This window comes from Rousettus aegyptiacus, unplaced genomic scaffold (genome assembly GCF_014176215.1).
Source record: "Rousettus aegyptiacus isolate mRouAeg1 unplaced genomic scaffold, mRouAeg1.p scaffold_m13_p_1, whole genome shotgun sequence".
Taxonomy (NCBI): Eukaryota; Metazoa; Chordata; class Mammalia; order Chiroptera; family Pteropodidae; genus Rousettus; species Rousettus aegyptiacus.
In genome coordinates this window covers 70,407,400-70,479,488 of record NW_023416284.1, presented here as the reverse complement: position 1 = coordinate 70,479,488, position 72,089 = coordinate 70,407,400, and positions in this window count along the sequence as shown.

The following is a 72,089-nucleotide window of genomic DNA, read 5'->3' as shown; positions in this document are numbered from 1 at the left end:
ATACACAGAATTGGAACTGTTACCCTTTCTTCTTATTTCTAGATTTTCAACTCTTTCCTTTTCCAAAAAAAAAAAAAAAAAAAAATTCCTTGTTATTGAAAGTGATCCAAGGCTAAGCACGTAGCCCAGGAATGGCAGAGCAGGCAGCCACCTATAATGAAATTCCAGTCGGTGAATAGCTTAGAGGATCATTGATAATTAGACTATACTTTTTTGTCCAAAAATCAATGAGGAGAAAAGAAATGTGTAGGAAAAGGGATCCACTCACAAATATTGAATGATCACTACATGCCAGGCAATATGATGGGTGTGGGGGACACATGTATTCTCCAAACTTTCAATCAGGTTTAGTGTTCAAAGACTCATTTCACACACATATTTGGCTGATGTTAATTTCCAAGGTAAAGTGTTAAAAATAAAAATAATTATTATATTTCAAAAAGTTTAAAAAACATTTATATTGGTTCTGTCTCAAAGAGAATTTTACATTGTATCTTAGTTTTTATAAATATATATTATTTAATATATAATATATAGTTATTTTATATATATATATATAAAATATATAAAATCCCTATTAACAGTTGCTAAAAATGAATGTGGTTCTGGGATATCCCAGAGATCTCTTGTGTGGGGGACATTCTCTGCTGATTTACAAAGTGGAAATCTGATTCTCTTTCCCACACCTGGAGGAGCTCAACAAACAGCAGTTCACAGGTGTCGCCCAAGTCTAAGGCTGGCTCCAGTGAGTCTAGCCAAGATCTGGCTTAGCTATTCACTGTCCTGGAGGGGCCTGCCTCCTGTAAACTTGGGCTTGAGTGCATGTATGTGGGTGGCTGGGCATATATAACACTCTTTCTTATAACTCTCCATCCATTTCAGCATCTAAATAGTAGTCAAGCACTTAAAATAACATTAAGACACGTTCCAGCTTGCTCTGCTAGTCAGAGGAAAAGGGGAAAAAAACTGAAATTCTGCCTTTCAGAGCACCAAGGGCTTGCTGATTTGTTAGGTTTATCAGTTCAGAGGATTAAAAAGGCAGAAATATTAGAAAGAAAAAAGAAAGAAGAAAGCGCTAGAGTATCCACGGAAGCAAATCTAATGGGCTGCTAGGGCACAGAAGGAAAGGTTCTACTACCTGAGCACATCTTATTTATTATTCTTGCTTCACAATTAAATTTAAAAAAAAAACAACTAATAATTTCCTAGACATTTTTCTTTTTTTGCTATGCTAGTCACATTTCCCAAATCCTTTATCAACACTGCTCTGCATATGAATGGGCTGTAATTGAACTGTCACATTCATGAAGGTCAGTAACCTTTCATTAGGAAGAATGTGTCTTTCTTGATAAATTATAAAGTCTCCGAGGATTTGAAAGCATATTTTAAAAGAATTCTCTCTACTATACCTTGAAAAACAAAATACAGGATTTTCTCTCTTATTTTGTAGGAGAGGGATAGGAGAGAACTATTGCTTGTGTTTCTGTTTAATGAGCTTTGTGTGGAGCTTTTTGGGTTTTTGTTTTGTTTTGTTTTGTTGTGTTTGTTTGATCAAGGAATGAGGAATCCTCTCCACACCCCAGCAGCCTTGTTTTTTTTTGTTTTTTTTTTTTGTTTTTTTTGTTTTTATTTTGTCAGTAGCACTATGCAAAATTGTCTAATGTAAGCTTTTCCTGAGTCCTTTTTAAAAGCAAAATGGAAAACTTGAACTCCTTCTCTAAAAAATTATAGCTAGTTATTCTGTCTGCTGTTTTTAAAAACAGTAATTATGGATGTTTTTCTTTCCCCTTATAGTACGCTTCAGCATTTGCTATGGAAAAGACCAAAGTCATTATGTGCAAATGAAGAACCACCTGAGTTATGCATATTCCGCTAATCCCACCCAATGATTTAAGCGGTAATTAGCACAGACAAGCATTTAGCTATCCCACCTTTGTGTTGAAGGTGGCTGACCCTAGAGTATTTCAGGTCCTGCCAGGATGTCTGCTTCTGCTTCCTTGTAATTTGACTTGAGACCCCTCTGGAGATTTTCAACCAAAGCTTCAGACTTACTCAACTAGCACTAACTCCCAGCTCCCCTTGAGCTCAACTGATCTTTGGTCCAAAACTATACTTTTAATGTGCACCAGTATTTTAAATGGGAAACAGGACATATCTGTCAATTTTGGACAAAGTATCCTTATTTATTTTTATCAACTTTAAATACCATTTAAATATTCTGTTAGCATAATTGACATAGAAAAACACAAACCATTCAACATGAAATTTGAGACATTGGCACAAAGACTAAAATGAGGTGACATGAGGGATTCAACGCACTATTGTTTTTGCTACATCGATTGCCTGTATGCTTATTTGATACACTTAGGGCTTAAATTTCTTAAGAACTTTTTCACCACTAAAACAAATGAACAAGCATCAATGGAAAACATACAATCTGCAGATGGAAATGTTAAATTTCCCATTAAAAAAGAAAAAGAAAAACAGAAGGACTTTAGCATGAGATGATTCCACTTTCAAAGAATCATTTATAGTTCTGTGTGGTGGTATGGTGGAAATATCAAAAGAATTTCCTATCAAAACAAAACAAAACAAACAAAACAAAAAACCTGCATCTCCCTATAGTGTTAGTTAGGTGCCAATTAAGAAAACAAAACCTATTCCAGGTAACTCAACAGGTAGGAAGTGATAGTGGGAAATGTTTTCAATGTTATCAAAAGAGCTGAAGGAGCAACCAAGGAAGGAAGGCGGGTAGCAACTACAGAACATTACTACCACCCACAGGACCAGAGGGATGTTGAAAGGAGATGGTGTTACTGGGGCCTTGGTGCTGATTGCAGCTGCCAACACATGTGCATCCGTATATTACAGCTGAGATCTATGAGTGCTCTTATAAACCATGATTTCAAAAAAAAAAAAAAACCAAATGAATTATTCAACCCCGCATGTCAGATTTTTTATCCAAGCAGTTCAGGTGATAGAAGCTGGAATTGTAGTATGTCTGCCTGGAAGGAACTGGGATCTTAAAGGGAGGAACTAATTAGTAGAAGCTGAAACCAGTGATAAGACATAGAAGAGACCTTACTGGGAAGTAAGGGGAAAGGGATATAGAAGGTGGAGTGAGAAAGGCCAAGGGGCTCTGTACCCTCCACTCCTATGTCAATTGTAACAGCTTCACTCTTTAGAGGGTGGACATTGTGGTTGACCTCCATTGCATTCTCTTCTAATCTCTCATGCTGCACCATGAGAAATTGAATCCAGTTCTTGATTAGTACTCAAGCCAATCACATAATATTAAAGTCACTTTTGCTGACTGTTTCAAGGGCTCAGGAAGAAGCCAATTGGTAGATGCCATTCCCTGTAGGCATATGAACCTGGCTGGCTCATTGAGACAGAAGAGAAGAAAATTAATTAATGTTAGGAGAGAAATTATTTTTCTCCTTGTGTAAACAAAGAAGAATTGTAGTGTGGATATATACTTGTAGCAATCTCACAACTATAGGGGAAATCATCCTTGGAATAAAATAACGCTGGTATGGTTAGGGTAGAGAGAGGGCAAGTACTGGGTTCTTTATGATATTATTAAATAACTGACTCGACTCACTCTAAAGCTCACTCTACATTTGAAAGTCTTCTTATATAAAACTAAAATTTCCTTATTATTTAAGCCTGTTGTCGAGTTGGATTTTCAATTACCTGCAGCAGAACCATCATAATTGATTGAATTTTACCTTTAAAAAGATTGAAAAGCATTGCCCAAAGAAACTTCTAAAAAACTTCACATTTCAGATAGCTTTTTAACTAAAATTTTTCACTTTTCCATTCTAACTCTAAAAGTAGATTTTAATGTAGTAAGTTTTTCAGGTTTAGAAATCTTTCTCTTATTTCAAAGGGTTTTCATGCTTTACAAGTGCATGATTGCACCAATCGGCTTTAAAACAAATCTATGTAGCCAAAACAAAGTGTTTGTTAAAGTTTTTTATTTTCATATCCTCCATTTCCCCTCTTTTCTTTGTGATACCCCCGCCCTGTCCCTTCAGCCTATCATTGCCCTGTGTCCCCAGGCTGCCTAGGATCTCAGTCCAGATTCTACCTGCATCTGTCATCTTTAGATAAATATCACGCTACCATGTCTCTCCTGTACCTCAGTCTTCCTCAACATTTAGTTACCCTGGACTGCACATCTTAAGTCAGCTGTCAGGAGTCATTGATGAATTAGTTCATGCTGAGCTTTTCATGGCCAATAATGGCCATGGAAACTTTAATTTGATATCAACGTGCCTTGCTTACAACAAAATGTATAAATGTTTACTGGCTCAGATAAAGTGTTAGTGAAATTAATATATGATTCCATCTATAGAGTATTTATGGTTGATGAGAGAATGCTTAAAACATTACATCACAGCCCCTACAAATGAATCTATAATGGAATCTCAGACATGGCGACCGGCAACTTAACATTTTTGAGAAGAGGCACCTCTCTCAGGGCTATTTGAATCACAGCATGTATTTAACCATGTACTTCACCTAGCACAAAACCAACCTAGGTGGCAGAGGTATTCATAAAAAATAAAACAAAATAAAAAACAGCCTGACTGCTAGAAACAGGTGTTGGGGAACCTACCCTTAATGTGAGTGTGAATGCTATCCAACATTCAAAGAGCTGCTCCCGCATCTCTGCTGGGGCCTGGCAGCCGGCCCTTCCGACCCCCTTCCCATTCTGTGCTGCCTCATGTTTACACAGTGAAAATGAAACTGTTGCCAGTGTTAATACAGCATAATTTATAAGCTGAGAAGAGAACTCAGCATGCATTCCCTTTTCAAGTGAAACAGACTGTTATTTTCAGAACCAACTGAAGGGTGGGGACATTTCTTGGAAACCAAGGCAACTGCTAATTTCCCCAGATCCTTTCTTCCTCATAGGATCCACCTTTCAGGAGGCAGGCAGGACCAACTGACGGAGAAACTCAGTCTGACAAACCAGTTCTTTGAATTAGAGAAGGCAGATCATCGGATGAAGCCATTCCTTCTAGGCTTCAAAAAGTCACTTAGAAAGGAAACTCAGTCCAGAAAGGGAACTCAGCAGACTTGAGATCAGAGACCTTGCTTATTAGAGAAGGCCATTAGCACAGAATCTATTCCTCATCCTTTAGATAGGATTTCAGAAATACCACAAAACTGGACTCAGAATCAAAATCTCAGAAGCTGGATACAGGGCACAAAACCCGAATCCCCAAATCTATGCCTTTGGATTCTGTGAGAGATGCCTGTATCCCTATCATATGCATCCTCCTTTGCTTTTAACCTAGCAACTGAGATTATTTGATTCAACACACAGACACACGCGTGCGTGCACATGCACACACACACACACACACACACACTTCCAAATTTTAGGACTAATCTTAAGAAGAGCAGGAGGTGAAATATCTCAGGGCTGTCACTAACCAGAATCAAATCTATCTTGCTCGTCCCCATCCTAAATTTGGTTGTGAGGCCTCTCTAAGATTGGGTTTCTATCTTTTCTCTAGGTCCCACAGTGATTTTACCTTTTCACCCAGGTTTAATTACTGAGTTTATTTTACTTCTTTGGGGCAGCTGCCATCCCAGACCTTTCCAATGAGCCTACAATGATTTTTCTTTTGCCTTATTACTGGCTCTAGAGGATTTGAACTGGATTTTGTACAATGATATCTGATTTTTCCTCCATACCTCAGAATTTTAGACTTACTTTTAAGCTCATATTCTTATTTGCCTGCTCTTGGCAAATTCCCATGTGCTACCATGTTTAGATGCTCAGCTTTTGGCTAGCCTCATGTTATCTATCTGAATGACAGCTAAACACTAGTTATTATAGAATATTGAGCTCTAGATCCCCTTTGGGACATGATGCCAAGGAGCAGAATGGGTCAATTATGCTGATTATCCTGCTAATCCCACCATTAGGATAAAGAGCGATGTTATTCTATGTAGTATAAGGAGAGGATGCTCACAAATAAAGCTGGAAGGTCCCTAATGCCTGACAGGAGTGTAATAATGACCCACATCACATTCCATTTAGATAGATTCAACCTTCACAGCTGTACACTCATCATCCTATATGATGAACTTGGCTTTGAATGCTGAGTTCCAACCTGGTGCTAGAAAAGCATGATAATGGATCCCCATTAAGAGCTGCTTAGTACTATTTTGAGTTCCTCAGTGTTTTACACAATATATTTTTTCTTCATTTCCATTACTAAACCACACTTGTCTTTAGAGTGAAACATTGTATGTCCCATAGTTTATTAAAATTTTAAAATTCCAGAGATACAAGCTGCCAATTCATTGCTACTTTATCAGTACTTTATTGGAAATTATTCATTCAATAATTATTTACTGCTATTATTTTCCAGTGTAATACAGTAATGCACTGCATGTTTTGGTCAATGATGGACCCGCATAGGCAACAGTGGTCCTATAAGATTATAATGGAACTGAAAAAATCTTATTATCAAGTGATGACATAATCGTTGCAATGTTATAGGCACGCATTACTCTACTTGTGGTGATGCTGGTGTAAATCTACTGTGCTGCCAGTTGTATAAAATATAGCACATACAATTATGTATAGTATATAATACTTGATAGCAATAATAAACAACTGTTAGTGGTTTATTAACTTACTATATTATTAGTCATTATTTTAGAGTATATTCTTTATACTTGTAAAGAAAAATTTTTTTTTTTGCTGTAAAACAGTATGCCATGTTACACCAGCAGCAGCCTTGCATATCCTGTGTTCACCATGACTCTCGATTGCATCATTCTGCTTATGTTGACTGAATCTCACGTTGTTCTGTACAGTAGCATGCTATGCAGGCTTGTAGCCTAGGTGCAATAGGCTGTACCATATATGCTAGGTGTGTAGTAGGTATACCATTTAGGTTTGTGTAAGTATATTCTCTCATGTTCACACAATGATGAAATTGCCTAACGATGCATTTCTCAGAAGTTATCCCTGTTGTTAAGTGGTGCATGACTGTACCTGAATGAGAAATAATGAAACTAGGGACAGATAAATTCTTATTATAAAAGTGAAATAAGTATGAAATCAATTTCTCTCTTTCAGTTTTTGTTGGTGTAAAGGGCAAGACAGAAGCTGGAATGGAATGAAGGGCTAGGAGTGTGCCTTTAGGATTCACTTAGCTGTAGCATAGCCAGGAGACAAAATAATGCCAAAGAATTAAAGATAAAGATAGAAATTAAATTCCCAACACTTTAGAGCAATTGACTTTCCTCATATTCCATATATTTGCCAAATACTCAGCTCACCCCAACCTCTTTTCTACCAAGAAATCTATTAACCAAACCAACATAAAGATGCAGACAGTTGATGCATGACTGTTGAAATTAATTACAAAAGCCTATAGAATGTAGTAATTGGTTAAAAAAAAAAAAACAAGCTGTATGGAAAACTATTTTGATTTCTCAGGACACACCAAGTGGAATTAAGGTAAACTTTTTTTTTTCTATGGGCTTTCTAAAAAGAGGCATAGGGGCATAAAGATTGACCACGTAAGTTTAAAGAAAATTTAAAATAAAATAACTCTAGGTAAACTGTGGCTTAGTTTAGCAAAATTTGTTAAAATAAATGAATTTTAAAAACAAAAACAACAGGAAGGCATCTAGGTACCTGGTCCGAATAACTCATTTATATGCTCCCTCATCTTATTCGTCACTTCTCCAGCACTGTTTGCCTGACGAGGCCTTTCTATAAGCAAGGGCATCCTGATACTCATAGGAAGACATTCTTTTCACCTGTCTCCCAGCCCCAGGGGTGTCCCTGGCAGCACTGTTTTGATGTTACTTTATAACCTCAGCATCCCACAGTCTCACTGTTTTGTGTTTTTAAAGCCATATGGTGGCAAGAGTCCACTGGCCTTGTCTAAAATGCTGACTACCACAGGCAGGGAACTTTTTAAGATAATTCTTCAAGAACATGGTGGGGAGTTTAAATTTTTTAACCTTGCTCATCAGCTAAGGGAAACAAATTTGAATGAAACATTTTTCTTTTTGGTTTCCAAAAAGCCAACTAACACAAACATGACAGATAGAACTTAAAATGTCATACTTCATTTTAAAAATATTATAGCCCAGTACTCTTCTATTATTAATTCAACTGGGGGGACAAAGATCAGAGTAATATTGTTTATTACCTCATAATAGTCAAATCTGTATTCTGGCTGATACATATATTTTTCTTTATTAAAAGCTGAAGTTAAATTTTTAATCCTTTTTAGATAGTTTTTAAAAATGTTCATTTGGCTTTTGTAAAGCCCTAACCGAACATTTTAATAGATTGATACTCCTCACTCTTGAAAATTATAAATAATATTATACGCAAAAACAATTTACTCATACGATAACAGGATTCTGCTGCATCCAGATACCTTATTAGTCATAATAGTCCAAAACAAATAACTAGGAACCATCTTGCATTCTTAATGATTTGAGTTTGGGCACATTAACAGAATGACAACAACTTGTTAAGTGCCCTCAAGTAGATTATGTGGTCCTGGGAAGTAGTCAAAAAAAATCAGACATATTCTTCTCCATCTGGGTATCTTATACCCTACGTGACCCTATGTTCAGTTTCTTCATATAGAAATAAGAGATTCCCAACTCTTGGGAGTCTTACAAGATTTAATTAGTGAATGTTCAAAAATATATTTAGACTCACATTAGAATGAGACAGCTGTATGTCCCTACAGGGACAAAAGGCCATCCTGCCCTTCTTTCAGAAATAGTTCAAAAGGCAGAGTGATATGCTTCCCAAATGTGTAACTCAATTATTGGAACTAGTTAATGTCTTATCATTTTGCTCTTTACAAATATCTCAGAAGATATTTGGATGTCAAAACAGTTAGAAGGTTCTAGACATGATTGACTCTCCAGTTCTCTATTTCTACTAACAACAATGAAAACATTTATGAGTCCACACTGACACCAGTACAGAAACAATAATTATCCTCTTTCTCACCATCTCAGAGATTAAACTACATTATTTGCAAGGCCTTCACCCCAATACAGCTGGGTGGTAACAAAAACAAAAGGGCTGGAAGTCTGAGGGAGACTAATGAGATACACAATGAAATGTCATGCTTAATTCCTTACTAGATCTTCTAATGGGGGGGGGGGGAGGAAGCTATAATGACATACATTAAGATGATTGGGGGAAATGAAATGTGAATTGTTTATTAGATATTCATGTTATATAAATTTTAAATGTCCCAAGTGTGATAATTCTGCAATGGTTATAAAGGAAAATGTCCTCGTTATTAGGTAGCTGCTGAAGTATTAACAAATGAAATGTCACCATGTGTGTAACTAATTTCAAATGTCTCAAGAAAAAAAAATAAAGATAAAAATAGAGAGAGGTAAATGATGATAGATTTATAGATAGATAGATAGATAGATAGATAGATAGATAGATAGATAAATAGATAGATGTAAAGCAAAGGTGAAAAATGTTAACAATTGGTGATTCTAGGTGAAAGTAATGATATATGATTACTCTTCACACTTTCCTTAGAACTTTCTCCATAAGTTGGAACTTTAAAAAATTGTTAGGGGGAAAATGAAAACAACCAAGAATAGGGGAGGCAGTCTGTGGGGTCCAGATAAGAAAATATTGGTCATGTGTTGATGATTGATTATGCTGGTTGGGCAGTTCATAGGAAATTCATCAAATTAGTCCTTCTATTTTCAAACAATTTAGAAGTTTTTATAATAAAAGCATTTTATTATTATTATTATTATTATTATTATTATTTTAGTAGAGAAGGAATTATTATTTTAGTAGAGAAGGAATATTCCCACTTTACCCCATTTCTTAGTTTTCCTCCATGCTGTTTGGATTAACCCACCCTCTACTTTAGACAACCAGGAAACCAACCACAATTACAGCCCCATTTTCATGATAGGGGAGTGGACTCTAGAGTGAGGTAAGATATGTGTTTACAGCAACTAAATTATGGGCCTGGTAATTCTCTTTTTTCTCTGCTGATTAATGTCTACAAAAACAACCACACGGTATTTACAGGGTATTTGCCTAAGTTGGTGCTAGGTATTGGAAAATAAGACAAACATATGAGAATCACACAATTTAAAAGAAAACCTCTGTGGAAGCAACCCAGTGCCCATCGGTGGATGGATGGATAAACAAATGTGGTATATCCATATAATGGAACAGTATTCAGCTTTTAAAAGGAAGAAATTCTGATACATGCTACAACATGGATGAACCTTAAAACATGCTGAGTGAAATAAACCAGTCACGGCAGAACAAATACTGTATGGTTCTACTCACATGAGGTTCTTAGAGTAGTCAAATTCATCGACACGGCAAGTAGAATGGTGGTTGCCAAGAGCTGGAGAAAAGGAGGATTGGTAAGTTACTGTTCAATGGGGAATTTCAACTAGGGAACATGAAAAGAGATATGGAAATGCACGGTGGTGATGATTGCATGACTGGACTGTACACTTAAAAATGGTAAAAATGGTAAAAAAAAAAAAAAGTTATATCTATTTTTCAGAGAAAGAGAGGAGAAAGGGAGGAAGGAAGGAAGGAGGAAGGAAAGGAGGGAAGGAAAGAAGGAAGGACGGAAGGAAGGAAGGAAAACCTCTGTTCTCACAGCTCTTTGAACTATTGGAGCATCCTTGCTTTAATACTTGCAATGTCCAGGGCTAAAAATGTTGTTTTCCGTGGCTGTGTAAATTGCAGCTAACTGGTAGGATTCTCACATTAACACCGACCTAAAACTAGGTGCCATGAAGACACAGAAGACTTTCTGAAAGGCAGCCTTGTGAGGAGACCCTGCTGTGTGGCCCTAAGAAATCCTAGTTCACCAGAAGGGTACTTGGGGGGAAGGGGTAGGGGAAGATTTCCTGGTAATGCTTCTTGTAATACCTTGTTAGTGCTTGCAATCAACATGGCTAGGATGAAAGAATTCTGGCTTCAGAACAGAAACATTGTGCTTTAAATTAAATCAGCTCCCTGCTGTGAGCCACTTACTCCCTTTCTTCCCCACAGCCAGGGAAACAATTCAGAGGTTTCTCTGCATGGTTACCAGCATGAGTGACCTTCAGTCTTTCCACTTAAAATTGATTCAAGATGATCATACTGGCTTAAATAAAAGTCTCCATCCCACCCTCCCTGTCTCTGTCTCTCCATCTCTTCTCAGTTTCTCTGTCACTTTTACCTCCTCTTTGCATCTCTCTCTCTCTCTCTCTCTCTCTCTCTCTCTCTCTCTCTCTCTCTCTCTCTCTCTCTCTCTCTCTCTCAGATGCCTGCATACACACCTCCCATTTATTTCTCTTATGCATGTGCGCATAAAAGTTGCTAAACCTGCCTCCAAAAGCATCACCCTTCCACCTGACTCAGAAGTGACAGCGAGATTTTCACCTCCTCACTCTCCTTTCTCCTCTGATGAACAGTGAACCAGATGGCCATTCCCCAATCTCCCAGCATGAGTTTGACTGACAGGAGCCTTTGATAAACCTCGGAAGAATGAAGTCATCTCCAGGTCACCGCTGCTGCCTGGCCTTTAACACCGCACACAGACCACCATTATCTGCTGAATAGGAGACAAAGGAAATTAGCCCTGCTTCCCTATCATCCCCATTATTTCCTGGCTGATTTAAACAAGGAAGCAATGAGATGCCCTTCACTTTCCTCCAAAAGGTACAAATGTCAGCTGTAAAAAAAAAATGCAAACAAGAGGCTTTTCTATGTTAATGGATGGGTTTCTTTGTTAAAGCAGAGGAGTGGAAAGTACATTTTATTCACTGCCTTTGAGGAAAGACTTAACAAGCTTCTAAACAACTTTCTTAACTACCTATACCTCAGCTGATGGGTATTCTTAATCAGGTTTTAGCTGGAGAGGAGAGATGAAAAGGAGGCTTCACTTCAACCTTTAACAGCAGATAACCAAAGAAGCTGGAGAGATTAGTGAAAACAGTTTCCTATCATTTTAAACCTAAAACTGAAAGAGAAAAAGATCCTTCTCCCTTCTGTCACAACAATCCCCCACTACCACCACCAACTAAACGTGTAAGTGTCAGCAGACCTAAAACTGCGGTGTGAGTACCACGTGTTACTCTGGATTTGGCATTTATAGAGACTGCTGCTGACTCTCTCCTACCCAGATGCAAGGGACAGACCAGTGTACACATGTCCTCTTGTTATTTGTTGTATGGATGGATACACCAGCTTCAATTGAAAAATAAAAAATTATGGCAAAAAGACTCTTTATTGGGAAGGAATTTATTTCACAGCAACATTCACAATAGTTTATGAATATTCGGGATCAGAGCACATTTTCTTGTGGTGACAGCCTACACTTCTAAGAAGGTAATGCTTGCTGTTGTTATCATCCAGGCTGTAATACTTTAAAACCATGAGCTCTGTAAAATAACCAGAGTTTTGCGATAAAAGAGCAGGTATCAGAGAAATCATGACAATCCAGATACGTTAATGACTCAATCAACAGACATTTGTTAGTCATTAGAGCCAGATATTGCATTAGGTTCCTTAAGGGACACTACTAATCTGGGAGCATAGTCCTATAGGGAAAGAAGAAAGTTTCCTCTACCCTCAAGGTTCTCTTGGCTAGTCTAATGATCAGGTAGACATGAGACAGATTAACAAGAGAAAAATGACCAAATTTAGATACATATATATGTATGGGAACCTGACATACAAGAGAGATTCAAAGACAGAAAGAGAAGATGAGGTATATAGGAAATTCCGAGCTAAAGATTATCTTCGGACTTAAGAAGGGAGGAAGGTCATTCACAGGAGGATAAAAAAGAGCAGATGTTTAGTAATTAAAAGTTTGTCCTGCCCATAGATAGGTCAAAAAAAAGTTATCTCTGATAATCTCTTATTATGGGCAAAGCCCCTAATCCAAATTCTTCTAGGTAGAAGTAAGGACATGCAGAAATTTCTCTTAAGCCTGCAAGGTCTTGATTGTCTTTAGCTCGAAACTATCTGCCTACCACAGAGGCACATGGGGTGACTGTTTCTGAACCTCTATAGTACCTACAACGAATTTATAGCCTAGATAAGGAAACAGGAGTGAGACCAGTCTTCATTTCTAAAGGACAGATAGCACTTACATAAATGAAAATATGAGAGAAGTCTCCTTAGGAAAGCCTGGAGAAGAAAGAACTAAGTGTTGAAGGGATTTGTTGGGATGGGAAAAACTATTTTCGGTAACATTAAAAGAATCAAATTGTTGATGGGTTAGATTGTCTGGATAAGGAATTTTTACTCCCTTCTGTATCCCTCGGCTAGGGCTGTTATAACAAAATGCCACAGACTTGGTGGCTTAAACAACAGAAATTTATTTCTCACAATTCTAGATGCTAGAAGTCCAAGTTTAAGGTGTTGGTAGACTTGGTTTCTATTGATGCCTCTCTCCTGAGCCTGCAGATGACCACCCTGATGTTTCCTCGCTTGGCTTTTCCACTGTGTGTGTGCATCTCCGGTGTCCTTTTTTTTTTTTTCTTGTAAGGATATCAGTCAAATTACGTTAGGACCCCACCCTTATTACCTTATTTAACCTTAATTACCTACTTTAAGGATCTATTTCCAAATACAGTGGGAGTTAATTCAATATATGAATTTTAAGGGAATGTAATTTAGTCCATAATACTTTCTTCAACAATCAGAAGGCAAGGGAATGATGGGAGAGGGGGTCACGGGATGAAAAGGTTCTTTAGTAGCACAGGTAGATTAGTGAAGAGAAAGGAAATCTAAGAGCTATATTAGGCAATACAGTTGACAATAGGTAAAATGAAAAAAGCCAGAATTTGATGTTGGCTGTAAATGGAACCGGATGGAAGATAAAAGTATTAAGAGAGAAATCAATTGAACTTGATGACTGATTAGATATGAAGAGCAAGATGAATTTAGGTTATTAATTCTGAGAGACTGGGTAACAGGGTGAAATATGAAAGGGATATGTAAAAACATATCAAAACCATAAGATAGGGTGGAAAGATCATGAGCTCTGTAATCAGACATACTATGTTAAAAATCTAAACTTTGTCACCTTTTAGATGTGTGATTTTTAGCAATTAACTTAAGCTTCTTGGGTCTCAGTTTCATCTTGTATAGAGTTGAGATGATAGAACTAACCTCACTAGGTAGTTTATGTTTTATGGTTTAAAGGATATCACCTAATTTGACTATGAGATAGATTTCAAAATTACTCTGACAGATTGTGGAAGAAGCTTAGCAACAATATATCATTTAAATGTCAGTGAGATTTTTTTAGGTAAAAAGAGTAATGTATAAGTAAGACATTGAACAGCTGTAAAGCTGTAAGAGTCACACCAAACCATAAGATAAACACGGAAGCTGGGATATAGCTTTAACTGACAAGAAAACAGGCCTGAGTTTGGGCACACTTAACAAGAATGTAGTGCTTGAGAATCCTGGGAAAATAGTTCTAGAACATAGGACACATTTTAAAAAGTGAAAAAAATATAATAGTTGGCAGAGGGGAGTTTAAATCATCTGACACAGACTGATGAAAGGTTATTGTTTGAGGAAAAACATTCTATTCTTTATCTACACAGAAGAAGGTGGAATGAAGGGAAAAAATGGACTCAAGGTAGAGTAGGAGACACGTATAGTATATCTGAAGAAGAAATTCTGACAATGAGGCTGAATTGTGTGCCTTCCCTCAAAAATTCACATGTTGAAGCCCTAAACCCTCAGCACCTTAGAATGGAACTATATTTGGAGATAGAATCTTTAAAGAGATGTCTAAGTTAAATGATCCAATATGACTCGTGTAGTTACAAAATAAGATTAGGAGACACAAAGAGACATCAGGGAGGTACACACACACACACACACACACACACACACACACACACACACAGGGAAAATACCATATGAAGATATAGCAAGAAAGTGGCCATCTACAAGGCAAGGAGAGATTCCAGCAGACACCAGCCGTGCTGACAACTTGGTCTCAGATGTCTAAGGCTCCAGAACGGTGAGGAAACAAATTTCTATTGTTTAAACCACCCAGTCTTTGGTACTTTATTACAGAAGCTGATGGGAGTTCAGGGAGGTGATGGGAATTCAGAAAAATACAGCACCCTGGCATATTGAATATTTTTCTACTTCCAAATAGTATTACCAAATTAATTTATAAAATTTCTTAAACAAGTTCTATTCAAATTGAACTCTCCTATATATTATATTTTCTTAAAACTCTCAAAAATATAGAAACTAACCCAAACATGTTTTAAAGTTTGCATGATCTGGCAAAATCTGGTAAATAAAACTAATTTTTAAATTGTTGGAAGAGTACAAATTACCATATCTTCACAGTTGTGATCATTACATATAGTGCAGACCTACAATTTGTTTCTGCTTAGGTTTACTAGTCAAATAAACTTAGATTATCTCTACCAGATGTTTAAGATTATAAAACTATAAACTATAAATCTAACCTAAGAACAAAATTGTGCAGTGAAAATGAATTACTTGACATGTAGAGCATGACAATATAAAATAGTTTAAATTTTTAGATTCTATGCTTTGGTGATATTTTGATACTTCTTTCATCAATGAGAAGAATATGATGGCTAACTGTCTTTTTGTCTCATAAAATTTTCATAAGCAATTCAGGTATAGTTTTTAAGTGTAAGTGAATAAAACAGATGTATGTGAAGTAAAAGTTTATAAGTAAACTTTTCAACAATAATTATATTTTATAATATATTTATTTTAAAATAGTTCCAAAAATCTTTTATTTTCACATTTCCATGGTGCTTTATTATAGCATCTTATTTAATACTTATAACAGCTCTATAAGAGTTTCTTTCCATTATATTTTTTACATAAAATAAATTTTTTTCCTTCAGCTTAAAATCAAATTTTATCCATTGTACAATATCTGCGGTAGCTCTTATGCTCAGATCTTATACTCAGATGTGCTGGCATGCAGTTTGGGTGTTTTTGTTGAGTTTTAGATGTTCAGATTATTGTTGTTTCAAGGAGAGAGATCTGAGGACGCTTCTCACTCTATCATGTTTCTGACATCACTCTCCAAAAATCTTTTTGATAACATGAAATCTTAAAGCTATACAAAGTAAGCTAAATGATGAATAATTATGGAATATACAGATTATTTCCAAATAAGATAGAATATTGAAACGTTAATGGCTAAACATGAGTTTATCTACTTTTGGCATCCTGTCTTTATATGCTGTAAGGAAGCTAAATATATTTGAGTCAGCTAATAAATGAGCAATTGTATTATGAAGAAGGTATGCTTCTAGAAATTATGAAATGATGTATTCACAAATTTACTACAGAGTTATAGTATGTGGCAGACATTTACGATTGCTTACTTCCTGGTTTTCACTGAAAAGAGAGATTACTAATGGTTAATAATTCTAATTGATTTATATAATTGAAACCACTAAGAATAAAAAGGGTAAAAAAAAAAAACCTTCTGTATGCAAGGAACATAAGATGTGTTTTTGTGCTAAGGAAAGGTATGAAGGGCATGTTTAAGGGGAAAAGAAGATAATTTCGTCCTAAGGTAGAATGACTGCTTGTTTCTTAAATTTTTTCAAATTGAAGAAAAAGAAAAAGTATAGGACAAATACTGGATACATTAAAAAAAAATGTAGACGGCTGTGGAAAAGACATTTTATGTGTGGTTAAGCTACTAAAATTGAATAGATTTATTTATAAGCTTTAAAAAATAATTTTAAAAAAACCCTAAATATCAAAAGTACACTGGTGCAACATGAGATTTTGTTTTTCTCTCTCTACTAAAAAGAAGACCAACATTTCTTCTATTACTGATTTCTTCTTAATGAAAAAAAAATTTTTTTGTAAAGGGTTTTCTTTACCTTTTAAGTAATTTGTCTGGGAAACCAAGATTTGGTGTCTAAAATAATTTTCTACTCTTCATGTTGTCTTTTTCAGGTCTTTGGTTACTTAAAAAAACTGAATCTTCTCAAAATTAAGAGCTAAGTTTTCAGATTTTTTTGTTTGTTTTTTACAGTCATGTAACTTTCTATATTTAAAATTTTTTCATTGTCACTTCGGTTAAATAGATAATTAAGTATTATTTCATAATGATCTTATTTAGTAAGGTGTCAAACCTTTTGAAATTTTTGATGACTTTCCAAAGTCAAATTCTAAACTGAGTCTTTTTGATGGCGAAATCACTTTGAGATTTCCCAGAGGGTCCCTGGAAAATCTCAGAGGAATTGTCTTCTACCTCGTGAGAGACATAAAACTAATTAAGTTTATTTAGTATGTTAAATCACATGAGAAATATTGTCAAATAAGAAGTGATGGTAAACCTTCTTAGGTTATATGTTTATTGTTATTCCAGAAATTTCATGAAGTTATAGAATTTTGTCATACCATCATTGTTCAGTTACTATGTTAAAATGCTCTTTGTCACGGAAAAAACTACATTTTTTTTTAGCAAATAAACTTTGATCGGATCTTTAATCATGGCCATTTTTAAGTAGTTTGTCATTCACAGTTATTGCTTTGTTCTGATTCTTCTCTGCAAACGTTTACAATCAGCTACAGATGAGAATGCTCCATGATAGCATTGCTTGAATAACGTCAAGACCATTCCACTGGAACGAGTGAGAAATTCCAATACTAATTAATAAACTGATGGGTTCATAAAACTGCTGACTCAAGGTTGAACAGAGTAAGGATAAATTACATGAAACAGAATGAACTGATGAGGTTGCTTATAATTTTTTAATGATTTTTAGTTTGAAACATTTCTGGCTTCTTAATGTTTTATTCTTCAACTTTAAGAAAACATTTTTTCTCTTAAGCTACTTTTAATTTATAGCATTTTAATAAAGTATGCCTTCGTCAACAAAAATGAAACAATTGCTTTTTCTCCCGATCTAATCCCCCCAGAATTCACAAACTCTTAATGAATATTCTTATTTTCATGGTAATATAGTTATTTGAATATGTTCAATAAGTAAGAATCTATTCTTGTAACAGAACACAACTGAAAACATAAGTTATATTACAAAGGCTTTGATTTGAATGTCTGGATATTCAGAAACTAAGGTTGAATTTATGGAATCAATGAAACCTATTGGAAAAAAAAAAAATACTGGTACCTTGCTTTTAGCCTTACCAGAGATTAAGTCCAAGGAAGCCCAGGATATTTGGAGGGCCTCCAGAAGACAGGGTGGACCTAAACCCACAGGTATTGCATGCAAAATCTGATAGCAAGTCCTTGGCTTGATTTCCTATCCTTGAGGCTTTTAAAAGTCTAACCTGAGATTCCTTATGAAAGTTACAGCAAAACAGACTTCCAAAAGGGCATATATATTTATTCATTGTTCTTGCTACACTTACGTAAATAATCAGGCCAAATTTAATAACATTAGACTTATTTCACAAAGAAATTGTTCTTATTTTGGTTATCTCTTATAGAAATAGAGATGACTGTAGACAAAAATTATTTTTCAATGAAAAGCTATACTCTTGCATGTATTATATTCTAGTCCTATTCATTGTTGTTAAGACTTTGTTTCCTACTTGTACATGGGACTAGATCCTGAGTTATTTTAGTTTCCTCTAATATCTCCCTACAACTTTCCAAATTAATATTTCCAATTTTTCTCGCCCACCTTCCGACTTGAAATCATTAAAAATTAAAATTTCCCTTTTTTCCTGAGGCCTTGCAAGCTGGATTACTTGATATAAACTTCAGAAAAATCACCACAAGAGCTCATATTTGGACAACATTTATGCCTGTTGTGTGGCTACTTGGAAATTTCACTGAACTACTTGATGACATCACCAGAGACCTTCAAACTGCAAACCTCTGCAAGAAAACCTCTCACACTACCAATGCCTGCCCTCACTCCTAACGATACTTTGATCCCAATATCTAGAAATCTTCTCGACTGACTGCCCTCTGGAATCAAAACCTGAATTTATAGTTTGTTCTAGCTATTAACCTTCGTTTTTCTTTTGTTTCCATGAAAATGCCTAGGACTGAGGTATTAGCTTAATGGGTTATGGGACAATCTACTAACTCAGTTTCTGGACTGTGAAACTTCTAAGGAAAGTTTCAGATAGAGGAATGGTGGAGTCAGGACACGCTACCCCAAAATATGGCAATTGGTATATTGAATATTTTGAGCTAAAGGAGTTTTGATAAAATGGCAGAAGCAAGAAGATCACTCTGACCTTCCTCCTGCCCTTCTCTCCTGAAACAGTTCATAAAATCCTCATGTGAGCAGTGGTCTCCCTGTACCTAGAGGGAAGAAGCATCCTTACCTCCAAGGCAGAGGGACACCAAGAAGAATCCAAACACACAGGCCCTGCCCTAGTTTACTACATTTACCTCATATCCTTTGGCCTATCATATCACTCCACAGCTGTCCACTCTTCACCAAACCTACCAGAAAACACACAGGTTTAACTGTTTTTTGGAAGTCTTCATTTCCTTATGCAGAAGAGTCTCATGTCATATAAAACTTACATGACATGAATTTGTATGCTTTTCTGCTGTTAATATGATTTGTCATTTTAGTTTTAGACCCAGCCAGGGACCCTAAGAAGGTCAAGAAAAACATTTTTCTTCCCTGTAGAGCTGTAACAAAATATTACAGCACACATTTCTCCCTCTCTTTCTCTCTCTCTCTCCTAAAAAAAAAAAAAATACACACATACATACACACATATACATACACATACACACACACATACATATACATATAGATATACATATAGATAGATAAATAGGCAGACAGACAGACAGACAGATAGATGATAGATAATTTTACCTGGTTGGCTGGGACAGCAGATTACTTGGTTTGGAGAACATGATCTCATTGAATATATACTACTCTATAATATAGTATATATTATTGTAGTATCTCCCTACTTTGTAATTTTTGAGAACAAACTGAACAAAGTTTGGAGAGAGATCTTGTTAAACCTTCAATTAACATGTTTACTTCATGACTACTGCTCTTGCCACTGCTTCTTCAGAAAGTTTTCTTTGCCTCTGGTACTCAATGTCATTTCTGAATAATTTGAGCTATACTCAGCACCACAGAGGCAAATGGCTCTTTTTGTCATGGTTGGTTTTATGAAATCGCAGAATTACAGAACACAAAGGGCCTCAGTAAGATATTATTTAAATTTATTATGTAACTTTATTGGGTCGATTTTGATTGTTTTGCAGTAATCCTTGAGTCTCTGGGGATTTGATGCAATTTTTAAGAAAGGTGCATATTTCATTTCTTATACTTGGAACCTGAATTCTTTGTAATTAATTACAGAAAAAAATAACAAGGAAAATTCATAGAAGTAAAGCATCTTGGTGTTACATGGAAATATAGATTTTCTAGTCAAATTTTAAACCTGAAACATGAACACCTCTATATAACATGTCACCCACCTGCTAATTAAACACCCCCAGTTATCGGAAACTCATCTTTGGGAGGCTGCCCCAATAGTTTCATTGAGCTGGATCCTGTTTCTTTGTCACTTTCACTAGCTGAAAGCAGTTTTCAAGGGTTATCATTTTGGTGTGTCCTGCCTCTCACTCCACCCCTTATCTTGTCCATGACCCACACACATTGAGGCAAAGTCCTTTCCAAGTATTTTTCTGTCCAAGCTGACAGTAAAGCCTCGTTTTCTCTCTGGTTGCTATGTTTGACGGATGACAGTTTGGAGTGGCCTGCTGCAATAGGAATATACGAAGTCTGTGCCAAAGCAGGGACCAGAAAGAGAGAGAGAGAGTTCTGGTTCTGTCTGTGGCCAACTCTGCTTCTGCCTTTCTCACAATTTGGTTATGTGAGCTAATAAGCCTTCTTGTTTGCTTAAGATGTTTCAAGTTATATTGCTATCACATACAAAAGTGAGATTTGGTTGAAGAATAAGTCTAATTAAGCCTCTTCAAAACAGCTGTTTAAATGTTTGAAAGCCATCATTAGAGATATATTGTTATTGTCCATACTGGGGTGTTTGAGAGTGAAATAGAACACAATTTGCAATTATGTTAAGACAATAGCCATAAACTTGGACTGTTCCAGCAAACTTGTTAGCCTTTTTACCCCTATTCTTTCTAGTCCAGACATCCCTAATTCCTTCATACTTTATTACAAATCTTCTTGCCACCCTGATTGCTATTCTAGGACACTTGTCAATTGGTCAGTGCCTGTAGCAGCTAGAATTAAATCTAGTATTCAAGATGTGGCTGACCAGGGCAGAAGATTACTTGGTTTAAAGAATATGTTCCCATTGATCCTGCCAATGGAACTTCAAATTGAATCTCCCTCTAGCTGTGGTCCTTTCTCTTATATAGCATTTTACTTTGTACCTAGAACATGGTTGCTGCTTAAGGACTAAAGAATAAAGGGCTCTTTTTGAGCTGGAAGTCAACTATCCAATTAGCTTTTGAAAATTCATGATGTGGTTCCATAGTGTAGCGGTTAGCAATAGTGTAGCAGTTAGCATGTCTGTTTTGTATGTCCTGGGTTCACATTCCAGTGGAGCCACAGTCTGTGGTCAAAGGCCATGCCACCTCGGATGAGCCCAATGTCTAATCTTGGAAACTAAGCAGGTTTGGGCCTGGTTAGTACTTAGATGGGAGACCACCTAGGAAGACCAGGTGCTGTAGGTATAAATAATAAAAAATAGCTTTTGAGAATTCAAATACAGTACCTCTTATTTCTCTGCATTAAATTTCATCTTGCTACCTTTTATCTGTTGTATTAGTTCATACCTCATAATATCATTGTTTCTCCCAACTTCTGTTCAATAAACTTAATAAGAATATATCTATGTTTTATTGTTACTGATGTTGATATTAGCAATTACTTAATGCTTCTTATATGCCAGTCCTTGTTCTAAGCGTTTTAGCCATTTTTAACACAATTAATAATACTTAAAATAAAATTATGAGATAGACATTATAATTATTCTCATTCTACAGATGAAGTAACTGAGGTACAAAAAGGTTAAATAAATTGCCTGAGGTCAAATCACTAATAAATAGCAGAGCCAGGGTTCAAAACTAGACAAAGTGGTCCTAGTACTCTTCACTATCTTTCTTCTCATCAAACTCCTTGATTACTAAGACTTGGAACAGGAAAAAGCAAAGCAGAAAGATCATGACATCTCACCACAGTATGATGACATAAGAAGCTCTCAACGTGTATGTTTTGTTTAATCAATTACTACTCTACCTAACTGTATAATAAGCATTTAAGAAAGAAAGCGTCATATGCCTTGCTGAATACGAGATATACTCTTCTAATTTAAGAGTTTTTAAGTATTTACAAAACATAATTTTATTAATCCATCTAGAATTCTCTTTTGGGCCAATGTCAAACTCATAGTTTTTGTCCCATAGAAACTTTATTTTTCTCTTTGTCTACCTGTTTGCCTGTCTGCCTGTCTACTTTCCCTCCCCCTCCTTCCTTTTTTCTCTCCTCCTTCTCCTCCTCCCCCTCCTTTCTCTTTCTCCCTTGTCCCTTTAAGGACAATTCCATTTACCTGACTCTAGTTTACTCTTTCTTGATCCATGATTTCTTAAAGATTATAGCATTTGCCCTAGAAGTCCTCTTCTAACCCAAGGCCCTAATTTCGTTGGCCAGGGATTTAAGTATTTAAATCTATTTACAGATGTTAGACTATTTGTAGCTTTCTCACCTGAGAAATTTTAGCTATTAGCAAAATCTGCAAACTTTTATAATTATACTAATTAAACTTTTATAATCTGCAAGTCAAGACAGTTTTGACAGACCAAACAATGACATGAACTAGTTTGCAAATCTTTCTTCTTTCAGTGAACATAATTTTACTCTGACAAATTTGTATCCCGACCTGATCGTTGTAAAAATAGATCAAAATAAAATGCGATGACACTGACCAACATGACTGGCATGCAGAAAATGTAGAGTGATTATAATATTAATGGTTTCAAAGACAGAAAGACAATTTTTTGAATGACTCCAAATTTAATGTCAAAAGTGAGAAATGATGTATTCAAAAATCTGAGAAATACCTGGTGCTATGGTCATTCTACACCAAGTCTTTCTGGAGGCAGAGAAAGGCAAAGTCATATACAGAGGAGTAGCCATGGAAATTAGTCTATGGAAACCCAAGACCTCAAGTTAATTTGGATAATCTTGAAAGAATTAAGGAAAGTCAAGATATAAAGAAAAATAAAACATCATTCCTGACCAGCCTACCTATTAGATGCCCAACAGCCTGCAGCTGGGAAAGACAGAGCCAGTGACAAATATTGCCAGCTGGGAGATGAATTTTTTCACTTCTCTGCAAGGCTGAATAGAAGGAATTTAATTTGCCTTCTTGGCTCTTTTGCAATACCAGGTAACCTTAAAATAAAGAGGGCTTTGAGGGAGAAAGCCAGACTTCCCAAACGCATTGCTACAATCATGTCCTCCTCTTGTCAAATGCCTGCAGACACAGCGACCAACATGTCCCAGACTGCTTATTGCTATCACTCAGATTCGTAAGGCTCTGTTTCCCACAGAGAAGGATGGAAGATACAAAGGTTCCAACTACTCTTTCTGTGAAAACTCCATGGTGAAATTCCATCAGACAGAAGCCAGCTCTCATGTTGAGTGAATTGAGCCTTTTATCAGTCAGATTTGTATATATTATAGAAAGAGCCAAAGAAGGGGGTTACTGTACACCTCGTATATTTTTAGTTCCCCAGGATTAGTTGCTATTGGACTTAATGTGCAGGGAAGAGAAGAAAAAAATCAACCCAGTCTTCTGTGTATATTGGTGGGTTTTTGAGGTCTTAAGTTTTGCTGTACTAGTCTGATGCCTCTTTGGATATGCTAGGGTGAATTCTGTAGCACAAAGTGCATGCTATTTGTTTCTGTTCCAAATATGACCCCTATTTTGTTTATTTTTCAAATATTTTATTCATGAGGGCCAGTGTGTATGTATGTGTGTGTGTGTGTGTGTGTGTGTCAACACATGCATACACACAAAAACCTTCATTGATCTGATTTTAGCTTCAAGACTCATTCTGTTCACCAAAATCAGCACAATAAAAAAAAATATATCAGTTGTCAAAATCAGCTGGGAAACCTTTGCAATCTTCTTGCTTCCTGCGTTGACTTTAGTTATTGATAAAGCTTTTCCGTGTGGGAAAATAAAAGCAAAAATGAACAAACAAATAAGACATGCAGATGTAGAGATAGTGTTGCTGTCACTAGATTTACGATAAAATAACATTTTTGACTTGATCTCTTACAAAGTTTTGAGATTAGAAATAATCCTTTTACCATTCTATGCATTGCCATAATTATTTTAAATGTCACTCTTACTGCTTTCCCTCTAACTTCCTTTCAATCATTCAATTTTTCAATCATTCAACAAATATTTATTGAGCACCTACTATGTGTCAGGAATGTGTTAGGTGCTGAAGATATGACAGTGAATAAGACAGGTTCCTGCCCTTCTCAACTTAGTGGGGATGATATAAGGATTGTTACCATAAAATATTCCAAGGTAAATTGTAGATGCTATAGCCAGGAAATAATGCCACATCTCTGGGGACAGGAGAGGAGATAAGAGGATTAATATTATCCAAATAAAGTCATCTTTTCGGCAAGATGTTTACAGAAGCACTACCTATAGTTGACCCTTAAACAACACAGGTTTGAATTCTGCACTTATATGTAGATTTTCTCTAATAAATATGTATAAAACTTTAAATGTATTTTCTCTTCTTTATGATTTTATTGATAACATTTTCTCTTCTTTAGCTTACTTTATCATGAGAATATAGTATATCATATGTGTAACATACAAAATATGTGTTAATCCTCTATTTATGTTATTGGTGAGACTTCTGGTCAACAGTAGACTATTCTTTAAGTTTTTAGGAAGTCAAAAGTTATATGCTTATTTTCAACTGTGCAGGAGTTGATGCTTTTAATCCCTGTGTTGTTCAAGGGTCAACTATATATCAGTCTCAAAGGCTGTGCATGGAAGAAGAAGTCTTTGCTTTTCTTCTTCCATCCTTTTCTTGTTCTTCCATAAGAGGAGGCAATATTAACAGTTGAATCTCACTCCAAACTTCAGATTAGTTTATCTTTACCCCTAAGCCACTTTGTATACTCTCTTCCAGTTATTTCTTTGATGCTACTGAATCAATAATATTCATCAGGGTCTACTTCTTTGAGGTACGTTTTGAGGGTGGTAAAGTGAACACCCATCTAGAGACCTCAGTGGCTTTGTGGGTGTGTAACCTTTCAGTTGCATAAGGCCCTAAGCTGAAAAGGTCTTCTGGCTTGGTTTAATTTTCTACTGTTGCTATGTTACAATTTTTGATACTTTTTGGTCAAGGAACCCTAAATTGTCGTTTTGTACTAGGCCTTGCAAATTATGTAGGCCAGTTCTGTATTTAGAATTGGTTGCCAACTGGTGGAAAGACATGGGAGGTGGAGGACTGCTGGGGTGCTCATTCTGAGCACTTACCCCTCCCTCCACCTATGTTTAATAAAGACTCAAGTTTTGAAGATTTTGGCACTGGATAGTCAGCCATAGATGCTCAAGAAATAATTCACTAAGGAATTACTTTTCTAACATCTATTCAACAAAAAATTACTGAGCAAAAGTCTAGAAAATGGATGAAATAAAGCTTAAAGGTTTAACTCTTCAATTACATTTGAGCTCTCTGGCAGCATTATTTTAAAGAAGCAATAAAAAAGCTTTATACATGATTATTAAATTATTTCTAACAGTATGTTAAACTTGGAATCAGAAAATCTGGTTTCATATCCAGGGTTTTTGTCTTTCTACTTATACAGTTCATCTGAGCTACTTAAGCATTTTGGGCTTCCTTTATTTTTCTATATACAAAACAGAGATAATAATACCATGTGCCTGGGCTGTTGAAAAGATTATATTAAATAGTGTAAGTGCATCTCAGCATCTGTGCCACACAGTGGGCAGTCAATAAATCATTGCGTCAGTTTGACATAATTATAAACTTTACTTAGAGATAGAAATAGAATGTCACTGCATGAATTCATTGAGAAAAAAATTAATTATTATTAATATATAGAGTGTAAAAGATTATAGTTTCTTGAATAAAAAGATTATAATTGTACTTATTTTTATCTTTTTTTCCCCTCCATTCAACACAAGCTAACATTATGATTGACACTAGGATTCTTCTCTTTAAATAAATAGCACTTAAACTCTATAAGCAACCAAAGACATGAATTTTTATAAAAATTTCACTCAGATTCCAGAAATTTTGTTTCTGTGGCATGTGCATGTGCACAGCCACACACAATTAATCAGAATTTTCGAAGTAGAATCAACTTAATTTGTTACCACAATTCTCTTAAAATTATTACTCTCTCTCTTTCTAGAACTCGACCAATCAAGAATTTGGGGTTTCATCTCAAGCTCTTCTTAGCCCAGTGCAAATCATTGCTGCGTCAGAAAACAAATAATCATTATTTGTTTTAACTATTGTCCTATTAGCCAACCAAGAAGGCAGATTTTGTACTTTTTAAATTTAAAAAGTGACATTCAAATGAACTAAATTGGATTTCATGTAATTCTAAGAGGATATGCTATCATTATATTGAGTTCTCTAGTCACATTTTCCTGACTTTGGAAGGTGTATATTAGGTTATCACCATTTTGGTAACAGAAAATAAGATGACTCCAAGTTCATGGACAGCACTAATGATAGTTTCAGGGAAAGGGCAGGTTAGTCATCTTTAAAGTAACAGTCATGGTTATTATCCAAGAGCTGCTAGTCAATGATGCTGAGAGTATATTTAGTCACATGATTGACCATGTTGACTGTTCAAGAAGTAAATTCCATAAACTGTGCAAGTTCTTTTAATATTCATTGTAAAATAGTTGGAAAGGATTTGTTAAAATACTTATTGAGTGTTAACTATTTGGCTAAGCATTTTTGTGCATAACCCCAAAACATTCAATGAAGTAGTTCTATTTTACAGAATGTGAAATATGTTTTGAAAATTTGAGAAATTTGAGTAGGAATACCTGGACCTGAAAAAAAATGGAACTAAAATCCAAGTATGTCAGACAACAAAAGAGGCTCTCTTACCCAGAGTATTATATTACTCTGCCTCCCATTTTGCCGTTTACTATCCAGCTCTATACTTCCTCTGACTTTCTTTATCTAAAACTGGGAGTGTTGATGACTGTGCTCATCTGCAGGGCTTACCACAGGTAGAAGAGCACCTGGACAGAAACTAGTTACTTAATAATTACTCTCAAGCTTGATGTTCAGATTAGATGGTTCCTAAATGTCCTGACCCTAGAACTATCCTCATGCACTAGTGTAGTACTAAAAATACATTAATATACACAATGCATATGCAATTTCTACCTTCTACTAATATTCTTTTTAGGAATGAGAATTAATTTACACAATAAATACTTCCAGGATACAAAACTTTAAAAAACAGGTAACATAATCTTGCTATTTAAACCAATTAGAAATTTAAATACAAGTCAACAATCATCTCAGTACTATCTTTTAAACTAAATCAGTATTTTCATAATTCTATAATTTTACACAAAGCATTTGTAGTATTCACTTTTATTCTATTCAAGTGTTCTACATATGAAAGATTCTTGGTTAGTATGTAGATATTGGCTAAGTTAAAACCTCTATTGCTGTCTGAATTATTTGAAATTTCAAATCTGCTAATGTGGAGTTTGCACCTTACAGAAAAGAAAGACATTTTAATAAACCTGATTGCAGCTACTGAAGGAAAATAAAATGAAGTTTGCAGAAATATTTACTTTTTAACGGTCAGTGAGAAAGCCACAGAAAGACAGAAAACAAAAAAGAGAACTCACTTGGGTTGTACCTTTTTTCCCTCATATCTTGTTTTTCTGACTCCTACGTCCTTTTCTCTGTAATTTTCTGCCCAGGCTGACAGGTATAAAATCCTTTTACATTTCTATATGCCAATTTCCACAGCATCTGCTTCTTGCTAGCAATTAAAAAGAGGTCAAGCTAGAAGACAACAGTACACATGCTGGTTACTGTGCCACACACACCAGAAAATTCCCAAGAAAATGTTCAGAGGTCTTTCCAAATTGCCACTGAAAGTACCACCTTGGGGGAGACAAAGGAGCCAGGCCTTAGGGTTATTTAATCTGTGCATCTTTGAATCAAAATAATTTTTTTTAACTGTTTTATTAGCTTATTCTCTCCCATCCCTTTTCGAAAATATACACAATTCATTTTCTGGATTTAACACACAAGTCACTTTATTTAAGCTTCTGATCAAATGTCAGCACCTTAGAGTGGCAAAACACACTGTTTAAAATGTCACCTCAAACCCTCTATCCTACTTTCTCCTGCCTTATTTTCTAAATAACAGTGAGCACTACCTGACATTTTACAAAATATTTTCTGATCATATATTTGTTATTTTTTTTCTCATTCTAGAATGTATGCACCATGAGGGTAGATTTGTTTAATTGACCAATGTGTCAAACAGTACCCCATGCATGATAGAATCTCAATAAATATTTATTGAATTAATTAAATACCTATAAAAATAAGCCAAGACATATGGAGGGGGCAGAAGTATGCTGACATGTTATTTTTTGATGTCACTTGTTCTCAGATACTTTGCCTGAAGGAAACATGTTCAGGGAGGCAACCTCTAGTCCAGTTTTCCTTTACTTCTTTCTTCTGTTCTCTGTATAGTCAGCTCAAAGGATATTTGAGTTCAATTTGCAGAGAAATGCAATAGATACAAATGATAATGCCCCTCAACTTAAGAGGGCGGAGTATGTTTTGAAAGTTTTATATGGACTGGAAATCTTTCTATGAGGTATTTCACTACAGCCCCATAAAACCTAACACTTTGTTGGAATTTCATCCTGTTAAATTTGGCTGTGTTTCCTTCCTCTAGTAATGAGTTCGATTTATGTTTTCATTTAAATTCATTCCCAGATACAAATCAGTGTCACTGCCATAACCAACGATCTGCATATTCCCAAACTGAGGGTCAAAGAGTTTAGAACAAATGTCAAATTCTACTTTTTTCATGGGGACTGCATGGCACTTGCTGTCCTATGCCTGCCTCCATGTCAGGTCCCAGGGAGGCAACCTGCAAAGTGGGCTTCCGGCTTCTATCTCAGCACAAGCTCAGCTTCTAAAGCCTCTCTGGATTTCCGGTGGTAATCCCCCTTTGTGTCCTTTTGACAAAGAAACAATAATCACTTTTTTTTTTTTTTCAAGAGGAAAGTCCAAGAGCATAAGTAGTTTTAGTTAGGGATTCAATAAACACTTCGGCAGGAATGAGAATAGTGGTGTAGAAAAGACCCGGTATTTCTTCCAGGTTGAGTTCGAGATGGACATTTTCATGTGAGGAAAATAGGACATAGTAGTGTGAGAGACTGACTACCTCTGTCCTTTGCTGATACACCAGCTAGCTAAAATCTAATATCTACTTGGTGGTTATTTTAAAAAGTGCCATCATCATCATCATCATTGCAACTAAGATAGTAACAATGACAGCAAGAACACTGGGTGGATGAAAGTTTTCTTTTGCCTGTGAGGGATTTGTCTTGATTTGCATCAATTTTATGACTTCCTGCAGGCAAACACCTGGAGACTTTCCTAGAGGTACTGCTGAGCATCAGGACAGTGCCATCATATTATGTCTTCATTAAGATCACTACAACCGGCCCTTCCCTTCCCCAAACCAGGTTCTCAAGACTCCTAAAAGATCACACTGGAAGAGACAGCTCAGAAAATAAAAGAGTAGTTGAAAATGTTTGTCTTCTTCACCTTCAAGAGAGCAAACTATTTCTCTCTCTCTTTCTCTCTCTCTCTCTCTCTCTCTCTCTCTCTCTCTCTCTCACACACACACACACACACACACACACACACACACACACCCATATTTTCCTAACCTTTTGTAAATTTGAGCTTCCATTCTAAGCTGATAACTGACTAACCCCTCTGGGAGATTTTTCTGTGGGATTTTTTTAGTAGATAAATAGCTACACTATGGCATGGGCTGCATTTGCTTTACGTACAACATTTAGATGCCTTGTGATGATTGACAGGACTTGTTCTATTGAAAAACGACGTTATTTTTCTACTCTCCCTTTAGGGAACTTTTACAAACTCTAATTTGGCCTGACTGCTTAGAGATCAATATGTCATAATTTGGTATAAAATGGCATGTTTCCCAAATTGTTCCATAACAGGCTAAAATATATATAAATACATGCATATAATATGATATAATAGCTTTATGCCAGTATGAGTCATTCATTAATCAATTAAGGTATTAATTCGACAATTATTTTATTAAACATTTACTAATTCCAGGTATTGTAGTAGAAGCTAGACACTGTGAGAAAGCATAAATAATACAACTTTTTTGATGTGTATTAAGAATATGTGGTTAATATGGGAAATAAGCAGTCATTAAAATAAACTGGACATAATGCAGGAGAAAAATATATGAAAAAGCTACTCAAGACCCATGGCATTTGGTTTAAGGTATATTCTCTACATTACAGATTCTGCTTTGCTTATTCAGATAATTCTTGGAATTTTGAATGGTTATATTTCACATTATCATATTTTAACCCCACATGCAGGAAATGGCCTTGTTTTTCAAAATTGTTTTTTATCTGGAGTTTGATCTGGTATGACATCAGTGTGCTTGTCACAAGAAACTCTGTCAAGTCCAAGAATGAAAACTGTTGTTTCCATTCTCAATGCCACATCTACGGATGCCGTGGATTTTGCCTTGGGGCATTGAGAGGTATAAATTCACAACTGGGGCCTTCAGTTGAATAAATTGAATAATGGCTTCAGATAGCTGCACAAATGAAAAAATAATTAATCACCCTATAAAGAGCTACTACAGAAACTACAGAACTTTCTTCTGCAACCATCAGGAAGCAAGGCCTGCTAGACTATCAAGACACATTCAGTGATTTCAAGAGAGAAAATGAGAGAAGAAGGAAGACTAGGGAAGAAGTAAGCAAGAGCCGTGAGGGGAACCAAACAAGGGAGGAAATGGCTGATTCCAAGTTGTCAGTAGAAAGGAGGTGACGATCTTACAGAGCTAGAAGAGGTCAATAAATCACCACCCTTATCTTGCAAACAGAGCCTGTGACTTCAAAAATTAGCTCATTTATTCTGCACAATTAAATTTATTGAAGTGTGACAGAAAAGTTTAGCAGGCAGTGAAGCATAAAGCCAGCAACAGCCGAAGCGAGCATCTGAGTGAATGACACAATTAGTTGATTTTCATTTTATTTATCAATATAATTATTGAATTGTATTTATCCCTTTTCACAGATTTCTACAATTATTACTGCTCAAGCCTCTAGGGAAAGAATTAGTTCAAATTTTCAGTCTAAGTTAATGTGATTATGGAGCTGCTTATAAAAGGAAAGTTCTTTAAAGTGCTACACAATCTTGTATTCAATGTCACTCTCATCACTAGGCTTAGAAATCCAGTCCCTTTTCATGTGAATGTGGTAAATTAAATTTAAATTTGCGAATGCGACAAACTCCCTTGGTGGGGACTGAACTGGGGATGGCCAGCACCCTTTTTCTTCTATGGGACTTGAAAGCAGCTAGAGATTTGTCTTGTATTTAAAATTGGGGATTTGAACAATTTTATTTTTGGTTTTGAAAATAATGAAAAGGAGATTGGAACTATGTCTGGCCTTATGGAAAAGAAAGAAAATGAAAGGTGAAAGGAATGTTTGTTTTTTTGTTTTATCTTACCTTTTTTAGTACATGACATTCCACTTTGTCTCTGTGAAAGCCTGTCAAAAAGATGGAACAAATAAAAGTTGGTAAGACAGTATTCATGTTCCAGAGGGGAGATAGAGAGCAGCCTGCTACACACTTTCTGCGAGCCTACTTTATTTCCCTGAAGCAGTAGCATATGAATATACCAGCTGTCGGAATCTGAGTAGTCTTCTCCCAGTGAATCAAAAGACATATGGGTGCCAAAGTACACACTTTCTGCAAAGACTAAAAAATGACCCATTTCCCACAGGGAACTTAATCTCATTCATCACCCACAGGTCTCTCAGTTAAATGCTTGTTACCTTCGGCATCTGAAAGATGCTCAGTGTCTCTGTTAAGGTGGAGAGAAGGTAACTCGAGTTCAACTTTTAATAAACCTAACAAATTATATAGTTTCACAGAAATCTATTAAAGCAGTGACTTTCAAGCTTAGAATTCACAAGGATTAAAGGACTTTTGTAAAATGAAGATTCCCAGGTCTTACCTCTAGGAGAGGAATTTGGTGTGTATTTTTTTTTTTTTAATGAATTAGAGATTCCTTTGTCCATGGCCTTGGAACCAACTTCAAAAAGTATTGAAAGTGCTAAAGTAAACCATGTACTTAAATAGTGGCAGATCTTCCAAACACAAGTAGTACTGTTACTCATAAAACCTGGAGAACTATTGACTCACACGTCAAGATGAGAAAATTAAATTCTGACCCTAACATGGGCACCTAACATGCAAATTAAGAGTTACCACTGCCACATATTCACGTGTTACAAGTTATACAGTTATTATCAATGTTTGATAGCACTCAGAGTAACTAACATCTATTGAGGGCCCCTTCTGACCTAAAATAATTCTGTATTCCTCTTTTTTAAAACACTCACCTTTAGTCTATCAGCAAGACCTGTCTAGTCTCCATCTAATATAAGTCTCAAAACCATCTACTTCTTTTCATATTCACTAGTTTAAGTCCTTTGTTCCTCACCCTAGAGGCCAGTGTGGCTGGAGCAGAATGGGTTGGAGGAAGCTAGAGGTTCATATCTATGAGACAGCCAAAGACTAGGTCATGTCAGGCCTTGTAAACCTTTGACTTTGGATTTTATCTTAAATGTTGATGGAAAGTCACTAGTATGTTGAGATGTCATGATCATCAGGATCTGATTCATCTTTTTGAAAGACCCATTCTGACAGCTAAATGGAGTATATAGGCTGGATAATGTGCATAAAAATGAGTCCAGTGTGAAATTAAATTCTGAAGTCACAGGACAAGATTTTGGAAAGATGTCCTAGGCCATTGTTAATTGCAAAATAAACACATATCAAAGGGATGAGGAGGAAGAGGGGAAAAAATGGTGTAGATGATAGAGGCTCTGTTCATCCCTCTGGCAACCAAATCAAAATTGTGGCAGAAATAAGGAGCAAACAGAAAGGAAAAATCACCTGGGAGCTAAATGAAAAAGCCATACGACTAGGGAGAAACCTAAGAAATCACCCTGCAACAGCAGAAGGTAGGACAGGGAGAAGATGCAAGGCCGCGGGTTCAAGCTGCTGAGTGTGACAGAGGCTGCAGCAGCAGCAGCGGCGGCGGCAACTGCAGATGCCTCTTAAAGGGGCCGCTTCTGCTAGCAGACCTCTGCAGTGACAGACCTGCTCTTTCTGAGCACCAGTGCTGGTTGTGCTGGGACTTATAGGGCAACACTGAGTTGTCAGAGTGAGGACCGCAGTGAGGCACTCTCCCCAGCAGAAGTGTCGGCAGTATCCTTTGCTCCTCTGTTGGGCCCTGCCCCCTCCCAGTGTATGGATGTAGTGCCACTGTAGCTGAAACATCATCAAACTGGCTAACAAAGGTCCCACCCAAGCCGCATCCAGGTATATCTTCAGTGAGTCGGGTGCTCCTTGCTGAGCAGCCCCAAGACTCACACTGGAGGCAACTGGCCTAGGTTTCTGGCATGGCCTTTTGAGGCAACTATAAGCACACCATCTATGGATTGCTTGCTAAATATTAACAGGTGGCCACAGAGGGGCACAGGCTTGGGCTAAATTTGGCCTGCAGCTGACCCCCTCTCAGGACTGTGCCACTGGACACCTACTACACAAAGCCTCACTAATAAGACTGGGAGACTTAAAAACTTTGCTTAGTACATAGAAACAGACATAAAAAGGTAGCCAAAATGGAAAGGCAAAGAAGTAGAAACCATATGAGAGAACAGAACAGAGATCCAGAAATAATGGAGTCAAGCAATCTAACAGATGCAGAGTTCAAAACACTGATTATAAAGATGCTCAATAAATTTATGGGAAAGGTAGATGAATTCAGTGAGAACTTCAACAAAGAGATAAAAAAACATAAAAATGGAAATGAAAATTACAAAAGAGAACCAGTCTGAAATGAAGAGCACATTATCTGAGATGAGAAGTATATTAAATGGAATAAACAAAATGAATAAAGAGAAGGATCCAATGACATACCTAAAAGATGGGAAAGCCAAGAGCACTCAATCAGAATGGCAGAAAAAAAGAAGCCAAGACTATAATAATAATTTAAGGAGCCTATGGGACACTATTAAAGGTAAAAATATCTTTGTTGTCAGGGTACCCCAGGGTAAATAAGATTTGAACAGCTGTTTGAAGAAATAATAGTGGAAAACTTCCCTAACCTGGTGTAAGAAATAGACATAAACCCCCAGGATGCTCAGAGAGTCCCCAAAACCGGGAATCCAAAGAAGCCCACAACAAGACACATCATAATTAAAATGGCAAATGTTAAATATAAAGAGAGAATCTTAAAAACAACAAAAGATAAGCAGATAGTTACCTACAAAGGAGCACCCATAAGACTGGCAACTGATTTCTCAAGAGAAACTATATAGGACAGAAGGTCTTGGAATAAAATATTCAACATGATGAAAACCCAGGATCTACAACCCAGAATACTTTACCCAGCAAAGTTATCATTTAGAGTTGAAGGACGAATAAGGAGCTTCCCATATGAAAATAAGCTAAAAGAATTTATCACCACCAAGCCAGTATTACAGGAAATGTTGGGGGGACTTCTTTAAGAAGAAAAAACAGGTATCAAAAACAAGAATAAAGAATAAACAACTACATTCCTATCAACAAGTACCTCAGATAGAAAAGAATGAAGTACTCCAACCAAAATATAGAGTGGCTGAATGGATAAGAAAACAAGATCCCTACATATGCTGTCTATAAGAGACTCACTTCAGATTAAAAGACACACACAGACTAAAAAGAAGGGGATTGAAAAAGATATTGTCTTGAAGGGCCTAGAGGGTATTGCATAGAATGAAATGGGTTGTATAGAGAAAGACCAATATTGCATCATTTCACGTACATATGAAATCTAAAAAACAAAATCAACAACAACACCAACAGAAGCAGAAATAAACTCATAGATACATAGAATATTTTGAGAGATACTAGATGGGAGTGGAGTTGGTGGGGAAAAGAGGGCAAAGGGATTGAGAGGTGCAGGTGGATGGTTACAGAGTAGACATGGGGATGTAGAATATAGTGTGGGGAAGAAGATTAATAATGTTGTTGGAATGAATATGTGCAGGGGGAAGAGGGAGGCTAGTTATGGTGGGGGGGAGTGCTTTGTGAGTTGTGTGGATCTCTGAACAATATGCTGCACAGCTGAGGTTGATGTATTGTATGCTACTATAATTGGAAAAAACTCATTGAATTGTACAATGTAAATGCAAGCCACTAGTTGTCTATTATATTTCAATAAAGATGAAAAAAGGTGAGGAAGAGTTTTCTTCTATGATACATTCTTTTTCATTCTCTTTCAATTCTTTTGACATGATTCTGCGTAATCTTTATTCCATTATAACACAATTTTTTAGATACATACATTAAATTACATTTCTAATGGTCACAAAGATTTAGCTACCTTTTTTCCTCTTCACGTTTTTTAAAAGAGACTAGCATAGATAAGACGGAGAGAGCACATAATTTGTGAAGAATATTGAGTTACATCTAAGTGGTAGACATCTATCATTCATAAACTTCTATCATCCCACTATAAAGGTAAAGTTTTCATTAGTGTCAGACCACTCATATTCTAACCCATCCATTTTTTTAAAAATGAGGAAGCAGGTAAGGAAGAGAGACGTATAGGATATTCATGGGTCATCACTTCTGTGATGATTAAACCTTGGCGTAAGAGCACAAGGATTAAAATTACACACAAGTAGAATAGCTATGTTTCCTCTACAGCAAAATAGAGAAGGTCAAATATTTCACTTCAAGTTAAAAGAGAAGAAGGAGACATGGAGTTTACAAGTCTATTTTGTAGTGACCCAGTTGTATCCATGACCCAGGGCGGTATGTCGATTTACATGTATGCACAAATTTCAAACAAAGCTTTCAAGCTATAAGTGAACAAATTAAATGAACCCTAACAGCCCTATTTTGAATGTAGAATTTTCCTGAAAATTTTGCCTTTGTGGCAGATACTTTAGACCTTGAAATTGTTCTTGGTTAAGTTCCAACTCAAACTCTCTTAAAAATAATATCCAACACCAAAGGTATATGTTGACATTTCCAAGAAATTGCCATTTTCTTTTGAGTTGAGTTGCCTAAAAATCTTCCATGGATTTTAATGCATATGATGTAAATGAACCAGATTTTCCATTTCATTAAAAAAATTGGGACGTGAATCTTTCGAGGCTTTCTAGATTTTCTTAATTTTTCTCTCTCTCTTTCTCTCTCTCTCACTCCCAGCCTCCCTCTTATCTTTTTAGCAATGCTTCCTCCCTCACGCCAGATCTCCTTTCTAGTACTGGGTTTTAATAAAACAGCACACTGTGGAGTGGAGGATCAGCTTTTGGAGAAGTGGTGGAGGACCCAGATGACAGCCCAGAAGACATAAAAACTTAAGGTTAGCTCCTTATGGGGGTAAAACTTGGCCATTTGGAAATGGGGGATAGGCGAGACCTGGACAAATAATTTTCTCCTTCTTTTTCTATTCTATGGGTTGCTCTGGGGTGAAGTTTCCTCTTATAAACCTTCTGCGAAATATCCATGTACAGAATTAACAGTCCTATGAAGTGACCTGCTATAGCTTGTTATAAAGTGGTAATACATTTTATTTCATCTTACCTTACTTCTCTTGTTTTGCTCTCACACTTCACTGCCTTGTACTTGTACTTCTAAAAAAATTGTTAGCACCAATTTTTTTTCTCAACACCTGCCTCTTAGAACGGGGGTTTCCAACTCTCAGGCTGTGGACCGGTACCAATCCATGGCCTGTAAGGAACCTGCCAAACAGCAGGAGGTGAGGGGCAAGCCAGCGAGCAAAGTTGCACCTGTGTTTGCAGCCACTCTCCAACATTAACATCACTGCCTTAGCTCCACCTCAGATCACCGGACATTAGATTTTCATAGGAGGACCAGTCCCTGGTGACAAAAAGGTTGAGGACCGCTGTGAGGACTCAGACTAAGATGCAAGTTTTCTGTAGATGTGTAGGAGGAAGGCAGTTTAACCAGCTTAATACAACCATTAGGATTCTCAGTCCTGGATGAGCACTAGAATAATTTATTTTTTAACAATATAGGCCCTCTCACCACCCCTCTTCCAAAAAGCCAACCTAAGACCTACTAAGTTTCTAATGATGAGATCATAGGTTGCTTTCATTCTAGAAATACAATACTACTTTGCCCTCTGATAAATCAAGCAAAATAGGAATAGGGATTTAGGCGGCCAGGAGATTAAACTCTTTTTCTATTAGAACCAGTTAACTAAATAAACTTTAGAAGTTTAGATTAAAATGTAAATATATCTAAGAAAACAATGTAAACCCTTAACAGAATAATGTATTATATCATGTCAACATGTAATAAAACTTAAAAAAAAATTTAATTTAATTTGCCTCTTTGACTAGAGAAATCCTAAGAAGTCACTTGCTTAATAATATCACTTACATAGTGAATACCAGACAAGGAACTAGAACCTGCCTTGCTATTTTTCAGGTAGGTTTCCAACTCTACTCCCCACCAGGATGGCAAAGCAGGGACAAGAGATGGGTTACCATAAAAATTTGAGTGTAAGAAGAAGGTGAGGCCAGGATGACAAACACTGGATGCAAAATGGAGAGTAAGATCCCTCCAAATAACTTTCCTGACTTCATATTTGGGTCCGGGGTTGGCTTGGACCTCTCCTTGATTAAGCCACTGACAGTCACACCCGTGGGTTTAATTTGACCTCTGACCCACAAGTTGTAGAGCTCTGATGGAGAAAGCCTGAATAACGGCCAACAATTATTTTAGTTATGTCTATCTCACTGTCTAAGAAACCAAGAGGAAGGGGTCTGGATAACTTTTATGTATCTGGGTTTTTTCTTTTGTAAGCTGTAGAACAAGGATGGAAACTGATTATAATAGTTTTCACAAAGAGCAAAATCTAGCATTAGATAGATTCACCTGGAGATTGAGGTGAAATATTTTCACAGTTCATCATATTAATAAGGCTCCATTAGGATACATACATAGATATCTATTTAAGGGTATTAAAAGAAGTGAGAGTTAGTGAAAAACCCAAGAAATAGCTTGAGTATTAGAAAACAAAATGGAATTACTATATCTAATGTAATTGTCTGACTATTATGCCATATGTATTATTCTAAGCACTTCATGCGTTTCTAATCATTTAAACACTGACACAATCCTATGAAGAGGATATTATTATCCTACTTTTATAAATGAGGAAAAAGGTAGATTGGGTTGTTAAGAACTTAGAGTTTGATTTGGAATTCAGCCCCAACTCAAAGCCCATTTTATTCCTTTTATACTGTAAGTACTACAAGATTATTTTAAATGTTAGATCAATTTTGACAACTTCAGCCACACGTCAGATGGTATCATCAAGTAAATTCCTTAATTTAGAGATCTGGGGGGAAAAAAAGTTCTTTTTTCTTTGCAGACTATCACATGCAGAGTAGATTTGCTCCTCATGTAGGAGAAAAAATTGTTTGGGGCTACATTCATCTTCTTGAAGTAGTTTTCAATCTCTTTTCTCTGGCCAACTATAATGCCAAACCATAAATGGCTGTTATCCTTGTCCAGCTAAAATTAGTTTTGTTTTAGTCTTGTCATGAAAAAGCTGTTAGAAATGAATTAGGCTAGAAAAGTATAATACAGATTATCTAAAACTGAAAGAGCATAGAAGAGAATTTTGTCTCCACCAAGAAACTGTGCTACAGATATAACATACCCACCACGCCAAAGCACATAAATCACAGAGCAGTTGTTAAAGGATAGTTCTGAAGCACATGTTCCATTATTAATCAGGCCTTTTTGGATGAAGAGCTTTCTCCTCTCTCACTTCTACTCTCTTCTCTATAGAATCAATTATACTTAACTATTATTTCCCCTAAGAAGTTATCCACACTAATATTACAATGTGCTGGCTTTCTTATCAGTGGACTATCTTCCAATATTTTTTTACCCAAACACAATATAACAATAGAAATAAAAATAAGAGTTCTGTGTATTTTATCAAAACTTTACTACTAATAATATGAAATAATAATAATAAAACTTTACTACTAATAAGTGAAAATGTATTGAGCCCTTAGTTGTGAACAGGCACATTCTATACATTTTCTTTTTCAAATTGCTCAGTAATCTATGCGTTGGCATGGTGATGTCACTTTCTCTCTTTCTCTTTCCCTCCTTCCATGCATTTCTTCTTCCTTCTCTTCTTCCTTTCTCCCCTTTCTCTTAAAAAATGCTGAAACTAAGCCCCACTAAGTTCATTTATTTGCATATGGTCACATAGGCACATGTAGGAATCCTGCCTGCTTGATTCTTTCCCCTCAGTTCCTTTCCACTGTAATGGAATATCTAAGGGGGGCTGCATAGGGTATGAACGGCTATGGACTAGATTTAGTTGACTACTTGGAGGGTGGTGGTGGTGGTGGTGGTAATTCTGTGTTCTCTGTTACAAAAGTGACTGATTTCGCTTCAATTTGCTTGAGGATTTAAGTAAGACAGTCAGGTTCTCTGTTTGCACATAATAAAACAAAAACATAAAACAAATTTAAAACTTTTGGGGGGGGGAACTAAATAGATTAAATGACCTAAAAGAGCTTGGAATTTTAGATTTTTTTCTTTTTAAAGAAAACATTTTTTTGATAAATATCAACTAATTATTTGTGAACATGTTGGATTAAATTTTGCCTTACTACACTGAGTCCACTTAAAGAAATTTCCATGAACCTGAGCAATTATATTTGTGCCCTGTACTATAGAGTGTTTATTGTATATAATCCTTTGTAACATTTTAAAATTTATACCCCTTAAAGAAAAGTTAAGACACTTTTCAGAATTTTGGAAGCACTTTTGTGCCTGGAGCATTATACCCTCTCTCTCTTCATCTTCTACCCCCATTTCGGCACCTTGGGGTGAATCTTGTATTTGAAAGAAGTCAGTTCTTCCACTTCCATGAAGATAAACAACTCTGTCACTTTAAGTATCTATTAGTTATTAGAACTCTGCCTTCTCTTTGTAGATACTAAGGATTTCTAATATTCATTCAGAGCCCCAGGAGGAAGTAAAAATTAAAAAGACCTAGTGAAAAATTAAGAATGAGAACTAGTACATACAAAAGTATCACTCAATCTAATTTCAAGCCATGCGGAAAGGAAAAGGAGAAGGAAGGAAGAGAGAAAGGAAGAAGGAAGGAAGGAAGGAAGGAAGGAAGGAAGGAAGGGAGGGAGGGAGGGAGGGAGGGAGGGAGGGAGGAAGGAAGGAAGGAAGGAAGGAAGGGAGGGACAGAGGGAGGGAGGGATTGAGGAGAAAGAATCAAAAAGAAAAAATTTTTTATTAGTTTTTTTGTAGCTAGAGCTACACAAAGCAAAATGAAAAGTTGAAATTAATTAAGTAAATTAAAAATAAGATTTGTAACAGATCCAGAGAATTATGTGATACTAATCATCACATTAGTTTGATTCAGAATTTAAAACATTTTGGCCTAAAAAGCAGTGAGAGGAGAAGTGGTAAGAGTTCAGATGTGGGGGTGAGGGGAGGTGTCAGGTATGGCTGAGAGGGGATAAGGTGCAAATGATCAATGGAAAGGGAGGTGGAGAAGGAGAAGACATTGGGGAAAAAGCAAGGGTTGAATAGGAAAAAAAGCTTATAAGGAGAGTAAAAAGTGTTTAAGCTAAGAAAATCATTTCTAGTAAGCTTAACAATATTTTGAATCTGCTAAGCAGCTATAGTGGTTATTTTGTTATTATTATTGATACAAGTCTTCATAGTTCATAAACTCTCTAAAACTGTAATCTGGGTCTATCTAACTCTTGAAATTTCTCTCCAAAAATATAACTTTGTTATCAATTTAACCATGATTAATGTATTATTGTGATCTAAGGATATAACTTGGTATCACAAACTGTTAAACAATACAAAACTCTCTGAGGCATTAGTAAGGAAAATATCTCATCTGGTCTATATATTTCATAATAATAATTCCAATATCATTTTTATGGGCTTTGTCACTAAAATTATTTTGGGAAAAAAAATATTTCTGAATTGTAATAGTCACTGAAAGATGATTGGCATTCCTATCATCCTCATCTTCTCCCTTATTCCCAGCTCACAAAATCTGATTCTTTAAATAAGATCCCTTTCGTTATGAACATCAGGAAAGATTATATTTTCTCACTGCCCAAAATAAAACGCCAGAGACTGAAATGAAGGGGATTTTCGAAACTCCAAAATTATCACCAGCTCAAAACTATATAACTTTATATTTTCTTAGAGAATCTACAATTAACATTTTAAACACAAATTACCAAAATTAGGAATAAAAAGCCAACATCATGCAACCTTAGATAAATTAAAAGATTAGAATGGAATACTAGGAACACACTTGTGCCAACAAATGAGATAACTAAAACAAAATGATTAAATTTCAAGAATGACACAAATTATCTAAATTAGTTAAAGAGAAAAAATTAGAATAGACCTATAACAAGTAAAACAATTTAATTGATAACGTAAACTCTTCACACAATGCAACGACCAGGCTCAGATGGCTGCATCTTGTTGAGGAAGGACATTGCGAATGTTCTCACCAGGAACCAATCTGCTGATGCCTTGATCTTGAACTTCCCAGCCACCAGAACTGAGAAAAATAAATATTTGTTGTTTGAGCCAGCTGGTCTGTGGTATTTTGTTATAGTAGCCTGACTAACACAGAAGACAAATTTCAATCTCAATAGCATCAAAAAGAATAAAGTAATTAGAAATAAATTTAGCAAAATAAGTCCAAGATATATACAATGAAAACTATTAAATACTTCTGAAAAAATTAAAGATCTGAAAAGTGGAAAGATATTTCATGTTTATTGATTGGAAGACTCAGTAGTGTTAAGATGACAATTCTCCACAAATTGAACTATAGATTTAATGAATACTTATCAAAATCCCAATAGGATTTTTTTGCAGAAACCGATATATAATTTTAAAATTCACATGGAAATGCAAAAGAACACAAATAGCCAAAACAGTTTTGAAAAAAAAAAAAAACAGAATTAGAATACTTTCACTTCTTGATTTCAAAATTTACTGTGAAACTACAATGTGGCATAAGAATAGACATATAGTTCAATGAAAAAAAATTGACAGTCCAGAAATAAATAATTATATTCATGGTCAATCAACTTCTGAGAAAGTTACTAAGGCTATTCAATGGAAGAAATAATAATCTTTTCAATAATGGTGTATGGCCAGTTATACATCAAATTACAAAAAGATAAATTTAGATATTTATATCATGCCACACAAAAATTAAATGGATTGTGGATGTAAGTGTAAGAGTTAATATTATAAATTGTTCAGAAGAAAACTAATAAGAAAATATTCATGATCTTGGGTGAGACAAAAGTTCTTAGATATGATACCAAAGGCACAATTCATAATATCAAATATCGATAAATGATATTTCATCATAATTGAAAGCTTTTTAACTCAGAAGACATCATCAAAAAATAAAAACAGAGTTATGTCATCAAGATAGTGGCATAGGTCATTCCTGATTTCGATTCCCCTCTCAAGAAGAACTATCAATAGACAAGACACCTCTGTGAAAATCCCAGAACCTTGGGTGGTGGTGGGGAGGTCAAAGCAACTCTCTGAATCACAGAGACCAAGAAGGACTGCATTAGAAGAGTAAGAGGAGTTGCAATATTTTGACTGTATTGCTCCTACCACAGGCTGGCACATAGCTCCATTGAGAGGGCCTACCTGAGCCTATGTCTTCTCCAATGGAAAAGAGAGCCCAAGGTGGATATCCTAAATTTCTAGATACTTCCCGGGAGGCCCACTTGGGTCTCACCTCAGAGGGATCACTGGGAGAATATTCAGAGGGCAACCACTGGGAAACAGATAGTGGGAAGGCAAAGCTTTCAGCAACCAGTGCTCAGATCTTGATGGGCTACATTCCTACTTGCAGTGGCACTCAAGCAGAGATTCCAGCCAGTGGCTCTGCCTATCTACAGAGCAAATCTGGTGGCCCCATCTGACCAGAGCTTCGTTAGCAGTTTTGTCTGATTTTCATCCCCAGCCAATGAGATGTACTGGCTGTAGAGCCCATTCTACAGATTGAGTGGGGCAGGAGAGCAAATTCATAGTCCCACCCAACTAAACCAGCATAATACCCTGTCTGTTTACTGAACACAGCTTTTAGCCTCATCCAGGAAAGGAGGCCAGACAGCGACCCTGGCCAAGTAGAGAATAGCCTATGGCCCCACTAGACCAGATATCCCAAACATCCACCCCACCTGAGAGTAGAACATAGTCTCCAGCCACACCCAACTGTGGGTTGCAGCTATGGCCCTCCCAACTTCACTGCATGCTTCTGGCCTGGCAGGATCACAGAATATAGCCTAAGCCCTGTCTGACTGAATGCTACACTTGTGCCCCATTGAAGTCCAGCCAGTGTGGCTCCATCAGTTAGGGAGCACAGCCTGAGAACCCACCCAACTAGAAATGATTATAGAGCAAGCACTGAAGACTTGACCAATAGTAAAGTCTAACCAGTTGCACTGCCCCGCCAGGTAACAGAGTCTGCAACCCTGCCCTACAGAGGTGATTGCAGAGCCCAGGTGGAGTGGCCCCACCTGACCATGAAACCCAACCAGCAACCCCCAAGCAGGGAGCCCACCCAGTGGACCCACTTGAATGCAGAGCTGAACCAACAGGCCTACTCACCTACAGAGCCCAGCCAACAGACCTTCTTGCCCTCTCCTCTGACTGCACGCACTGCAGTGGCTTGGCCCAACTAGAGACCCTGACAGATAGCCATGCCTACCCATGATGCTCCAGCTGATCTGATTTGCATGTGAATGTTCAGAGTAGCACTACTCATAATAGCCAAAAAGTAGGAACAATATAAATGTCCAACAACTACTGGATGTATAAACAAAATATTGTGTATCTTAACAATGGAATACTAGTCAGTAATAAAAAAGACTGAATTACCAATATGTATAACAATATAGGATAATCTGTAAAACATTATGCTAAATGAAAATAGCTGGACATAAATAATTACATTTATATGGATCTATTCATATGAAATGTGCAGAGAAATTAAGTCTACGGAGACAGAGGCAGATTAGTGGTTTACCTAGGCTGGGGTGGGAGAAGGGATTGGGGGTAAACAGGTATAATAGATCTTTGTGGGTAGTGAAAATGTTCTAAAATTTATTTTGGTGGAAATTGCATAAGTCTATAAATCTACTAAATATCAGATGAATTTTATAGTATGCAAATTATTCCCCAATAAAGCTGTTGTTATGTCCATTCTATAGGCATAAATGAAACCCCTTCCAAAATTTAGTTCAGATTTTGAGACTGATGATGCCACACACATACCAAGAGGCTATGTAAAGGTTTAGAACACATAATAAGCCTTTCTGGAGATAGCAGGGCAGGCTTCCCAAGTTTGTCTGAAAATTTCTTAGAAAGCAGAGAAAAAAGACTCACTTGGAATTTTTATTGTGGTTAGGTGGCGGGATGAGGGTAAGAGCACTCTTTCATGAGCAGAGACTTGCATGATTTGAAAATCCCACAGGTACCAAAGAAAGGAGCATATGGATTTCTTATCAGCTTTTACAGATATGAGGCAGAAGGGAATGAAAGAAGGATGCGGTTTTAAAAATTGTCAGTAGTCAAACATCAAAAAATGGAGTCTGATTCTTTATTAGGGCTGTTAAAAATTTTTTTTCCCTAGAAAGTCTTTACTAATTCCTTAAATCACTTTACACATTCCCTAAAGATACCACATTAAACTCTGACTATGGCACTTATAAATCCCTATTGTCCATTTATTATATATATATCTCTCATTAGATGGTGAGCTGTCTCAGTGATCTTTGGAGCCTCAATACCTACCTACCTAATATAAGGAATATTGTACATCCATAACTCTTTGTTGAAAATAAGTGATAGATAGTATGAAATGGATAAAGGAGGGAAAAAGAGAGGGGGAAAAACCAGGTCCCTAAGAAAAATCTTTCCCCAAAGTGTGCTTTCTTTAATCATTCCCTCAAGCTCTATCATTTACTCCATCTTGGATAATCTAATTTCTTAAAACAAAGAAAATACAAAAGTAACAGTATAATAAAAATAAAGCTCATATGTTCTTTGTTGTCAAAGAGGCAATTTCATACGAACATTAATTTTTCCTTGTTAAGAATATAATTATATTCCTATTAAGAAGATAATTTTAATACTTTATTTTAATACCTTTAATTCTTGCCCTTTTACTCAAGTTTCCCTCATATTCAGAAAAAAGAACTAATCTGATGTTTCTGGATATGTCTTGTACTCTCTTCTCCAGTCTCTCATCTTCTAATAATTTCCAAGCTCTACTATACCATCTTCATCCATTACCAGGTCGATTATAAGTTCTTACTTACTGAAGAAAGTTCTGGTTTATTTTGTTGTTCTAAATAAATTATTGATAGCTCCTTAAGCGATTCAGTTCACATAATAACTTATATAGTTATGCTGCATATCACCCACAAATAGATTTCAGAAACTTTTTAGATAAGATAACTTTAAGTAGACCCTCCAATTTTAGATCAATTATGTATAACTATATGCAATATATGTAGATAATTAGTTATGTATAAGTAATGTATATAATAACATTTAAATAGATTTAGCTTTACTAGGTCTATGTGTGCATATTTATAGACATATGAATATATGTGTGTGTGTGTATGTGTGTGTGTGTGTGTGTGTGTGTGAGATTTATAACAGAATTGTTGAGAAAGCACTGGTTTAGCAGTTAGAATGCCTAAGTTCTAGTCTTTGGTATAAATCTTGCCCAACTGAGTAAATCATACAATCCTTTGAGTCTCAATTTTTTTGTAAAATCAAAGTAAGAATTTTGCCCTGAAGAAAACCAAATAAGGGCTATGGCTGGAAGCTCTTGGAAAAGTTTTTAATTTTACACAATTTAAAGACATTTTGAACCTATTGCCAGCTCCTGAAAAGGTGGCTCAGATATAGTAGGTTAGGAACACAAGAGAACCATATACAAATATTGCCAAGAAGCCAATGGTTTATTCATACAAATTGTTAAGAGCTCTGCAAGTTTAGATGAAGAAAAACATACTTAAATGATGTGACCAGGAAAAGACTTTGAGATGTGTGGCAGGACCTGCTAACTCACAAATTCAACACCTACCCCAGACTCATTTTTCTTAATGTTGAAAATTTTAAGGATTAATTTTTCAAGTATCTGTGCCCTAAATATGGCAGACAATTCAAATCTTGCTCAATGAGATATAAGAAAATGTCTCCAGGGACTCCTGGGAAAATTTTGATATCATGATAAAATGACAGATATGACAACAGATAAGGCAAAATTCCTCTCCCACTACTTCTTTCTTGACATGATGGCCATCACATCATGATGCCACGGATATCCAATACACTGAAGATGATGCAGAGGACTGTATAGTTCCAGACCTCTTGTTTTGTGTGAAATTAATATTTTATTGAGCAATTTTTAGTTATTTTTTTTTTGTGTGTTTGTTTTTTATTGCAAGCTAACACTTTCAGTGATATAAGAGAAGACATAAGATGTGAGTGGTTTCTCTAATCAAGTATTGGCTCAAAGGAAAACAGCCACTGCATTGGCCACAGCTAAAACAAGATGAATTTAAACATGAGGGAGACAACATGGTCTAACAAGTCAAGTTTCCCTGAATTTGGTACCAGTGACCAGGTGACCAGGGTCCTTAATCTATTGTTGCTGATGGGATTATTCACATATCTTTAGCATTCCCTGTTGGCCTTGGCTTCTGTTATTGAGCAAGTCTTTCTTCAGAAAGATGATAAGTAGATGGATAACAATTATATGAAGATAAATATTTGGGTCAACATAGGAAAGCACTTTCTAACAACTGGGGCTACTCAAGCTAACCCATGTGGTACTTGCATTTTTCTAACAAACCAATCAGTCAGAAAAGTCATGGAATGGGTTTTTTATCACCTCAGTGGAAGGCAGGGTGTCATTAAGAATCTAGGATGATCTGATTTTAAGTATTTATTGAGTCCTTATTAGATGCTACTATTGTGCAATAAGCATGAGATGCATCCTCTCCCATGGGAAATTTATCACATAAGAAACCATCTATTGAGGAAGAAAGGACATTAACAAGATAGCAGCTTGCCACTTTACCTTATTCAAAACTCAGTAAAAATCTATCTTATTTTCTTTTACATGTGCACAAATTAAAATTAGGGAATACAGATTATTTTCATACAATTGTCTGCCTGCTTCTGGGAACACCAAGTAACTATTTGGAGCTCTGCTGCAGACAACATGGCTGCTAGGTTCCTTTGGTTATCTACCTCAGAAAATAGATTATGCAAGACAAGAAGTGCTGAAATGAAGATTATTACAAAGTAAATGGCCTCTCCTCTTAAACGCCAAAGGAACCAAAACCACTGGGAGTAATTTTGCCTATACCACTTCCTTAAGTCTAAACAGTCCTGACACTCACACAACTATAGTGTTGAGAGTTCTTAGTTAGGCTCTGACAATTTACTAAGAGCTATTTTATCTTAGGTCTTTTACATGTATAATCCAATTTAATCCTCATATTAATTATTATTCATATTTTACAGATGAGGAAACTGAAACAGAAGGTTAAGTGATTTGACCAAGTATTAATAACTAATAAGGAATAGATTAAAATTCAAACTTATGTTTTTTTTTCTTATTCCAACACTTAACATTTTTGCTATTCCATATGGTCTTTATTTACATTGCTTAACGGTAGTTTGGCAAATTCCACTCACCACTTTCTCCCATATATCTGGACATAGAGAAACTGCAATCACATCACAGTTGCTCAACAACACCTTTAGTAGGTCACTATATGTGTTTAAGATAAAGTAAGACGAAATGGACACGTGTGATCAAGCACCTTATATCCATACAGGACAAATGACATATGCACAGAAGATGTCTAAGTCACATACTTTTAAGTTCATATATCATGTACTCCATTTCTTTTCATTTAACAGAAGAAAAATAACAAGGTTAGCAGGTGACAGAGAATGTTTTCTAATAGCAAAGTCAGGGGAAGGAAGAACTCTTCTTTCTCAGACCCTTTTTCCAGTGTCTCCCCCGTTGCTACACAACTTGTGACAGTTCTTTGTATTACTTAATTTTAAAAGAATTTGACACCTTCTGTCATTTTAGATAGTAAGGTTCAGAGATTATATCCATTCCATAATGTGAAGAAGGAGAGTGTTTGGTTTGTTTGAAGCTTGTACAACATCATATAATCCAGATTATGGTGATTTAAATGCACACAGGAGTATTCCTGAATGTATAAGCATTTGAAATTCAAAAAGATTCCATAGGTCAGTCTTTGTCCACAACAGAAAATTTCCCAGACCAGCATACCAACATAGTCTTACATAAGAAGGAGAGCATATACCTTCCCTTTATAAATCTCTTCTATGTTTTATGGCATTTGCTGGCTAAAAATTCCCTCTTAGGATTAAGATGCCTCATTAGTATTTAAACTTGTGTCTTTCTATTCTATATTCTCTGAAGATAGATAGCAAATGGGGACTTTCGGAACAGTGTTTCAGGACATGAGTAGGAGGGGCTGAGGGGTGTGTGTGTGTGTGTGTGTGTGTGTGTGTGCGCGCGCGCGCGCACGCGCGCATGCCAAAGGAAATCTGCTATAGAGAAAAGAACACTTGATTGAGCTGCAAGTCAGAAAGCAAAGTTTTAGTCAATGTGTATACAGCTCTCAGTTTCTGCTTTCATCTGAGAAATAATTGAGTTGGACTCAATCTCTAGATTTGTTTTTGGTTTTTGGCTCCAAAATCCTATAAAACTACGAAAATAGGTGCAACTTGAATTGTGGCCATTTGTCCATGCCCATTTTATACCCCTCTAGAGTAGAATTAGAAGACTAGTGTTTTTTGAATTTGTTATTTCCATTACAGAATTATTTGTCCCAGTTAAAATAGATTAATAACAGGATTTATAAGGCTTAGATGATCATGTGATTAATAATCCTTAATTAGAGGAAAGATGACACAATCTATACCATTCTTTTTCTCTTTTTCCTTCTTATTGTAGGAGAGTAGACTATATATATATCCTAAGTTTTCACCAGTAAGAAATGGATACTTCACAGGGGTGCTGCAGGGAGGCTAAGCAGATCAAACATGGCACTATGCTATAGCACGTACCTCAGCAGGTATAAAGGCCCGTCCACTAAAACAGCTCACCTTCTGTCACTGAATTTCATAAAAACCCAGATCTCAACTCTGTTATACTCATTTTTCTTTATGTTGGAAACAACCCAGTTTTTGTACAAAACAGGCATGTATGTATCTTATCTACAAAGCCAAAGATAGTATGTGTATCTCTATATATAAAAGAACATTAAGTTTCTAATTTCACTCATTGTTTTATTCTATTTGAAATTAATGAGTAAAAGATACAAGTTTTGGGACTAAGGGCACACAGGGACTTTTGGAGTATGCTAAGGCTAATAACAAAACAAAATGGAAAACTACATTAGCAATTTGCATGTATATAATATATATAAATATATTTGAAATATATATTTCAAAAAAAGGCCTCTTTGTTATTATAATTTCAGAACAGCAATAAAGACTATAGAGCCCAGAATTTTAAGCACTTCCCTGCTGGGCTAGTGACTTAATTTATTTCTTTAATTTGTTATAATCCTGCAAAAAAAAAAAATTGATATTCTGTGGAGACCTCAGTAGCCCGAGTTCTGCACGTATTATTTGCTGTAGGAGATTAATGAGGTAGCAGAGGCAATTTCTAATGAAATCCCTTGGTTTTCATCTCCTCCCTCCCGACCCCCACCTCAGACTCTGTGGCCAATTCAGTATTATGTCTGTAAGTGTTCCTAGCATGTTTTATGGGGAAAGGCAGAAAGGTATGAACCATAGGGTAAAAATATAAAAACCCTTTCTTTCCTATCCCTGTCCATTAAGTACAGTTCAATAACTGATTATTCCATCTTCTGTAAGACATTTATGTTCACATTTACCTTGAAATCGTCAATATTTCAAGACTTGTAATTTGTAGTTTGGGACATTTCCGATGACTCATTCTTGTTTAATCTCTCCACAGAATACCAAACCAACAGATTATGAGAAGTCATCTTTATCGCCTTTTCTTGATAATGTTACCTTCAGTATATATTAATATTTTTGGTATTAAGACATACTTTTTAATCATGATACTTGAAAGAAAAGTAGAAGGTAGGTCAAAATGTGGACATAAGAGTTGTGTGTGTTACGTGTGAGCATTTGAAAATCAGTCTACTACTAACAATGAACTGTAGCGCTCCCTATATCCATTGCAGAGAACATTCCTGAGGGGAATGACATGGATTCCCCACCCCACTCATAGCACTGCTAGTTCTGTAGAATAAGTGATAGGTGATAAGAACCAAGAGAATTTTGACAAAAGCAGCATTTTTCACAATAGCTATAGAAGAGTTTCACAAAAGAAAATTTAGGAATTCAAAACTTTCTCTGATGTTCATAGCAAATTTAAAAGGCTACTGTGGCATAACAGTAGAAATGTAAATTGGGCCCTACAAATGTTTCTTCGGTGGAAAAATGTTTACTACATGATATTCAGTGGAAAAAGAAAAATACAAAACAAATAGTATGAACTCGAATTTGGGAAAGAACAGTAACAAAGACAAAAGAAAGCAGTGTGTGTGTGTATGTGTGTGTTTAAAAAGAGAATGGAAGTAATTAGACCAAAATATTAACAATGGTGGTAAGATGATCTATGGTTATATTTTAATATTAATGTTTTTTAAACTTTTGTATTTACTATAAAGTACAAAATATATATTTTAACCACATTTCTAAAATAGGATTTTAAGGAATTGAATTATAGCTTTAACTAGTTTGACATATTAAATGTTGCATTTTTTTACATTTGTGCCACTTTACCATGAGTTATTTCCCCTTTCCACGAATATTTTCATCTAGCTTTTTGTAGGCTGAGAAATGAAGATACAAAGAAGTCAAGTGATCTGTCAATTACCACATAAGCATATCAGAGTTAAAATTAATGAAAACTTATTATGAACAAGGTATCAGAGCTGGAAACAAAAATTCCTGGAGTAATAAAGGATTGGACATGCTATTAGGTAAAAATAGGTTAGAAAGGAGTATTGGGTGGTAAAAACAAGATTTAAAAGAGACCATAATCTAGGAGAAAATAAGCAAGGATGAGTTACGTGTTCACATTTCTCATATTAGAGATAAGATTTCTGAGCATCAACTGTTTATTATTCACAATGTATTTTTGTAACCATAGAAATATTTAAAATGTGTCCTCTATGAATAATAACTATTATTAATATTTATTAGTTGTATACTATGTGCCAGATATATCCAGGAAACTTGTGATATGATATTTTATGGATATTATCATATCTATTTCTCCCCAAATATCACATTTTTGTAATAATGAAATTGTGGCTCAGAGATTAGTCTATTTATCCAGTGTCACACAGGTAAAAACTATGTAATCTACATTGGGACCTAAGTCTACCTGACCTCAGAGCTCATGCTTTTGCCAACATTCTACAGTTTCCTACATAGTATAATGGAAACACAGTATATTATCTAAAAAGTTGGTTGGGCAAAGGTAAAGACAGAATTCCCCTTAGGAGAGAACTTTACTTTTGGTTAGGAAGCCAATTTAATGGTTGTATTTGCTTAGGAAGGTTAAATTAGTTAGAATATGAAAATAGTACTTCAGTGATTTAAGGAATGTAGAAGTTTATTTCTTGCTCACATGGTGATCTAGAGTGTACCTTTTCAGATCATGGCTCTCCTCCATTTGATTATTCACTAACCTACACTGAGGTCGTCTCTTCTATCCTCAAGATGTGTTTTCCAATATAGTTCTCATTGTGGAAATTCCAACCCTTGGGCAGGAGGAAAGAGCACAAGAGAGCACACACATGAGCATCCATAGGTCACACAGAAAAGGCCCCTGTCAATTCCACACACATTCCAATGATGAGAACTCAGTTATCTGTCTATACTTCCAGAAAGAGAACTATAGTTGAAGAGACACTGCAGAGCAGAGATTCAGAACACAAAAGAAATAAGAAATTGGAGCTGGAGCCTAGAGGGAAGGCCTTAAACAGTATTGAAGCTATTTGGATATGGCAAGGTGCCCAGATTATGGTATTTGGGGCTTCCGGCCATTTTAGTAAAATATTCACTGTGGGTAGTCTCAGGAAGCTTGAGAATTTGAGGCTATTCCAGTCACTGATAATAAAATGTGGTAGAGAAGAAAAAACCACTTGACTTAGAAGTAGAAAGCCAAGAATCTTAATCCAGACCTTGCTACTAACTAGTTATTGATTTAGGGCAAAATTCTCCATCATCCCACACCTCAGCTTTCTATGCCGTTGAACAGGAATATTATACTTACCCCACCAGGTTGATCACTAAAATAAAATAATGTATGTGAAAATGTATTTGAACCTGCAAAATGCTATACAAATGTAAGGTAAAACTAGCCTGGAAAATTTACAGAATGTGACCAATTCACATTGTCTGAGATATGTGGTCACTTTGATTAATGGTGAGGTAGAAATTAAGGACTGAAAAACACTATGAGGGTTAAAATACAGTAACAACAGTGCTACCTGAGGTTAGGGAAAGATTTTGGTGCAAAAATCAGATATCAAAATTCGTCACGTTTCCAAAGAATTTTGCCAAAACTTTGATCAGTCTCTTCTATGTTTGTACTTTTATCCAATAAAAAGACCAAGATATTTGGAAATCAATGCATAAGAGAAGTTGAGCTTATTTCAGATTTTAAATTCAATAAGCTACTAATTTTGCTTGTGTATATGTGTGCATGCACAAGCATGTAATGTGTGCATTAAAACAATGTTTTCTAATAGCTGTGATTGCTGCTGTTTCTTTAGAAGTGGATTTTATTTGTGATAATAATTCTGTAGAGTTAATTAAATATCAGAGAAATATTTACTGTCTGAAGTTCCACATACTTGTGAGGATTCTGTCATTGACTTGAGTCCAGAAAGGACACCTTTAGAAACATAGTAACACTTAGCTACTATTGGTAAAAGCTAATGAGTCATTAAAATGTCAATGTTGCTACTTAATATCTCATATCCCTGCCTCATCTAATTGCATCACATATATGTGCATATATATGTACATATATGTGAGTGTGTGTGTATATCTATATCTATATCTATATCTGTATCTATATCTATCTATATCTATCTATCTATCTATCTATCTATCTATCTATCTAATCCCTAGCACTGAGAAATTAATTCCTAGATACTTAAAAAATATATTTCCCTGTGAAGGGTACAGAGAAATTCCCTGTATGTCCTTTTGCAACTTCCTGTGAATATCTAATTGCTTCAAAAAAAATAAATGTTTTTCTCTAAATATTTCTAATACGTAGAAGAGCATAAGAAAGTTTGTTTGGAGCTCTGGTTAAAGAATTTCTATTGCCTTCCAAATGCAGTACTACCCACTAGATTTGGGATAAAATAAGATTTTTCATTTAGATGCTATCCAAATTATAACAATGCAAAAAGGATTTCTTTAATGTGAGTTTCCTTAGCAGAAGTCATCCTTTAATTTAGAAGAAGCTACCATAGGGGAAAAATTGCAGGCTTTAGAGCTGGGTTCTTATTTTTAACAAAACCCTTAAGAGAAAAAAAGGACACTCTGTAGGACCATAAAAGCCTATTGGAAGGGACTTAATGTAGTACTAGCCAACCAAATCACTGTTCTTTGGCATGTAGTTTAACACTGCGAAAAATATTTCCTGAATATGTTTTACATGAGAACTACTGGGTTTGGCTTGTAGAGAAAATTGAAGATGAAGAAGCCATTAATATCCACTCAGTCACTGAGGCGCTGCCCTCAATCCCTTCATCATTACCTGTATCTGGATAGGATCTATAGAGTCTACCTCCTCAATAACTGCCACATCATTCTCTCTTCTTTCCTCCCCTTTCCAACCGTTACTTTTTGAGGACATAGACCAGCTCTTTCCCGGATTAACAATAACTGTGCTTCAGACTTAACCTTTCTTTAAGTTTGTTTTTTTTTTAACGTTACCATCAGCATAATTTTTTAAATTAAAATATCATTAAATTGCTCTTAAAATCCTTTATTACTCACTATTACCTAGATTAGTGATTTTTAATTCCTATTTTATGCAAGTGCAATACTGTTTGTAAACAGAGTAATATCTCAAGAAATTAAACAATTAAAACCAATTGGTATCTCAATAAAAGAAATTACTTTATGAGGCCCAATTAGTTGATTATAAGGTCAATTCATGACAACACTGAGATTATTAACAAAATTTAAAATCAGGCCTTTTTATAAAATTTTAGTCTTACATCAACTTCAATGTCCAGTTTTATTTCTGTGTTTGGTTTAGAATTTAGAGACTGTAAAAATAAAATAAATCCTACACACTGGCAAGTACTTGAAATTAGGAACAGGTTTTTAATAGCTACTTTTGCAATCTCATATTTTTTCAATTAAACGAAAATGACAGGAGAAGCTTTATTTTGAAAGCTGTGCAAAAGGATGTAAACTTGGCAGCACAAGTTAATTGAGCTGGCCATCTCTTGTGTGTTCAAATGTTGTTTCTTACATATTTGGAAAGGTTTCTTTCTTTTATTAATCATTAAAAATAGCTTAAATATAATAATATAAAATCCAAATTAACAACCATGCAGTAGAATTAAGTCCAAATTTCTTAGCACCTTAGCATGCTTAAAAAGCCCTCAGTAATCTTGTTCTTTGCCTTTTCTCCAATTTAATGTCTCCTCATCTTTATCCCTAGGCTCTAGCCCAACTATTTCTAGTTCTTTGAAAGTGCCATGATTGTTCAGCCTTTGGTTTCCTACCTCTCACCTTTCCTCCTATCTATAATACACTTGGAGTGTTGTCCTCCATAAAGTTTCTACTTCTCTCCAGGGAACATGACCACTCTCTCTTTGTCTTTTCTACTCCGGAGAAGGAAATCCATATTTTACCTTGTGTGGCATTTATTTGTTTTCTGCTGCTTGTTTCCTTCATTCCTTCGGACTTGAGGGAGGAACCATATGTTATTCATATTTTCAGTAGATTTGCACTATGTCAAATTAGTTTACTTAAAACTATAATTCACAGATCCCTTATATGGTTTTCATTTAGGATTGACCATCAAAGAAGACAGTGTGAGATTTAGAGGCAGAAGTGTATAAGTGACCATTAATCTCTGAAGGTCAATGTAGGGCACCAATGGCTGTGGCAGTTCACAGGCATCATCACTATTTCCAGTTCATGTTGTGGTGGGAGAGCAGTTGAGCCCACAGCAACTCTAGGTCCTGCCAGACTTCCTCCATCACTTCTTCAAATCCAGGGACAGCCATTTTTGCAGCATCGTGTCGAAGGACACTGACTTCTTCTGCAGGGCATGAATGTCATTGATTTGATGGGTTCCAGGTTGTCTTTACAAGTTTCAATTTGTCCTCATATCCCCCCGTCTCATTTTCAATTTTTCTTCCCAACTTCTAGCCCTGATGACCTGTCATCATTTCAAGCTCATCACCAGATGCAACTAGGTAAAGTTTAATCCCGAGAATAAATTCTTTACTCCATTATCAGTCATCTTGTCTTTACTTAACTGATCAAGCCCTACGTTACACAGTATTTTACCCCAGAGATAGTTTCAATACTTGATCTTCTGTTAGTGTTCATTTCAAAAATACTATTGCCTTCATTAACAATCAACACTAACCTCTCTGGTGGCAAAAATAGGGACAGATATAAATTGGATTTAACAAGGACTTTCTAGCCAACAAGACAAGTCACATTAGATATAAGTCATGGATAAGATGACTTTAGAAAAGGTAAATGTATATAGAATAGTGCCTGCACAGTTTTCTGGGGGAGAGAGAGAGTGGGTCCAGGGCTTTTATCAGGTTCCAAAAGAACCAGTGTTACAAGCACTCTTTATTTTACAAATGTATGAATTAAAGCTACAGAATACAGAAATGGATACTAGTAGAACTCGAATGAGAACCAAGTCTTCTGATCTTTTGTTTTCCCTTTACTATAGCATTAAAATAAAATAAAATAAAATTTTTAATCATAGAAAAGCTTCAGTGTAAGAAAATAATGAAAGAGACTATGAATACTCTGAGACTTCTACTGCATCAATCTCTCTAATCCTTGAGGGTGTCCACTGACAACTGTCAGTCATCTATCAATCTAGCTTGTGCAGACAGATGGGCACAAACAAGAGTGTAAAGTACAGATGAATATCAAGAAGCTATTTTGAGTATGTTCAGAGGCTTCCAAAGTCTCATTTCTGCCTTAGTGATGTCTTTCAGATGGTATGGTTCTCTAAAATATTTCACCAACTCAGACTTCCCACAATAAATAAATGTTTTGTTATCTCTCCAGTAACTTGACTCTACTCTTCTGACTATTCTATAGCCCTCTTCACTGCCCTCATCCCACATATGGAATATTAGTACCCTTGTATGTAGAACAGAAGAAAATAAATGCTTTTGACCTTCTCTTTTTAGAAAAAGAAGATGAAAAATACAAGAATTGATGCAACAGTAAAGGAAGTAGAGAAATAATGATGGAGAGTGGGATTTTCTTAGACTATCCAGAAAACAGTCTACACAGGTTTATTGGGAGTTCTCGTAGGACTAGCACCTTATGAGAAAGTGAAGGAAGTCGATTAGGCAGATGAAAAGCTTGAACCATGATATGCTGATGTAAGAAAGGTCTCAGTTAATGACAAAGGGAGCTCTGAATCTGACATGGCCCTTTAGCATTTTCCTGAATTGAGATTAAAAGTCAGACCTTTTATCCCCATATCAACTAATCATTGGTAGGAGGAATGAGTACCTCAATCCTGGAGGAGGTTGGGAAGCTCCTTACAGCATCCACTATAATTTACTGCTTTTGCCCTCAGATTAACTTATTTCATAAAATGAATTTATCCTATCTGGGAGTAGTACCTTCAGAATTCTAGATGGCTTTGTATTGTGAGGAAACAGAAGAGGAAGTTTAGTGAAATAAACTATAGCCCCCACTGTTGCAACTAATCCTCTACTTTCATATCACTCAGAATGCTCCTCTATTTTTCACCCTAAAGTTCTACCCTCCATTAGCATCACTGCTAAGGTAGGTCTGTAATTCCTCTTCTTTAAATGTGGGTCATTACTATCTCTAAACTCTACAAACCATTCCATCATCATTTCTTGGGCCTTGGCAAGGGTGATAAATTCTGTGTCACAGAGAGTGTCTCCATATTAATAAACTCTCCCTTGGTTAATTTTATGTCCTAATACTGAGCTCTAGAGCCCTCAGGATTCAGTTAAAGATATTCTTCAAGCTCTTGCTAGTATATGTTGATTAGGTTCTATGACTCTTTCAGAGTATGGTTCTTTCCCTTCTTACCAAGCCTAGCACTTCCCAGCATGTTATATATTGACTAGGCCCTAATTTGGGGGCTATTGGCCAGGAAAAGAGGGTTTTGAATAGCTGTCCTTTCAAGCAGAAGTGTCCTCATTCAAGAAAAAAGGGGGTGTTGGTGTTTAATAGGGATAAGTGAGACACTCCTGCAAGCCCCAAGATTTTCTAAGGATCTTGGATTTTAATATTTTGTAATGTATTGATTTAGAGACTTCAGGGTTTCCTCTTTTCCAAAAGGGCCATGATCTTAGGAAAGCAGATTTTCCAGAGTTGAGAATTTAACCTTTTCTGGAGTTTTGTTATCCTTATAATTAAGTCTTGGGACTGATCTTTGGCCTGTTCTGCCCTCTGGCTGTAGGAGATAAGAGACTGTTTCTGTGCTGCCAAAAGACCCTCTGGCTCTTATACTTCACCTTTAATTGGTGATTAATCACTCTCAGTCTTTCATTGTCTTTCTCGAATGCAAAAATTGCACTCAGCAACAGCCGTATGATTTCTTTGTCTTTATAATACTATTACTTCAGCCTGTCAAACGCCTGAGATATTGCACCTGCCAGTGCACTCCCTTCCATCAATACTCCATCCCAGTTTACACAGCTTTCACATGACAGAGATTGTGAGCACTCCACCTACTACCAGTGATGCGCTCTTCATTTCCAGCCAGCCCACACGTAATCCAGCTCCAAAACCCCATTTTACAATCTGCTCCCTCACAATACTCTGGATATAAACTACCTTAGATTAGATTCTCCAAAAAATGACTATGAAATAGAGATTTTCTTTGCAAGAAGATAATCAAATTTTGGTGGCTATGAAGGTGTGCTACATAGATCTACCCATAAAACAACCTATGAGTAGAAAAACAGGTTGGCTGAGAGCCTCTAGATGCCACATCTTTAGTTTAGTTTAGTTTTGTTTTAGTATCCACACTGTGACTATGATCTCCTGGGCTTCTCCGGGCCTAAGACTTGCCATAGCAGGGATACTAGAGCCAGAAAATTTCTGCCCAACTCAGGACTCCTCCAATGGGCATGCATTGCTCCACCCATATTAGACTGATAAAGACTTTCAGAGTTAAACTACGGTTTGGGGTTGTCCTACTCAATCCTACTTCCTTTCCTCTACCCTTTCATAGGAAGGCTCTCCTGCCTCCCCATGCTTTCTATGCCCTTAATCCTTCACAAGCGTTTTCCTCAATATATATTTGCATGTGTAATTCTAGTTTGGCCTCTGCTTCTTGAAGGACCCAAACTAATACTGGAATGCTCTCAAAAACAACTTCTATGAGGGATTCAAGGAAGGAGGGGGCCAGAAGTTATATGGCAGTGCAGTTCCAATAAAGGGCTGATTATCTGATTTTACCAAGAGTTCTGAACCTGGGATGGACCCTTCAGAGTTGTCTCAAATTGAGGCAAGAGGGCCAAACATTTATGTCCTACATCCATGAGTCACTGGATAAAGGTTTACACAAAGGAGGAACACAATCTTGGGTGAGTCAGCTCCCAATGCCTGAGAGAAATTTCCAGGGAAAGACTCAGCTGTGAGCCATAGCAGCAGACACTCCTGGCAGCTGAGGAAACAAGGGTCTCAGTCCCCAAGAGGATAATCTGGGTAGCATATAACTTCTACTTCAAAGAAGAAACTGAAGATTAGAGGAAACCAAAGAGGAAATCATATTGTTATGATTAAAGAACAATGACAATAATTTCTTCCCTCTTTATAAAATTCTGTGAATGAGCAGAGCACATTTCTGGGATTAGGGTAGCAATCAGGGGAAAAGAATCCCATAAGCAGAGTTATCGAACAAGAGATACATCACATGTCAGAAGAGTGTACTTTGTGTGAGTTCAATTTCTTCCTGATGTTCTATGCTTCTGCTCCACATTGGGGAGAACATTTTTCCCCTTGTCTCCTTATAAAAAGTACAGGCAAGATAGTGTCAATTATTCAACCATGCTAAAGTCAGCCACAAGGTCAGTCTAAAGGGAGTATCTACTTTTTTTAGTGCCTACAAAGTATTTTTTCACAACAAATAAAACTAACAATAGCTACAACTACAAAGAATTGAGTGTTTTCTAAGAAACAGGTGTGACCCTATATTGTGTTTGCCACATCAAGTTATTTAATCCCCGGAAAACCTTATAAAGCAGATATTATTATCTCTATTTAGTGGTTGACCAACTGCTGGTTGGAAAGTTGATAGCTTTCCCTCAATGTTACACAGCCAAAAATCAATGAACCTGGATCCAACCCAGTTCTCTCTGGCTCCAAGAGCAATTTTATTTACACCCTTCTATGCTTTCATATCCACCTGGAAATCAGAGCTCCAGTTGCAAACAGTTTTGTTCTTTTCCATACCTTTCTCTTTAAAGGAAAGACAAAAGTCAAAGCCCTGAAGGCCTTGGACCATAAAGATCAAATCTATAGATAGCTATGATCAGGAGATAATTACACAGGTGTCTGGTAGCAGCAGAGGCAGATTTCATCTAAAGATTGGGAAGTTATTCTCTGAAATATTTGCTCTTTACCAGTGTGCATTCACTCAACTGCTTTTGTCCCACAGTATCTCTATTCTTCTGAGTGTTTTCCCCTTGTTTGGCAGTTCTCAACATAAGGGCTGCTGTGTGCAAGTGTGTGCATGTGCATACACACACACACACACACACACACACACACTATTGCTCTTCAATTACCAGGATGCAGCAGGCTGCTAGGATCTTTCATTCCCTTTCCATATTCAACCTTTTGATGTGTTGTCTGTACCATTCTTTCCCCATGGGCTGACAAGGCTATCTGTGAAGAGGTTTCATGGGTAGCCAATTATAGGGAGGATATGAGGGCAATCAGAATAGTGCAGCCTATTGGGAGACTATCATTTATAGAATTAAAGGCAATACAAGCACTGCCAAAGGGTTTAGTTTGGACAGAAGCTATAACCTTCCACCCATACTTTCAGTCATCTGAATTTGAAGGGTTGTTTTCCTGTGCTTTAGTTATAATTTTTTTTTCTGTTTTATAAGTAACCATTGCTTATCTTTTAAAATGTTTAATAGTAATGGTAATCTCTTTGCAACAAAATATAAATGAAGGTAGCCTATCCATAAAATGTAACACTGTGAAAGAAATCCAACAAGCATTTGAATATATACACACACATTATATGTGTGTGTGTGTGTATAGATGTATATATATAGAAATGAATGATAGCTGTGAATAAAATTTCAACATGCAAATGAAGAAATTGGAAGAAAATTGTGCCACTCTGTGTGTAAAAGCCAGAGGTGATGGCATATTACAGTTGTAAATTTTGGGGCTCCTAAATTATAATACAGTAACCCAGCTAAGTGTTCGTGATAGTATATGCTGTCCTCAAATGTATGTAACCAGAGCAGCCATGCCATTCTACAGATTGGAGGCAAAACGAGGAAGTGGAAAAGAGCTTCTTTGCTTTCTTGCTTCAATTTGTCTACAGTGAGAGATCAGTCCTGATTTTTATTAATTTACTTGAGTCTTGAGAGGAAAACTGATATGGTTTTTCTTAAAGAACAAAAACAAAACAAAAAGATAGAAAAAATATACAGGGGGAGGGGCATGAAAAGAATGACCTTATCTATATGCCACCACCACCAACCCCACAAGTGATGGCTTCATCCAACTAACAGCTCCCAATTCACTCCAGCTAGATTTCTTAAATGACCTGACTAACTGGTGCTGGATTGAAACAGTTTCCATCAGTTATTAAGGAGTACACAGACAGGCTTTGACACATTCAAATGTGTTTTCTGACCATATTAAAACACAAACAGAAGAGTTGTATGTTTAACCAACACAAGCAGATGTCAAGGAGTGCAAAAATATGCCTATTTTAAAGTCAGTATGTCTGTGTATTTGTGCCGGCATATGCCCAGAACATGTGTATTTTGAGTGGTAAGCATGAGGAGTAATAAGTAAAGGAACGACAATGCTCTTCCCTGAAGAAGAAGAAAAAAAACCTGTTATAATTCAGTAAATTTAAAGTATTTTAATATTACAACATTTTACATCTATTTAGGAGGGTGGGAGATGGGCGGGTTGATATGGGTACTAAAGTAAGAGAGAACATGAAGATATAGGCAGAGTTCTTGATCTAAGTTATCTAAATTTGTTCTTTCACTAAAATGTGATGTCAACTTTCCCTGACATAAAAATGAGCTGATGTCAAGAAATAACCCTCATGGGTGGAACAGAAGTGTACAAATAGGTTACAGTTGAAAAGCAACTTTTAAACAGGAAAAAGCAGAATTTAGCCTGGAAACTTGAAGGCAGCTGATATAAAGTAAATCCAGATATTACCTTGATGAAGTAATGAGGATGAGGAGATAAACTTCCTCACAAAAAGGCAGAACTTAACAATGGACCAGGGGAAGATTTTTCAGGCAACCTGATCAAGGGAGGATACCAGGAACTAGTATTTAAATGGTTGTTTTGTGCCAGGCACTATGCTAGGTATTTTACAAGTGTTATATTATTTAAACTGCACAACAATTCTGAGGCAGGCACAATAATTCATTCATATTTTGCCAGCAGATAATAAAGGATGACATGAGTTATATTTTTTCTGAGGATCACATCACACAACCAGTGTTCAAGCCAAGTTCTTTCTGATTTCTAGGAACTGGAACCCAAAACAGCATCAGGAGTAGTAAACACACCTGTACCATGTTAGTGGCAGATGACGTAGCAGAATCTTTAGGAGCTGACAATAGAATGTCCTAACTAGTGAAAGAGATTAGGAAGCAGATTTTTGACAGCCCTTAGAATTCTCCACACTTACAGCAGCGTCAACCTAAATCTCCTGCAGACAGTCTGAGGGGCTTGGAGTTAATCAAGAGATTAGGTGGGATAGACTTCAAATGACTCTGAGCGACTAATTCAGGTATTTGGCAGCCATACAGGTGAACCATGCAGATCTCCTTTGAAGAGAAAATCTGCCACGAGAAATAGAGTTAGCTGAGAACCTCCAGTGCCACATCTTCAGGATCTACTGCAGTGTTCATGTAGAAGCCATATTCTTCCAAGAATATTTGAGCCAATGGCTGAGCAGGTCATGAGTTTTAGAGTCGGGTCATTTCTGCCAATTCAGAGCTCCTCTAATAGGCAGTCATTGCCCTCAGGCTCCACCTCAGCTTGGCCAGGAACTTCTCAGAGCTGCACTGCAGTCTGTGGTTCTTCCTACTCAATCTTCTACCATTCTCTTGTTCTTTTAAGAGGTATGAGCCCTCTGCATCATGGTCTAAGGCTCTTCTTGCCTGCTTCTCTTTACTCTTCATAGGTGGTCCTCTCTAAAATTCTCTTGCATTTCTAATCCAGTCTTAGACACTGCTTTTCGGAGGACCCAAAATGACTCAGTCAGCACTGGGTGTGACTCAAGAGAGCTGATAATAAAATGAGGTTTAGGGTGTAGATCACTAACTATTAGCTGGTAAGAAGGACCTCATTTCATGTGTTAGGTGGGGTACAAATAGTATCTCAAGTCCAAGGTGGTGTCCCAATTGGTGAAGGCTACACCCATGATGTCCTGAGAAAATAGCCCAGTGGATGGATATGCCGTTGCCAGAGGAATGATTCAAGCATTTGAAAGCTGTGGCAGGAACAGTTCATATAAGGACAGTGAGGTGGTTGGCCTTTACTGAGTTGTATTGAGTTGCAATGCGGAGAGATGATGAGAATAGGCCAATAGCACACAGTTAGAGACTAAGTATGAGAGCTAGAGGACCTCAGCTTTCAAAGAAGTCCTTATCTTCTGCAATAGGAAAGCAGACGTAGTTAATTTGCAAACAAAGTATTTAATAGAGACTTGAACAAATATTTTATGCTAAGGTCAGAGTTCTGGCTGGGAAACCAGGACCTCTGAAACATGGAATAGGTCTGTCTGAGTAGATGCCTTCATGATTGTGGCTCTGCAGACTTACCTGTACTTTCAGGGTTTGCAAAGTTGCCCCACCCCTACCTGTAAAAGTTAGCACTTTTGTGTGGAGGAAGACGCCACAGAAGTCTCTCCGCTATGAAGTAACAAGTGTTTCCCAGGATATGTAACCTCCTCTTCTGACTATCACACTGATCATTAAAATGGTTAAATTCCATTATAGTTTATAACTCTGCTGGGAATGGTTTAGATTGATAAGACAGGAAAGAGATTATATCTCAGAGAAGCTGAAAGAATTAGCAGAACCTATTGTTACCTGGTCAAAGGAACCAGAATGTAAGACTGAAGAAGCAAGAATTTATTGACTTGGGAGTAATTTCTTGGGACACAGGATACGATATTGCTGGCAAGGATTTCAGAAATTGATGGCTCTTAGAAACCTGGAGAAAGCAGTATTTGCCCATATTGAGCAAATATGAAATGTCTGAGTTGTTGTAGCAGGAGTGAGAGGAATGAGAAGGCTGAGGGTATGGGTATGCTGGAGTGAATATATTGCCTAAGATTGAAAGACTCACCAGAGCCATGTATTTCCCAGGAGAGCCAAGAGGACACACTATCCACCAAGACCATCAGAAATATGCTTATGCGGGACACCACCATCACTAAGTTCAGTGGTAACTTTTATCTGCAGGTAAGGGTTGAGAGTAGAAGCAATCACAGAGCTTGGCCTGTTAATAACAATGGGAAAACAGAGGCTTGGAAGAGCTCTGAATGAGCTGCTACTCAAAGCTGTGTAGGTGGTGGACCTGAGCGGTGCCTGGGATAGGCTGTTCTATCCATGGAAATGAGCTGCTCCCATCTCCTTCTACGAGAAAGCCTGTTGTAAGGAGTATAGTCGGTGGACAGTCTCCAGTTGTTGCACCTTCAGGATCTACCTTAGTGTTCACATTAAGGCCAAGCTCTCCCCAGGCAGCTTTTAGCCAATGGCTAATTATAAGATGGGGGAGAAGAGAGGATTACCAGAGGCAGCCATTTCTGCCTACTGCAGGCCTCCTCAACATGCAGTCTTTGCTCCAGGGATCCCCACTGGCCTGGTCGAGACATCCATGGAGCTGACTGCAGTCTGAGCACTTTCTATGCAATGCTCTTTTGTCTCCCCTCTTCCTTCACAGATGCCACATCTGCATCACAACCCGAAAGTGTGCCCTTATTCTGCTCCCTGTGCCTTTTATACTTCACAGTCATTTTTCTCAATAAATCTCTTAAATTTCTAATTCTTAGTATCTTTTCCCCAGAGGATCTAAAATCACATAAAAAGCTTACAAACAAGGGAATCAGGGACTATCATGTAAGAAAGGTGAGCTGGGAGCCACAGATATTTTAATAAAGACCAAGGACTAATTTACACTTTCTGCACTGACATTTCTGAGACCTTCATAACTGTCTCAGTGCTTGTTGCTTTTTGTTTACTGCTGCTTGATTTCATTGTATTTATTCACAGTAAAAACTATAAAAAATTAAAATGAGTTGTCACCCCAGTTTCAAAGAGAGAGGGAAAGTTAGAAGTCACTTTCTGTTTTTCCAGTAGCATAGGCAGAGTAGAATCCAGCAAGGAAAAGCTGTTGGTGGCAGAGAAAGTGATAAGCTGTGTACTCAGCTACAGGTAAGAGGGAAGAAACAAAAATCTACTAACAATCGTCTGGGGCCAGGCTGCACACCTGCCCACTGAGATGGACTTAAAACATTAAGGTTCCAAACAGCCTTTCATGTTCCCTATGTAAAGTGGTCCTGAACACAAGTCCCTTGGTTTGACATTTTGGATGTTTATAAATACAACCTTCTCTCCTTCAGTAAGGCAAAAATAAGAGGACTCCTAGCTGCAGAGAAAACATGAGAACAAGAGCTATGTTCAAAACCGACCCAGCATAGAATAAGGGAATAGGACATTTTCCTAAGGTAGTAATACAATTCCAGAAATACTGATTACTATAATGAGAGGTAAGTATGAGATTATTTGGTTTACTTGGGAAAGAAAAAATGGTGCCTAAACTGACTGGCCAGAGTGAGAGGAGATGGAATAGAGAAACTGGCAAGATCATAAACATGGAACAGCCAAACAGAGAAGAAAAATCGCTACTGATAATAACTATGCTTTACTAAGACCAAGAAGCAGACACTCTTAATTAAATTAGAAATTTAAAACCAATATGTGTGTGTGTGTGTGTGTGTGCACGCGTGTTAATTTCAGGTATACAGTACAATGGTGAGACATTTATATAACTTATGAAGTGATCCCCCTGATTACTCTAGCACCCATCTGGCACTACACACAGCCATTATAATAACATAGACTATATTCTCTGTTCTGTAATCTATATCCTCATGACTGTTTTGTAATAACTGATTTGTACCCCTTCATCCCTTCACCTTTTTCACTCAGCCCCTTCAACCCCTTCCCCTCTGGCAATCACCAATTTGTTCTCTATTTCTGTGAGTCTGTTTTGGTTTAATTTCTTCATTTCTCTTGTTCCTTAGATTCCACATATAAGTGAAATCATATGGTATTTATCTTTCTCTGTCTGACTTATTTCACTCAGCATAATATCCTCTAGGTCCATCCATATCGTTGTAAACGGTGAGATTTCATTTTTTATGGTTGAGTAATATTCTATTGTATATATGTACCATAACTTCTTTAGCTAATCATCTATTAATGGGCATTTAGGTTGCGTCCATATTTTAGCTATTGTGAATAGTGCTGCAGTGAACATAAGGGTGTGTAGATCTTTACTAACTAGTGCTTTGGTTTTCTTTGGTTAAATATCCAGAAGTGCAATTGCTGGGTCAAAAGGTGGTTCTATTTTTAACATTTTGAAAAAACTCCAAACAGCTTTCCATAGTGGCTGTACCAATCCACACTCTCACCAACAGTGTACGAGGGTTCCCTTTTTTCCACATCCTCACCAACACATTGTTTGTCGATTTATTGATGATAGCCAACCAGATATTATTAATAATAAGAGTATAACTTCCTGGTATGATCCACACTCCCAAACACAATATGTCTACTAAAAAAAAAACAAAATATAATACAGATAATTAGCATACATATGATATAAAAAGAAAAATAATCTACTTTTTTACCATTGCCATATTTATGACCAAATTTTTTTTAGGTTTATCACTTATTGAGGATCCTAATGTGACAAATTATGTCTGCCTGTGTTTTATTGTCTTTATTATTTTATTCAGATCTGATTTCAATATCCAGGGTTTTTCTAGACACTGAGAGATGGTCTTGCTTTAAGCCAGGTAAGTTACTTAACTTCTCTGAGTCTCAATTTACTTATCTATGAATCAATACTTGGCATGTGTGTCTCAAGGTGCTGTTTATAAAGATAAAGAGAAATGTATATAAAATACCTTTTGTAGTTCTTTGTATAAAGTAGATATCATTTAGCAATAAATGATAGTTCTAATTAGTAGTAGTGGTAGAGTAGTATTAATAGTAATTATTGTGGTGTTAGCAGTAGACATCTGATATCAAGTACTGAAATATGACATACACAGGAACTCTTATAGAAGACTTGAGAAATGCACAAAAGTCACTTAGGAACAAGATGACTAATTTTATTCATTTTATTTGGGATCACTTGAGATAAACTAAGCACAGTCCAGATAAGTAGAACCACCAACCCACCTATAAACCTACGAGAAATAATTAATGGTTGTTCTCAAGCCATTACATTTAGGGGGATTTGTTACATATCAATTGCTAACAGATACAGAGAGTAATGTCACACACACACAAAGAACTTGATAGATTACATTTTTAGTTGACATTTTGTCATTTTTTTTTTTGGAAAAAATTTTTAATTTTATAAGAAAATTAATCTTCATAGTTCACCTTAAACAGCTTGATATGTATCTTTTTCACACCTTTCTCCAAGTTCTTAGAATAACATTTATACTCATTTATCTGATTTATCACATATACACTGATTTACTGTTTTTTTCCCCCTAAAGGTTTAGTTTAAGAAATTGTAGTGTACATATTTTTATTTGTCTTGCTTTGTAACCTAGCAGTACACTGTGGCAATAATTCCAGTCAATAAATGTAGATACAGATCATTCATTTTAAGAGCCCCATAACATTTTATTGCATAAATGTACCATGTTTATTCAACCCCTAATCATGACTATTGAGGTTTCTAACAATTTCTTATCACTACAAAGGTACAATAAACATTCTTCAACTATCTTTAATCTAAATCTCTCTAAGCTCTTTTTAAACTTCTAATATCCTATATATAGGTGTTTTTATTTCTCGGAAGTGATAATGACCCAGAGGAGATAGCTAGGTCAACAGGTAGGTGTATTTAAAATGATTAAATCTGAATAGTTTGCCATAAGCATGAAGAAATTCACATTACCATCAGCCATATAAGTTATGCATTTCCCTCCATAACTCCTGTCACCATCTCCTCCACCTCTAGGTCTTCTCTTCCCTTTTGAATTTTGCGTAACCGTGCATGGAGCACTGACCCTGGCTCCATGAGCACCAGCACAAGAGACAAATGTTCTCTACTTCCCACGCTCTTCTCTCTTGCTCCTGACGTTAAGGCGGGGCTCTCTGGCCGCATCAGTTGTCAATTAAAGCCTAGCCTGCTGGTGCTCCAATCTAGCTGTTGCCTCCTTTGCGTGGTATCACACATTCCAGTTTCCATCCTCTGCCATGTTTCAGCAGTTCTCTCTCTGAAAAGGAGAAATGCCCTTGACCTCCAGTTCTCTAAGACTTCTAGAGTGTCCAATATCCTAATAGAGATCTGTGGAATTCTTCGTTTCTCTTTTTATTTTCTTTGTTGTTTTTTCTTTTTGTTTTCCAGAGGCTTCTCTATGTAAAGCTCTGAAGCAAATCTGCAGGGCAAAAGACAGAATTTGAGGAAGATCTGAGCATTATACATAAGCATAAGTCTATGTATATAGACTACTCCTTCATTTAACTTGCCACACACTATGTTCTCGGTAAAAGCTTCCTAGATCATGCTATTCCTGGGGGCTCTATGGTCTTAGTCCACCACTAGCCTTCCCGAGATGCTTGGATTTGTAGTGCCCATAGTCTCGGATCTCCTTTACAGCTACAAAAGTTCATTCCTATTTTGGGGTGCCAAAGGGAAGTGGTTTTTCTTCATTATTTGTTCTTCTCTAACAAGAATTTTCAGTATTGACTAATTGATGGTCCTTGCACTAACATTATTTGATCTTATTCTATAAATTAGCACATGTTTAATTGCACAGGACACAAGAGAAATCTAGAGACACCTAAAAGAAAAAAAAAACTTGGAATAATTTTAATAAACTTTATTTCTTTTTTTCTGGAAGACAGGGTAGAGAGATATGCATATGAGTATAGGCCATAGTCACGTTCTCGAGCTCTATGACATTGGAAGTGACAAGAGAATACGGATATAACTGGGGCCAAAATAAGCCTTTTTCCTTCCTATCTGCCTATGACCCTGAATTATTTATTATTCTCGGAAGAACAATACAGATCAATGTGAATGTCATTACAAGAACTAAAGATTTTACTTTTATGGGAACTTTCAAAAGTCACTGTGGATGAGTTGACCCATCTGGGAATGCTGACATTATTCTCCTTTTCTCTGCATCATCTTTTCTGACTAGGCAGGCAGTTAAATGGCTCTACAAGTGAGGGACCATTGTGATATGAAACACGGTGATGACTTGCCTGGAATAGGATGGAATTGACACACTAGCACCTTGTAGAGATGTAAGTGCCAAAAACACAGTTGGAATTTTGATGGGTAACAATTACTAAATTTGAATAATTAATGAAATCTATTCTTAGGGATTATTTGACCCAATAATTATTATACAGAAAAATTAAGTGTGTATTTGAAATCTACATTTTATTACCAATGATGAGCCTGTCAATTCTGTCTCATTAGCCAGTTTTTCTTACAGTATAATGTTAATAGAAGGAATGTCACTAGAAATCAGCTTATAGCAAGATACACATACAGGGTCTGTGGATTATAAACTGTCAAAATAATTCACTATTTTTTTTTTACAGAATATCTAATAATCTGATTTATTTAAAAATAAATATGGCCCAACCAGATAGCATTTTACACTTATCACTCTAGCAACTTCACTAGGAGAAAGGAAAAAGATACGGAAAAAATCAACATTTATATATTGGTTAAATTTAAAACGCTGAACTCTTTATATACATTCTTCCCTTAATTCTCACAACCACTTTATTACTAGTCTTCAGTTATGAAGAAATGGAAGATTTGAGAGATGAAGTCCCTTCCCAGTTCACAGAGCTGATCAATAATTGAAGTGGGGCTTGAACACAGATAATTCTGAATCAGTAGCCAAGGCTCCTTCCATGCTCCTTGACATGAGGTGTCTTTTCCACTAGGAGAACTCACCAGAGTCAGGGACAAAATGAAAACAACAAAACCAAAACAAAATTAAGCCATTTAAAAATTTATTTCAAGTTCTATGTAGAGTGGAATTCAGAACACTTGGATTTTTTTAGATTAAACTGAAGTGTCGATGATATTTCTTACGTGAGACAGCTACTTAAAGTTGTGGTTCCCAACTCCTTGGGGTTACAATTTTGTTATTGCCACAAGGCAACTTTCAAAGGAGTGTCAAGAAGAACACCCATCTGGGGCAGAGGCAGAAGCTCGGGAGTTACCAGGAGCTGGCGTGATGTTGGAAACAGCCTCTGTAGCATTCATTTTACTCGATTCATCTTATTTCATCCATCAGACTAGGTGGGTTAGAGGAACATGAAAGTATGAAGTTATTTTAAAATGTTGCCAAATGTTTCTTTCAAGAAAATACGATTCAGATTTGGTACATCATTGTGTTATTTACAAGGTCAGCATACATGTTAGAGACTAAGTAGGAAGTCTGGAGGTCCTGGACTGACTGCATGGAAAACTTTCATATAAGCACCATAACTGTGTTCTGTTTGACACCATGAATTTTGTTAGGAATCGGTCCATGATAATAAACATGTTGATTTAAACTCTGAAACCCTTAAGCAACAATATGTATAAACAGTAAAAATAAACTAGAGATCTTATTTAAGATGACCAGATAGAAATGAGACGGAAAAGGAAAAGTTCTAGAATTTGAATTATTTGTCTTCAACATGGGTCTACTGGTGTAGATGATTGTTTTTCAAATCACAAGTAATGAAGTCAATTTGGTGGCACTAACGGACATTATTTTAAGATGAGATAGAGTAGGAAATAGTAGCGTATATTCCCCATACTAAAAAGTAAGTATTACAATAGTCATGGGCATGCGAACTACAACATGGGGAATATAGCCAGTAACATGGTAATAACTAAGTATAGTGGGTACTAGACTAATCGGGGGGATCATTTTGTAAATTATACAAATGTTTAACCACTATGCCATACACCTAAACCTAACAAAAAATAATATTGAATGTCAACTGTAATTGAAAAATAAAAATAAATTTTAAAAGTAAGTACTATTGTGGTAAAATTTTATCTCAGTTATGTACATATTTGCACAGTAAGTTTGTGAGTACTGGTTCATATTATATAGTATTTCTTTGTGTGTTGCAAAGAAATTTGAAATTCACTGGTCTTGATGATATCTAATGTGCCTTCCAGCTCTAAAACCACACAATTCTGCTTTTGTCTGAACTGTTTGAATCTAGATCAACTATTTGTAGCCCCTGATTTTCCCTGAAGGTTGTTTAGGAATAGAGGTGGTATGGGGTAGAGGTTGCTCAGGGATAGCTACAAGTAGCCTCAGAGAGGCTGATGTGTCAGAGCTGCAATACTGGGGCAGCTCTACTTTCTTATGCTATTTCCTGCATTGTTGAGCAAGATATTCAATAAAGAGCAATACGGTTACCAGAAACAAACAAACAAACAAAAATAGCTCGAAACTTATGGTCTAGGCAGAAGCTCAAAAATGTGGAGCCAGTGATCCCCCACTCATACAAGAGAAGAGATGCTAAAATGAATTGACCTCCCATTATGGGCCAAACACATAATGTATTGTATGTATTACATGTTATACATATAAGTTTATTGCATTTTAACAATCTTCTTACTTGATTATTATGTCTCTCTCCTCTCTTTTCATAGTTGAATAAAATAAAATTTAGAAAAGTAAATAAATAACTTGCTCAATGAGGTCACGGATTTGAACCAAGCCTAATT